Here is a 70,725-nt window from a genome sequence, read left to right on the forward strand (position 1 = left end):
GGGATTGAAAATTTTCCAGAGAGCTGAGGATACTTTTAAGATATAATAGAGTGCAGGCCACTCATCTTTCATATGGAGGTCAAGCTCACAGAGACTCAGCCTGCTGATCAGTCTCTGCTTGTCCCAAAATGAGGAATTGCATGCTGCAAGAGCCAGTATCTGGGGGCTGCTTCTGCAGTAAAGCACTTCCATAAAGGTGGGTTACCTTGCTGATAGAATTCTGAAAACAGGGAAATGAAAGGAGGAGACATAGAATGCCTCTCATAACAAACAGTGTAAAATAACTGAAAATAAAAATTTTAAAAATCTTGTAAATCTTTACCATTGGCATCTCTGTACTTGACAGGCTGTGGGACATAATAATCATCAAACAGCAGAGTGAAAGTAAGTCTTTCATGGAAAAAGTGGTGACAGCAAAAGCAAAAGGACATGCTCTGTCACTCATCAACCCACGCTTCATTTTTTGTAGCCATCTACCATTATTATTTGGCATGTGATTCCCCAAGCAGCAAACCATGGTTGTAGCTATTTACAGGTCACTGAAAGTCTGGCCTGTGCTGCAGTGGAGTTTTGGTTGTACTTCATGAAAGATAGTTTTATTTATGTTTGACTGATGCAGGCAAAACTAGAGGCTGATTTTTCTTTTTTTGGCTTTTAGTATAAACACTCGTGGCAGATCTCTATTTTGGGTGCAGTCTGAAAAACAGATTGTTTTGTAGTTTCAGAAGACTGCTGGGTAAATCAGAGGACATTGTTATTGCAGCTGAACTTTTCTTTCAAGAAAGCAGGAGGAGTTGCTTTATTTTTTAATTCTGTGCAGTTTTATGTACACCATTCGCTCCAAATATTTGATGTTTGCCACACTTGTTATGAGTTTCTCCAGAGAGATGCTGTCTTTTGGCAGCAAAAGATAAAGTTGACTGATACAAATGAGTCACAGTACCCCAACAGTAATTAACAGTGATGCAATACCCAGGCGAAAAAGAGGACTTGAAGAATTAACTGTTGAGTTTTCTTGACGATGCAGCTGCACTTTAAGAGAGAAAGCTCAACCCATCATAGAACTCCATTGTGTACATTAGAGAAAAAAGCTTGGCAAGATACATTAAAGATTTTTGCTAAAGAGATACAAATATTTTGCAAGGGCAAAGGGCGCTGAGGCAGGCTGTACTTACTTCCAAGGAAAAGTAGGCAGTATGACAAAGAAACAGTAATATTTCTTTATCTTCGTTTTCACACTTCATCATCTACGAAAAAACTGTCTTTTTCAACCTGCTGAACTGATTTAAGCCACCCCAACTCTAAATTAACTTTTACTTAAAAGTCAGTCTATGACATCCTAATCTAAGAAGTTATCTGTGCTTATGGTTTCAGCCCAGCTCTACAGAAGGCCAGTTCTGCTATTTATAAACGGGATTTTACTGTTCTATAAAGTTCTTACACAAATCTCACGGGTCGAAAGAGAAGGAATGGTTGGGCAAGAAGACGAACGATTGAAGCAACTGCTTTATAGCACAATATGAAACTTGACACTGTTTTCTGCTGCCAGTATGATTCCCAAGTGAGATGGATAAATTGTGGTCAAGACCTGGACAGGTTAACTAGTGGTCATCAGTGCTGGTGGTACCTTTATATACAAAAAAAAAAAAAAAAAAAAAGGATACTATTGGACAGGGCATTTGAAATTTAATACCAGACATGAAACAAGACATCTGTTGGACTCTCATTTGTTTCTCTTTGAATGGGCTTTAATTGAAAGCTCAGTGAAAAATGCAGGTTACATTCTTAGTGTTATCAATAGTTTGTAACAGCAACAACATCAGAACAGTGATGCTTCTAATATTTATACATTTTCTAATTGGAGATGTCTAAGAGCAATACATTATCAGATATATATATATACACACAATTTCAAGCAATTAAAAGTAAATAATAAACCCCTCCTCCCAAAACCCTGAAATAATATATTTCCTTACACTAATAATGTCTTTTTCACATATACTTGACAAAGAGTCTTTTTTAAGTTACTTATCTTAAGAGTAATCTGTTAATGGAGATCCTGGACCAGCCCCATTAAAAGTTCAGTTTTAAGTTTATACAGCTTGCTAGCCACATAACCAGTGTGGCTTTACATTGTAAACAAATCCCAAATGTCTACAATGATTGGAATTAGTTTTGTGTAAAGGAGATCTATGCATCTCATGATAGAATAAATTTAAACCAATACATTAAAAAGAGAGAGAGAAAAGGAGAGAGCTAATTGACAAACAAAACAGTTTTGAGGGTTCAATTATGCAATTATTTAAAAACCAAGTTAACTTAATGGTAAGATTCTTGTTCTCTGTACAGAGAGGCTCTGGTTCATCTGGCTTTAGCTGCTCTAGAAAGGCAACCTTTAAAAAAAGGTTTGATCTGTGAATTACAAAAGCAGAGCTTCCAACTCTAAAAGCCTGCCCTTTGGCAGTGCGAGTACAAAGTTTACCAGGAATATCTCAGGTGACAGTTCCTTTGCTTTGTGAGGAGAGCTGTACAAGCATTTAGGAACCACAGAATATGCAGGGATGATACGAGTGTAGAGCTAACCTTCAACAGGGAGGAATCATCCTACCCACTTCAGGAATTAAAAAGGTACAGCAATTTGTACCCAGAAAAGTTCAAGTGAAAATAGCACAAAAAACCTGGAGACAGACATAAAAGCTAAGCAGTTTATAGCGATCTTGAAACTGTGGCGATCTTGCTTACTTTTGTACAAAACCACAAGTAAAAATCTCTTGAACTTATTGAAAAGGAACTTTTGTGGAGCTCCAAGGCTGAGCAGAATCCTACAGTTTAGTTAACTTGTGTCAAATAGGATGCGAAGACAGCTGCAGCTCTCTGACAGAGGTGATCGAAGATGGCTGAGAAAGTTTGCAGTAGCTTATAATGTCCCATCTGTTTTTTTCACTTGTTTGAACTGTCTAAAGGGCCAACTGCAGTTTAGTCATGTTCCTCTGGTGCATGTTGTGATGACGAACTAATTCATCAGACCTGGCAAATTTTTTTTGACAGCTGGGCCACCGGCAACTGAAAGGCTTTTCACCTGTTAACAAAACACCCTGTTATTAGCTGAGCATACAGCTCATCTGAGACACTGCTATTTGTTTTCTTTCTGCAGGGCTGTGAGGAGCTGGCAGAGCCCCTGTCAGGAGGAAAGGCACCCTGGGCTGTCCTGAGAGGGTGTGGGAGTGCCCCAAACTCCTGCTCACATCAGCGCTCGGTGCTTCCCTACATCTGCCTCAGCTGATGTTGAACAACAGCCTTTCCAGATGACGTGGAACACTTTGCAGTGGTTCATTCCTGAGGACAGGCCCTTGCTGAATACCATTTTGCCATGATTATGCTACTCTTGGCTCTCAAATGACCAGGTTTCAAAGTCACTCTGGCATTCGCACAAGCTTCAGTCACACCTCGGGCGGTGGTGCAGACATACTGTTAGTCACTGTGGAAACTGTCAGTGACAATTTAGAGCTTGACCTCCAGTCAAGGGGAGGTTTTTCCAGCTAATTCAATGGGTTTTGGCTGAAGTTCTTTGAAACTGGTGAGTGTAAGTGAATATGGCAGAAGCAACAGGGTTCAGCATGAAGTCTGCTGAGCCAGACTCAAAGTTTTCTGCTACTATCTAAATAAGGTGGATTCACATCTATGAGAGATGTCAAATGCTCAAAACAGCATTTTTCTAACATTTTCATGAGCATAATATTCACTACAAATAACTCCAAGCGAAGCACGTTCAAATTTAACAAGAAATGCCATCCCTTTTTAACTGTTTAACCTGGTCTCTTGACTTCCTACAATGTTTAAGTGGAATTTCAGGCTGTGTTTCTGATGCCACAGGAATGCTGATGGAATGCTTTCATTAGCTCAGAGCAGTGCCTGGTGACTCATGCTTCTTTTTTTCGTTTTCTTTTTTTTTCCCCCTCAAAATAAATGCAATATTTTAAAGTGGGTTCAGCTCTGGGGCTGGGCTCTTCAGTGCTGTCTACACACCTTGTCCTTTCCAACACACTCCAGACACACTGGGGTGGTTCAATCTCACCCAGACATCTTCTCTTCTTATTTACCTCACACTTCGGGCATTTCACAAACATCCAAATTCAGGCAAAAGGGGATTTGCATAAATATGAATTTCTGTTTGAAAACTCCCACACAATGTATTTTGGGTGGGAGGGGGATACGTAAAATCTGCTTTATCCACTTAGCATAGATGCTGGCAAAAGCATCAACTATCTCCCATGAGTGCATAAAACAGTGTGGGACAAAACTGATCTGGTCAAAAACCACAGATTGTATAAACTGGTCTTTCATCAGCATTAGCAAAACCATCCTGAGAACTGAGGCAAGGTATCTATAACTGACCAACTTCTCACAGAACTACCACAGCAACAGCAGCACAGTTTTACTTTTTCACAAGCAATCCTGGTTGTCTTCTCACAACAAGGGGAAGGCAATCTCTATGAGTTCTGTGCTGGGCATAAATTACTTTGTACAGCTTCATTGTACAGATACCAGAAATCACATTTCCATCGCTAAATGTGTCTATGAATGGACAGACCTTTCCTTTGATTTATCTTTTTGCTTTCTACAGCAAAGATTGCTGCCACAGTAAAATTGCTTCCTAGGAAAAGGATCCCTGAATCTCAAAAATTAGTTTGGCAATTGACTTAAAATTAGGATGGAATTACATGGAAGTCACCTGTGCTTTGCTTCCTCAAGATTTCACATGGAGCAAGTTAACTGGAGCTCAGTGTTTTGCCACAATATTTAGTGACAAAGAAAGAGGAATGAAGTTCCAGGGCAAAATGGAGATGAAAAATCCCCACCCACCACTGGTGCTCCTTCCCCTCAGGAGCTGACACATCCAAAAGCACTGAGAGGAGGAGCTCCATAACACCAGCCAGATTCTGTGCCAGCAGTCCCACAGGAAGGTCTGTGCTGCCAGGCCAGGCTGCCCGTGCTCAGGTGAGCCTGCTCTCAGCAGTGGGGCTCAGGGCACAGGGAGCCACGGGCAACAAGAACAGGGAGAGGAGCTTCACTAGCAAAAAAGAGAGCAAGTCCTTCACTGCAGCTAATCTGGGCTAAAAAAAATTACTGGAGTCATGCAAGCCCTGAATTGGCAGATCAGTTAGCAATGAAATGTGATGGGCAATGTAGTTTATCCCAGCTTGCCAGCGTGTTACAATCACTTGCCATTTTGTCTCTCCAGGAACGTTACCTCTTGCTGGTTAAGAAAACGTCTTTCTTCATGCAAATGCACAGAGACCCAGGCCCTGCAGCTCAGCAGGACCATGGGGAGAACCCAGGAACACAGCCATGCCCTTTGCCATTTGCAGATTGCAAGTGTAGATATGGCCATTGAGTGAAGCATTTATTTGGCCAGTGCCACAGAAAATGCCATTGTTCTCAGGTGAATCATTTCCTTTATTAAAATTTCTCTTTTATTTTTGGAAGTCTGAAATATATGTTTTTATGGTCCAGAAGAGAAAAAAGAATTCTTAGCAGGGAGAAAAAGATTTTCAGGCTCCTTGTCCATCTGTACAGAGACTGAATTTAAAAGGTTAACACCAGTATGGAAAACACCGTGACATCCAATAACATGCCAAAGTGCTCAGCAAACAATTACTTGGTAAAAACACTGCATACATAGCAGAAGGAACAGAAAATGTCAGTACATAGGAATAATTCTAAAACTTAAAACTAAAATACAGAGGTTGCTGCAGTTTCTCCTTAATTGTGTTTACATTTATGTGAGGGCAGACTAGACTAAAATGGCCTACTTTCTTTCCCCCTGTATTTACATGAAATACTACGGTTTCTACAAAAAATAAAAAGGTCCTTGAATATTTGAGTAAGCTTTTACTTTAGTGTCTGTCAGTGTGAGTTTGCAAAAGGCACTCCTTTTATCTTCTGGAGAGATTACAGCACAAGCAGCAACAGCAAGAGCTTTGCCGTGCTATCCTGCATTAGGCTCAACTGACACTTGGGAGAAGCATGAGTAGGCATGAATACTTTAGATTACAGACCTTTGGCTAAAGCTAGAATTAAAATTTCTATCTTGTAGGGTCTTTTCAGTTAAGGCAGTAGATCAACTTGACATTTGTGGGCTGAGACCATGACGCTCATTTCTTAGTCGCTGACAAAATTTATTTTGCCAAGCTGAAATTTCTTTAAACATGAAGGAGGAAAGCATAGTTTCTAAAATCACCTAAATCCCTTTGTGAAAAGTGACTATAATGCTTGGGGAATACAGCCACACTGAAAAAGCAGCACACTTTGAAATTCTTTCTGCTGTTTTGAATATTTAACTCCTGGTTAAGACACTTTCTAATCATGTAATTTGCAACATTGATTTAAAATTAGAAAATAAAGAAATATAAATGTGAAGAAAAGTTTACGCACTTGTTTTACCTGTATGAGTCCTGGTATGAGTCTTCAGATGATCAGATCTAGAGAATTTTCTCTGACAGGTTTTACACTGAAAGGGTTTCACACCTAAGAGCCAAAAAAAAAAAAAAATCTATCCATATGTCCCAACACTTTTGGGAAGGATGAATGAAATCAGTTATTTCTGAAGTTTCAAAAGCCTGGATTTTTCCTTTTGTGTTCTAGTTACTGTAAGTGCTCCTCCCAGCTCTGTGCCTACACATTACAGAAAGTTAGTCATTAAACTATTGGACTGAGGACCATCTGCAAATGTTGTTAATTCTGACCCTGTGGCTTGGCACTGTTGGTATCACGAAGGAGCAAATAGGACATAAGAAAAATCAAGGTGCAGAAATTTATTTTCATGTGCTCCCAATAGGATTAGCTTACTTTACACATGACATAGGTCTTGGGCAAATTTTACACATTGGCAATTTTTTCCTGCAGAACTGTTTAGTTTTAAACAGAATATATTCCCTATATTGGGCAAACAATTTCATTAAGAAAGTTGTTTCAAAAGATGATGTCAGGATGTAAAAGTCATCTAAAGAACCACACTAGTGCTGAAAGGCCAATTCAAAAACCCAGCCACAGCCCTCTCCTAAAATTAACTTCAAGAATTTGGTATTATGAGCAGACAACATCAGAAAATAGAAGGAATATACTTTAGGGATCACAATTCACAGATTAAGATGAACTCTAATCCACAGTCAAGTCTTGTCCACAAACCTGTGTGTCGTCTTTGGTGCCGCTTGAGTTGGTCTGAACGAGAAAATCTTCGTTCACAGTCTTTAAAATCACACTGATAAGGTTTTTCACCTGCAGAGGAAAAACAGTTTATCAGAAAATGTGGCTAAATGAGGGGACACCTCAACCAGAATCAGAAGATGAAATGTGTTGCTCTGAAAGACTTCTGTGCAGTCTGAAGCAGTCTAGTGGCACACCAGGACTGATTGGTCATAAAGCCATACAAGTCTGTTGGAAAGGCTGGCATAATCCTACTGAACTGACACTGACACTGAATCTCCTCATTCTAAGAAAATAGTCTTTCCCGTTAAAGCTTCGAAAAATTTCATGTTGAGTGAATTTTTTTTCTGCTGGAAAAGAACAGGAATGTCTTGGTTTATATTTCTCTTAAAACTACATTAAACCCTTTCCACCTGTTTCAGTAACATATGATCTATACGAAGGAACAACTTGCAGTTTGAACTAAATTGGATTTAAAGCAAAAACCAAATAAGTTACATCCACGTAGGTGGCAATTTTAACCACATTATTTTAATTAGAAAAAACTGAGCAAAATTCAGCCTCAGAAAATGACATATTCTTCCCCAAAACACAAATTAGATTTCTTCCATAAAGTGCCATTAAATACAATTTCTCACATTGCTGCACAGCTCCCACAGGCAAGGCCATGAATTATTGCAAAGCCTCATGTAAATATAAACTCTTCCCCTCCTCCCATGCAGTTCAGCAGAGATCCTCAGGGTGGGATTTCTCTGGGACGAAAAGTGAGATCCTGAGTTTTTTAGAAAAAAAATCCCTACAATCCAGTGTCTCAAAAGAACATGGACTTCAATGCAAAGGACTTCACCAGCCACATAAACATGCAAAAAGAAATGCAGCAACAGAGAGGTCTGAGGAAAGCAAGAAATACTGCCGGTGGGTAGCAGAGCATAGAGGTGGTGAAATTTAGCCAGCACAATCCAAAACAATCCTTATGCTGTTACAGGAGGAGCTGTATGGTCTTCCAGATCTCACTTACATCTAAACCAAGGTCCCTTTGCACAACACTGGAAGCCTCAGATACAATTCCATTTATACCCACAAAAAGTCTGGCTCCAGTGCCACAGCACAGAGGCCTCAGCACCAGCAGGAATGAAACATCTCTCACTGCAAAGCTGGGAGAACCCTGGGCTTTATCTGGGAGGTACACATGGGAGCAGCTGGGACCTGCTCTGTCTGCTGTGGGAAGCTGAGATCTAAACCAAAGGTCCAGTGGGAAGGACCTACAGGAAAACATCAGCAGGAGTGGGCAGTGGGTTTAATTTCTTTCAGTTTAATTTTAAAAACATATCCCTTTGATAAACCTTCATTACAAGTGTCTGCATTTCTGATTCTACTGTGATGAGGAAATGTATTCTGGTTGCACTGCTATTCTGAGACACCAAAGCAAACTAGAGTTTAAAGCTGATGACTTTTGATCCAAGTGACAGAGAGTAAGCAGCATATTAAGGAAAGAATTCCAAATTCATCCTGGTGTAGCTAAAATAAAAATTTTACAAAGCAACTAAATCTGCAAGTACAACCTAACTTCCTGTGATAGTCACCCCAAGGAGTTTACTGATTCTCAAACCTAGGTGTGGACAATTTCCATGTCTGCTGTGCTTAATTTATTAGCATAAGAGATTAAAGTTGCCACAGGTGCTTGAAATAGTTCCATACACTTTGACCGCGAGGACTCCCTGGGGGGTGCCTGCTTTTCAGAAACCACTTACTTCCAAGGAATTCAGCCCTTTGGCAGATTTAAGAGGGGGAATGTCAGCAGAGCAGAATGCAGTGACAGGATGATTGTCTGCTAATTGCAATATAAACTTAGAAGATGTTTAAGGAGATATTTGAATAAAACAGCATGCAGAGTCCAAAGGCATGTGCATGAAAGTATTTCTTTAAATACTTTGGAAAATAATCTTGGTTAAATTAAAGACAAATTTAACCAATGCATATATTAAAGGAATCAATCCAAAATGTTTACATAGGGATATGATGACACTGGGAAGAAAAAAAAGCAAATAAACAAAAAGAGGCACAACATTTGGACAGAAATCCTGGTTTCTCTTTCCTTCTACATCTTCCATGTCAGCTGCCAAAGCTGACTGTCACATGCCTGTGAGCTCCCATAAATTGCATTAGAACAGGACAACAGAAACATCTCCAATTAGAAAAAGGCTGTTAGTATCCCATTAAATTCCCACAGTGAGAGCGTCTAATTTCCCCACGCCTATCAAAGCCTCTCCAGTAAAAGGCTGAAGTCTCTTTACATATGAAAATACCCAGTAATGTTGTCACCTTCTTATGTGATCACAAACAATCTCAAAACAAAATAGGAGATGCAGATGGAGCTTCACCAGCCCTTCCACCTGAGACTTGGAGGCTTTCATGATTACTTACACTACTGAAACAGGGCAGACAAAAGAAAGGCTGAACTTAGTGCATCATGAAATGGTAAAGATGAGAGAGGGTAAAGGGGACCGTAGATCTTTGATATTTAGGAAAATAAAATAATAAAGCTCAGCAATTGTAGAAAAGTGTGAATCTGCCTTTGTACATATGGCAATAAATTCTTCCAATAACACAAACTGATTTTCTCAAACATAGTTAACTTAAACTAAGAGAAGTGTGCACATTTTCTCTGGAGCAAATTCACTGGCTCAGATGCATGGGAAAACAGAAAGTCCTACTGCTGTAGCAGTTGCATAAAATATTCACAGTCATTGCTTTTAATTAAGGAGTTCGGCAAGAGTAAAAGCCTGTCCTTAACAAGAACACATGAGAAAAGGAGGCTGATTCTGAAACCAGAGACTGCAAGTGTGAGTAAGAATCTGAAGTCTGGTCTATACTTCCTTCACCAATTTAAATCCCTTTTCTCAAATAAATGTACACACTTAGTTAAACAAGTCCCATGATCACAACTTTGCCTTGGGAATATTACATTTTTTCTTCAATACAATTTGTTCTAGCAAACTCATTTAAAATACACATTTGCTTATTTATTTAGTAGGGAGCCTTTATAGTTAAAGTTTTCCATCATCTTCACACCACAGTTCAGCTGTGACATGTCATTACTGTTCTGAAACTGATCTAATATTTTAAATTCATAAGTATTTTTTATTTTATGCTGTAGAAATGACAGCCTGAAAGGATACAACTCGACATCCTATCATAAAGGACAACCTTCCTGATCTACAGATTCTCTTACTCCATTGCAGATCATACCCGCAGCTGAGCCAATTTTGGCTAAAGAATATCCCTGGCAAACAGGCAGAGGATATTCTCTCTGCAAATATGCTCAGCTTTGTGTTAGGATAGATCCAGTTTCCCCAATGAGTGGCACTGAACCCAAAGGGTCTCTGGCCAGAATGCCGATGTTTCCACAGAAGTGAAATTTATGGAGGTCTAGACATCAATTTGTTTCTGCAAGGAAGTGTCTGAAGTCTGCCACAAAATGACAACTCACATTACTTGTTGTAAAGTTAAAAAATTAGATGTATGTCTGCATTTCCTTTCAGAGGCTTTTCTGCTGCAGCAAAATACACCAAGATAAGAGAAAAGCTTTTTTGGCTGTACATGTTTCAATAAAGGCATTGTTAAGAATGGATAAGCAGCCTCGGAGGGTACAAAATGTTAACATTTTTTCAACTAAAGCTATTTGAAACATTGGTAAAAACTGATTAGAGAATCCAACTTTGTGTTTCAGGGCCTTGCTCGGTTTTGCAATGCTGCAACTGGTGAAGAATGGAAGATCTGATGAGCCAGTCCTTTGTATGTATCTATTACAGAAAGAGAAACAATACTCTAGAGCCAACAATATTCTGCAACGATGCCATCTTGTTGGTTTAATATCAGATATATGTAACAGCTTGTTTTCAAATCATGTGCTCATCATTTAAAAAACTGACCTACCACTACACCAAGACAGTGTAAGGTGGAAGAGCTCCAAACTCTTGAGTGAGTCCAGAACCACTTTATAGGACAACCTAATAAAATTTTATGTTGGCTGATGGGAGGTGCACCAAACACAACCACATTCTTTTTGGAGAAAACTGATTTCCAAATTTTGCTTTTGACATGCAGGAGGAAAAGGTCAGGGTTAGACAAAGACATGAGGTTACAAAGGAGCCTGGAAACGGATCTGCATCATGACAGGGGGTTTGACTGCCCAGGACTCCTGAAGAGCATGGGAGCAGAAAAACTTCATGGCCACTTAGTCCAGACCATCCACCCATCAAGCAGCCAGGAAAATATCTTAACTGGGAAGTGTCTGTAGACTATCTCCTCCAGATGCTCACCAAGCACTCCCAAAAATTAGGACTGACAGACCACAGGAGGAGACAGGAAATGAAGAGCATCATATTCTAAGCCTCTACAGCAGCTGGGAATTTGGTAAGTAGAATTTCCAGACCATAAAAAAGGAAATGTCTAGTAACCATTCAACAGGCTGAGGACAAAACTCAGCCAGCTGATATGGGGAAAAACTCCCTTCTGGTCCTAAATCTGAATGCATCAGCCAGGCAAGTTACCCAAGCAATTTTCATTCCAGCAGTGAATCATCACTTGCTTTCTCTCTTTAGCTGCAACCAGCCTCAAAATCTTACATGGCAATGTTGGTATCAGCAAATGCAAGCTTTGGGAAACAAGTTGGCTTCTTGTGGAAAGAAACTTGTAAAAATTTGAGAAATAAATAAGTTTTGCTGTCAACATATCAAAATGTGTGGGGAGAAAGATCTGTGTCCACCTGTCCAGAAAAGCTGTTTGAGGGGAAATTTTTTTTCTTCTACCCTATTTCACTACAGTGTAACCCAGAGGAGAGGCATGTATGACCACAAAGACAATTGCAGAAACCTCTCAGGGGGTGTTAGACAAACTAGGCCTTCCCACAAGTCTTTGACAGGTTTTCTGATTTTACAAGCCTTAGATTATATGTGATATAACATCAAAAATCTTCTCCAGCTAAGGAAAAAATAAAATATGCAAGCTGAAGTCCTTGTGATCCAGAAATAACATTGTGAAAGCCAAGCAAATAAAAGGAATAAAAAAAATACAGGACCAGTGCAAGCAAATAATGACTGCTAAAACATAGAGTAAATCAATTTAGGAATGAAAGAAAGAGTGGTTATGAGAAAAATTCAGAACTGTTTAGTCATAATGGAGAAAAATACTGAATTTAATGGCCTTAAAAAGATTTCCAAATTTTCTTGTTTCCAATTTATTTACAGAAAATAGAATGACATTTGTGTAGGCCCTCATTTCTAAAGATGAAATTGCACTTATAGTCTAAATTATCTTGACCTTTTAATCTCAAAAATTCTGAAGATGGCTGTCTCAATATTTTGTGAGTTGCCCATTCATAAATTAGAAGTGCTTTGTGCTCATTTCTCACCTATAAGCATTTTACCCAATTAACTAACTGGACGGGCTCCAAAATGAGAAGATTGTAACTATCTTTTATGAAATATTAGACAGTCTGCTAGGTCACCCACCATGGGCTGCCTTCCTGTTCTCCTTCATCCCTTTGATCTTCCATCATATCAATGGCTAACTAAACATCCATATTGAGAGATTTCATCCACAGACTTCTAGGTAAGCACAGAAAAAACTGTCTGACTAAAAATAGGATAGACAATAAAAAAAAAAACAAACCCCAAACCATAAGGATCATATCTAAAGATATATCATAATTTTACACGCCCAACACTATAAATCTCCCAATAAGGGTAATAACTCTGTTAACTCTTTGGCAAGGTGCAGCAGAGCATTTGATTTCCAAATTTTGAGATTTTATTGCCTGAACTGAGAGAGAATCCAGACATTAGCCTACAAATGACTGGCTTCAAGCTCTTCATGGAAAGATCCCATAGCAGGCAACACATTTGCCAATCCCTGCCTCCACCCCCAACCAGAAAAGGCTTACACAGGAGAACAAAAGGATGCTAAATGTCTAGGTTCCTCTTGCAGAGGAAACTTCTTGATTGTTAACATTAGATAAGATTTGGAGCAAGATTCGATATTCCCAAATGAGGGGGGAAAGAAGAAAAAAACTAAAAGAGAAAACAACTCACATCCCTGTAATAGTAAGAGGGGGAAGGAGGTGATCTACTTGCTGTCAGTGCTGCCCTGTGTTTTTCTTAGCTAGATCTAGAGAGCCCTCTGCTCCAAAAGAGAGGCTGCCCACATGACAGAGCACACACTCTCACCTGACAGCTTCTCGCAGACCCTGACCTGGCAGAGCACTTCTTGCCCCTTGTGCTATCTTAAACCCCCTGCCCACTCTGCTGTGCCTTGATTTATACCCACCAGTGTGCTTTCTGCTGTGCATCTGCAAGTGGGACAGCTTGAAATATCTCTTGTTGCAGCCAGGGTAGGCACACATGAAGGGACGCTTCTCGTTGGTCTCGCTCGCCGACCGCACGATGGTCGGAGCCACGCCGGGCACACGCCGCACGTCCTGCAAGGACAGACACCTGCTAATGCCACCTGTGTGTGCTCTCAGCTTTCACTGCACACATTCAGGCCACTCAACACTTCCCCAGGACAAAGAGATGTTTAAATAGATCATACTGGAAACAGGCAGTTTTATTTCGCTCTACATCCACAACATTAGTATGTCTTAATCGGCTCTTTGCAGAGTGTTGAAGTTATTCAGAGGTGGAGCACAGTGCACTCTATTTGGTGAACTCTCTCACCAATGTTTACATGTGAGATTAAATGGCCCACACTCTGACCTCATGTGTAACCACACAATTCTGGCAGAAGTCTCATTGCCACTTGGAATAATTTCAAGCCTATACCAGTGTGAGATGTAAGAGCACGAGCCAGAGTAGTATTATCCTTTTTATTTTAAATACTCATTTTAAGTTAAAGGACAAGGAAATGGATGTCTTGGATTAACACAACTTGATTAAAAACAAAACAAAAACAACTGTCTAGGTGGAGCTGGTGAATAGTTCAGCCTTAATGCATTTTGGCCACTGTCACAATGTTCCATCAAAGATGATCTCCTCCTTCTGAGATAATTAACATCCTTAAACAATGTCAACCACTTACTTTTATTCACTCAACAAAAGCTGGCTCAGGAGCCTATTTCTGAGAGCTTGCCACTGAATAATGACTTGCTAAACTACAGAGAAAAGGAAAAGGAGAAAAGATGCTATCTAAAAAACTGATGTATGTTGACAGCAAAGAGCAACACCGATTCTCAGAGACAGATACTCTGTAATGACTTTGCCATCAGTTTTAAGAAGGTATATCTTTTACAGTGGTATTTAATAATGGTATGATTGTCTCAGAAAGAGAGGAAATGAACTCCCATGAATGGTAAGTTCCTCCCAAATATTCCCTAATTACTTAGTTATTAGGAAACAATCACAGATTCTGTTTTAAGGAAATACATTTGAATTAGTAAAGTTCCAGAAATACATAAAAGCAAAATGTCATCTAACACTTTCATACATGTAATTATTAGATATAGTCTATTGCAACCACAGAACCTTCACCTAGCCAGAGTGATTGGAGCTAGAAGTTGAGAACTGAATCATTTATTTTGGACCACTCTGAGAACCTGGTAAGGAATATCGCCTTGCAGACAAAATTCAGAAGAAGAAATAATTAATTTTCAATGACTGTATCAGAAAAAAAATCTTACATCATAGTTCAATTGCTTCAGTGAAGTCAGGACAGTTATGTAAAGCATTTCTTGACAACACAGGGAAGCCACAAATCAAGGGTGGATTTACAAACACCAGTGAAATAGTGAATGATAAACTATAAACAGGCAGCAGTTTTACTTCCCCATGAAGAATGCCCTACAATACTCACTTGTATGCCTCTAAACACTCCATGGGTGTGTATTCTATACTGGGCCCCACAGCTGTACAACATGGGAGCACTGTGGTTCTCATTTTCATATCCCGCTGTATGTCTGTAAATAAAGAGGGGAATAATGGAAAAATTAAATACTTTTCAGTACTCAGCTCCATGCAAGAGGTTTCTTTTCTCAAGTCAGTGATAACATATGCAGAGTTCACTTTTTTAGCTATGATATCCAAGTTCAAGTGAAATTCACCAAAGGAAACCTGCTCTGCCCTCACATGGACCTGCTCCCGCTGGCACAATGCATTGACTCCATGTATACAACCATTAGTATCCATTAAGGCAGTCCAGGGGAAAAAAAAAAAAAAAAAAGAAATTGTCATGATTTGAACTCTGATGTATTTCCACAAAGATTTTAGGTAAGAGGAAAAAATTCACATAGCAGCACAACGGTGTCATGTGCACATGTTCACGTTATTTATCAGTCAAATGTGGGGCTGGCTATTGCTAATATCTTTTGGAATGAGCAAAATGCCTCAAGTTTCACATTAAGTGCAGTGGATTTTTGTCAGCACCTCATGACTCAGATATTACCCGATACTACCAAGCAAGTGATGACATTTATAAGAATAGCAGTCATGTACTCATAAACAGAGATTACAAATCAGTGTCTAAACTATTTATCCCACATATCAGCTTGCAGGATGCTCTACAAATTAACCCCTTATAAAAATAAAAATTTTTAAAAACCCCCAGCCTATCCCTACTATGTGTAAATTTTCAAGATTTCTCATGCAACACATTAATTTTAAAAATTTGTAAGTTTTTGTGTGTTTTGGGGTTGCCACAGCCATACGCTTTGTTTAATTATGTTCTTCAAAATCCTACGTTGTCCTGCCCATAATGCTGGAGCATTGCTATGCATCCTGTTTGCAGCCTTCTTAATGTCAAAGTCACATTTTAGGTTTGATTTTTGAAGGAGTGTTTTACATTAGTGTGTACATTATCACATGTAGAAGTATACATTGGCAATGGTAAGTGTACATGTTTTACACAACACCAGAAATTGGAAAGCCCAGAACAAAACCCCAGGGCACACAGCTAGGGACAGAGATGGATACGTAGGATGTTATCCCAGTCTTTGCCAAATGCTTGCAATAGCAATTTGAAGAGGTCCCTGAGGTCCACACTCTCATTTCACTGGTCCTTTCTTTCTCTTCACTCAAAGTTCATGTGCAGAGTAGAATTACCAGGAAGTTTTAAACCTCTTAAGTGATTTGCAGAACAGTGGAACTGGAATGCAGGACATGTCTAAAGGGTTTGTGAACCTGGCTGGAGATGAGGGGAGCAGTGTTTGTGAGCAGCTCTCCCTGCAGAGGGTGGGTTGCATTCCTCACCATTCACCCCCACAGTGACTGGCAGGCTGCTGCCTGGCAGATGTGATCTCTGAGGTCAATTCTTTTACTGCTCTACAGTGCTAGCTCCAAATCCTGGCTCCACCTGACTATACAAATCAAAGGCTACATCTTTTGGGAAAGTATGCTCTGTTTATTTCAATTTTAATTCAATTTTAAGGTGATTGTAGTGAAATAAGTTATGGAGCAGTGGCAAGAAAGTATCTTTGTTCTGTAATAGTATCTGTAATCATAGATAAAGAAGATACCATTATCTGATTTAAATGGATTAAACTCTTCTGTAAATATGTATCATGTCCAAATAAATAGGGTCTCCTCTCTGCCCAGTGCCCTGAAGTAGCCTTTTGGGAATCCAAGCAAAAAATTACCATTTGCTATCACCATTTGATCAGCACAGGTTCCCCACCAGCATCAAATTTTCCTCTCTATTTAAAGACAGCAAGTCTGTACATGTTAAAAGAGAAAAGGAAAAGCTGGGGAGAGGGGTATTGAAATCCCCCAACCCATGGTGATACCTGTGCTGACCACAAATTACACAGTGCATTTTAAAACAGAAATGGAATGAGAATGACCATTGATATGGAGCAAGTTCTGCAGCAGAAGTTGTTGCTGACCTGTAACACAGCAGTAAATCAAGGGTAAATGTGAACTTCAGCACTGGTCACCCTGAATGTAACCTCTCCTTTACGCCTGTCCTAACAACCCTAAACACCACAATAAACAACAGACACAAAAGCAGATAAGAAGAATTCCCAAGACAGAAACTTTAGAAGGAGAAGCAGGAATATGTAGTAAAATCTTCTACCATAAAACACAGCCCCACTTTCCCTCCAAATTCTCATGGTTTTCATCTATCAGTGATAACCTTTTATGTAAACACCAGTGAGTTCTGAAATAATTCCTTCCAGGAATAAGAAGAAGTACAAAGCCCCTGTCTGTGCCCTAAGGAATAGCTCTATCAATGAGAGGTACCCTCCAGATGATCTCCATCTCAATTTTTATTGCACAGTTGGGAATCCTTCCTGAACATTCAGCTTTTTACATATTTCCTCCCCTTATTTCTAGTTATACTTTACTATAACTGTACACACAACGGCAAAACGATGAAGATTAAAACCTATTTTCTGAGCCCCTTGACCCATAATATACTAAGTCCTTAACCAGCTCCCTAGGAGAGATGCTTTAATAATCAGGAGCCCTACTTCCCATTTTACATTGGGCACATTTCCATCAGCATTGGCTGGTACTCAGCATGGCCATATGGCTGATGACAGCAAAATGGATCATGCGAGATTTCTTGGTTAAAACACTATTTATTCATTATGGAGCACTGTGGAATAATCTGACCTTTGGGGAGACAGAAATTAGCAGGTGGATATTCTTTCCAGTCAGTGGGAAGCTGGGACACTGAAGGAGGAGTTTTTACAAACTGTCTCTACACTGCTGCTCTCTTGAAGTCCAGCCTTTACCCTGCATCGATAATAACACCATGGTGAAATACAATTCTTTTTCTTCCAGCCTCTTTACTCCATGAACCCATGATTTATGCCACAAAGGGTACATCACAGTTGGCACAGTTGGCTTGTTTCATATGGCTGCAGTTTATATACTATAATAAAAGCAGTGATAGAAGAACAGATACAAATCTAAATACATTATTAAACTCAAACACCTGCTTTATTGCATGCAAGAGAGAATGAGCAGATGCAATGCCACATACAAGAGAAATACAAGTACCTGATGAATTTATACCTGCAGTACATTAACTAAATGAAAATCTCCAGAAGGTAGGACAGTCCTTATCTCTTCTAGTCAGGCACCCTGTGTCTAACTAGGTAAAGAGACAATGCCTTATAAGCTCAGGGAACCAAATCTATACGTATAATAATGAAAAATTATCCTGATGGACTCCCAGGACTAGATGACAGCCTAGACCTCCACCAAAGCACATGTTCTCTCTCAGCAGGACAGGCTGCTCAGACAACACCACAGCAGCCTGGAGAAGTGCCAAGGGAGCCACTCACTACCCTGCTGCAAGTGCACTCCAAGTGGGCTGAGAGTCTGGCCAAAGTTCCTACACTGTGTCTTCCCCTGCTCCAAGGGTTCAGCAGCCCCAGCAGAAATCCAGATGAACCAGCAGGATAATAAGGGAGCAAATAGCTGCATTAACCAAAGAAATGAAACAGAAAAATTCCCAGTAAGGCCCAGAGTCATGCTTAGGAGAGACACTTGACTGACCCCTCCACTGGTCCTAAAAAGATTCAAAACTAAGCAAAACCATACACAGCCAAACTGACCTGCCAGGATCCAAAACAAGTTTTTGTTTGACCACAGACTGAAGGATTTGGCCTCACAGTCCAACTCTGCCTTTATTTGTAAATATTCAACTCCCTTTAACTTCAATCGGAACTGCTCAAACGCAGAAATGGACTATAAATATTTAGAGTTTGGGTTAGTTGGTGAAAAAGGGACTCAGTATATTTTGTTCTCTAGATCTAGACAGGCAGACCTGGAAACACAGCCATAAAATGTAATTCTAGATAACTGGGAAACAAAGGCTGATACTTACGCAACCCAGAACACTAAGGAAGAGCTCTGTGCTGTAGAGTATTTGAAGCACTTGCATTTACCATTAGCCCAGCAAATCCTTAACACTCGCAGAGTAGCTCTTTTAAAATGATTAATCTTGGAGTTGTACAGATTGTACAGAGATTAATAAAAATGAAGGGTTTACAGATGAGAATGTGTGATGAAAAACAGAGCAGCTTTAGAGAGTTGTATCAATCTAAGTGGTTATAAAAAAAAACTCATAAAAGATGACATTCTAATCTGAATATTTAAAAAAATAATCAAGCTGCAATTTCTCTCTCACACCATTTTTACTTAGTAAAACTGAAATTGCCTGTCTAATGTATAAAGCAGTTACAACTTAATCTGAAGAGTTAAGCTTTTTATTATTATTTCATAAACCAAAAAAGGGAAGCTTTAGGGCACACTGAGGAGAGCTAGAAAATTTCAGATGAAACGTGAATGCACATTGATTCATGAGATTCAGACTTGGAAGAATAAAAAAAGCCAGAAAGCAAGATTACATAAAACAGGCACCACATTAAGCTTCAATTTAATTGTGTTTCAATGCAGGAACAGGAATTTTAGGGTTTAGAAACAGAGCCAAAAATGAGGCAAAGTGAGGGTGTGGGCTAGTCCCGTTGATAACAGAACATAAAGGAAGAGAAGTGGAGTTAATTCCCTCTGCTAAAATATTTACCATCCTAGCACCCTGGGAAAAATATGTATGGAGACAGCAAAAAGATCCTGATTAGTTGCATAGAAGATCCTGTTTCTGCCTGGTTTTTGTCTAATACTATTACAGAGGGTGGAGTATGAAGCTGCATTTTTATCTGTTCTTTCCAAGGCACAGGAATATTAAAAAATGTGATTTCACGTACTTCTGCCATCCTCAGTGAGAGAACCAGCTGCTTGCTGAAAGGAAGGCTCTAGATTTTCAGGGGACCCTTGTGTTTCTGACTTTAATAGCCTATCTTTGGTTTGGGTTTTTTTTACCATTGACCCAGTATTAGAGACAGTAGGCTATTGTCCACTTCCAGCTCATCTTCATTGCAGAACTGAACCCAAGTTAGGAAATCTTGCACCCCCAAATGTCACTAATAAAACCACCAAAGCATAACAGAAAAACCTTTACAATTCACTCCTAAAGAAAATAGTTTTCACTGTCTTGTTTTAGATATGGTTTTAACAGTGTTCTACAGAGATCATACCTAATATTCCTTACCATGAGCCTGAGAAAACAGCAATAAATACCAATTTCCACAGAACATGCTGAGTGTTTAACATCCAAGCAAAACGAAAAGGGGAAAACCAAAATTTTGTCTGGTTCTATGCCCAATTTCAGATGACTGTTAGAAATATGGATCAAAGCTTTTTACTCAAGCAGCTGAAGAGACAATTACGTTAAGTCTTGCTGTTGGGAATGTAGCCACACTTCTCGTCCACCATGTCATATCATTTCCTGCTTGGTATCAGTTATTTCCATGTCACTTTTACACTTCACTCATCAAAATATAAAGGAGGGGTTTATAGTCCCGAGATCTACCTCTACAACCACTATGAAAGGAAGCAGTGCTTTTCATATTGGACAAATGAAAAAGCAACACAAAAATATGAAGGACAGAAACTGATGGTAAAGGTGTCCACTAATGTGGAACGTACATTTTGAGATGTCTGGGACCCACTCACTTTCCTGGAGCAGTAAAAATCTGATCCCAGCAGCTCCAAGCAAAATACCACAAAATGAGGAACAAATCATCAGCAAAGAGTCTGAGGAGATAAAATCCAGTCCCACTGTGAGGTTCACTGCCTTAACAATGAAGCTTTCCTTTCAGACTCTAGACTTGCCAGTTTGTGTGACAGCTCACACACAAGCCAGGCCTCCCTCCGGTCCACCCAAAGTTCAGAAGGTGATGGAGAGGTCCTTGGACAAGCAAGCAACACAACAAACATATACTAGCTCACAAGGCACTGTTCTTCCCTCAGGTGGGTTTTAAGAACAACTTGAGCTCAATCAGAGCTCAATCAATTTGGAATTCAGAACCCAAGTGAAAATCTAAAATGCAGACTCAAGGCACTTGGACTGTATGGTAGCAGTAGTGGGCTGTCTTCATCTTGAGGGACAACTCTTGGCAGAGGGAAGATCATCTTGGGCCATCAGATGTCCTTTTGGTTTTCCAGCAAGTAGAAACATCTAGAACTCAGCTGCAGCCTTTTCTATCTGCCTCTCTGTTAACACCTCTCTCCCCTTCCCTTGCCAGTCCATCGCAGTGCTGTACTCTGGCAGAAGACAACATCTCAGTTCACTTTAGATGTCTGTCTTCACCATTTAGCAATGGCTGGCCAGGATCTCTATTCCATACCTTTCACTGATGACCTCTTCTTGTCTCTCAGGCCATGCCTTCCACAGATTCCTAAGGCTTACACCTACAGAAAGCACTCAGAGACCGAACTCCAACAAGATGAAGAAACTTCTTGCCCTCAGTTCCAATATCCAATATTAGAATATCCATGGAGGAAAAAACATTCAGGAAAAACAGTCTTCCATGGCCTTAAAGCCACAGGCTGAAGCATGCTCTGAGCAGATAAAATCATTCAAGAGTTTAGATGCCAGGCTCTTGCTGCTCATGATATACAAAGAAGACTGTTCATAAGCTTCCAACTCAACAGGAATGATTTTCACAACAACTGGAAAGGACACAGCTTTGGCCAACTGACAGTATTCCTTGCCCAATTTCAAACTTTTAATCTGGGTTGAGGAGATTCTGGAGCTGATCGCTCAAATATTGGCAAGACTGTAAAGAGCTAGAACCAGAATGCTCTCAGATACACTGCTAGACAACTTCAGCACAGAAACTGCCAACTAACTCTACCTAAATTGCACTGCAAAAGCTTCATTTCAGTGTGTTAAACTTATGCTGAACATGAACTCAGAAAAGCAAGCTACTGACCTGGTCTGCTGTCAAGTATAAAGTGTATGACCCATAAGTTTTTTATAATTGCAGAGTCCTCTAACTATTTGCAGAACTTACTGGCAACATTTTCTTCCTTCTTATAATAAGCAAAAGTCTCACTGAAGCCAGGAAGAAGTATTGGGGAGAACTGAAGGCAAGGAGCTAAATAGGCACTGTCATCATTGGACAGAATCTAGAAGCTCCATATTTCAACAGGAAGATTGACTCCAAAATTCTTAAATTACAACTACGAGATTGAGAAAAGCATCTGAAATACTAAACGCCTGGGAATCACTTATGAACAGTTCATATATTTTAAAGATCTAAATCTTGGGAAGAATACCTTATGTTCATGGCAACTGAGATTGGAGGTACTGTGTATTGTAACTCTCAGCCAGAAAAGACAGATAACTATTTTGGCTCATATTACCAGTGATGAGGCTATGTCTAGCACTGATTTTCCACAGATTCTACAATCTTGGCCTATACCAAAAGTTTCAGCTTTGTTTTACCATAGATCATTCATCTTGATTTTTTTCCCCCCTTTTCATGCATCCTAGGTCACATACTTTACACTGCTAACAGTCTGACTCCTGGACAAGTAAGAAGCCATTTGTTTTGTTCAGTACTCCTTTAGTATTTCTATTGTGACTTTTTTTTTCACTGAGTTCCCCAAAGAATAACCTCTTCCTTGCTTTAATAACTTGGACCTCAGTCAAGGTTGATGTGTTTCTCCATTTTGCAGGATATTTTCTTCAGAAGAGACAAAACAGTGTCTAATACTGCAATGACTGATCTTTAAAAGGTACAGTTTATAGAGGAAATCAAAAAGACTTACAAAAAAAGTAGGAAATAACCTTTAAAAAGAAGGGATTGGCAGCAAAGACAGTGAACTGTACACAACCGTAGGAATTTTGGATCTTCTCTAACCAGAAGAAAGCTCCTCGTCAGATTTCTCACGACTCAATTCTCTCGTTCACTCCAATGCAGATAGTTTACTATGCTACTATCATCTCTCTCTAGCCTTCAAACACCATTTGTGAATGAGCTACAAGCAGACCCATAACATTTTTTTTCCTTTATCACAGTACGGCACTGTACACAAGATTTACACATTTATGGACAACTACATGAAAGCACAGATCTGTACAGGCGTTTATCAACCTCTCCTGCCGTTCCCTTGAGACTGCACAAGCTTAGACACTGAGAACATCTCAAAGCTGGCAATACCTGCCTTCAGTGGGGGAGTTTTCAGAGCCAATTATCTCCTCAGAGCAGTGAATTATCTACTCCGAGCAGAGCGGGCAATCTGTGGCTTTCCCTTGCCTAGGATCAAAAGGTGGCTCTGTCGCTCATGGCAGCGACCGTGGATGAACCGAGGTGAGGATGCGGTAGAGCCCCAGCCCTGCGGCTCCCGCTCCTTCCTCCGGCCCCCGGGGGCATCGGAGGATTCCCAGCCCCGGCAGGAGCGGTGGAGGCACCGGGCACGTTGGGTGCGGAGATGGAGGCAGCGGCACGGGAGCGCTGCCCGCCCCGCCACGGCCGCCACCCCGGCGGGGCCCCGCGGCGCCTCGGAGCCTTCCTGCCCGCCCAGCCGCAGGAAGCCCCGCGGGGGAGGCGGGCCGGAGCCTCTTCCCGGCAGGTGGGAGGGCGACAATGGCCGGGAGGAAGGAAGCCGGGAGGCGGCCGAGCCGGGACACAGGACGCAGGGCCTGGCGAAGGCAGGGAAAGGGAAGAGGGATGGTAGGAAGGGGCGACAGCTCAAGGAGGAGAGAACGAACAGCCCATGGCTGCCCCTCCGGGAGGAGCCCAGGCACCGGGAGCGGGCACAGCCCAGCCCAGCCCAGCCCAGCCCTGCCCGGTGCCACCGGAGCTCCTGACACACCCAGCGCTGGGCTCCGTGGGCGCAGCCAGCCAGCACCCCGACCCTTAGCCCAGGCTGAGGCAAGGATCATCAAAAACACATCGGACTACAGCCAGGTGATGAGCCACCCTCCGCACCGGACAGTATCTTTTCGTGCGAGTGACCGGATTCAAGTCATAAAATCCAAGATAAAGTTAGCTCAGTAATGCAACTACACTAGGGCAACAAGATAAAACAGGACAAAGCTTCTTACCCTTTCAGTGTGGATCCCAAGTTCATTTGATTCCACGTCATGCATTCAAGCTGTGAGGTCATTTGGTATAAATTGTCACTGTTATGAAAAGATGTAGAATTAGAACTAAAATTATAGTTTTCAAAGTGAAAACCAAAACATCAAGATATCAACAACTTCTTTGTTATTGGTTTTAAATGCAACTATATAACAGTAGAAAGTGAATTTATTTTATGTAATCCCTTTTATCGATGTATTATGAATTTTAAAAAGTAAAAGGAAATAAAAGAAAAGAAAATCTGTGGATCCAAGATTCACTTTGAATCCTCAAGCCTGACGTTTTGTAAAGAGCTGGAAATAGAACCATAAAACTTTTTCCTTACAGAAAAATAATATCCGATATTGACACATCGAAATGAATGAAACGAATCTAAGCAGCCCGGCGGGCTAACGCAGAGGATTATTTGTTTTAAAAAGTCAAATCTGTTAACTGTTTTAACCAGGAGTGTGAGAGACCACGTGGGTAACGGAGTGAAACAGCTATCGTGACTAGTGATGGATGTTACTACATAGAGGGGCTTGACAAGCAGGGGAAAAATGGAGTGGCTGAGCGATAAACGAAGCTCACCGCTGGAACAGGCGCTTTCCCCGCCGGTACACACCGAAGGCAGCCCGGCGGCGACTGCTGCAGCCGCGGCTCCCCTAGCTGCGCTCTGCGCTCGGAGCAGCAAAGCCGGGCAGCGCGGCCGCGGTGAGGGGCGGCGGGAGGCTGCCGCGGAGCACCGCAGAACCTCGGGGGCTCTCTCCCGGTAGGAAGGTCCCCGCGGGGCCGAGGAGGTGCCGTCGCCCGGGGCAGGCTCCCCCCGGGCCGGCAGTGGGGCTCCCCCCGCCCCGGGCTCTCCCCGCAGCGCAGCTCCCGCCGCCCCGGCGAGCAGGGGGGGCGAGGTGGGAGCCCCCTGCCCTTCAGCCTGGCCGTGTGATTGATGCCGGGGAACCGCCGCTCACAATAAATGCAAGTCTCTCCGTTGATTAATGACACCTAAATTCGCTGGACTTACGCACTGAATTTATATCATTTTGTTATTAGAAGAGAGTATTTTCTTCTTCTCTCTCTCTCTTTTTTTTTTTTTTTTTTTTTTTTTACTTCGTGGCAGGTAGAAGCGACCCAAAAAAGCCAGATTCCAGTGGGAAGCTTTTGCATATAAAACAAATTAAGTGACTTCAATCTCGAAGTATGCGTAATATCATTTGTCAGTATCACTGGACACTATTATTCATTAATGTGTCTGAAGTGCTATTATGCTACTACAATGTCCTGCATATCAGCTCAGGAATTGTTAAACTCTCCTGCAGTTTCCCCATTTGCAATAGCAGTCCGTGCTGGTCTGTGCCAACTACGTTTTGCAATTCCACGAATTCTTCCTGTAATGCTGCTGTAATTAATTCCTCCAGGACCCTGATTTTTATTAGAAGTGCCCGCCCGATGCATTTACAGCAGGAGATTTCCCTTTAACTTTCTCCCTTGACAGTTCATTTATAAGAGCCTCCCCCACAATATCCACTTTTTCCCCTCCTTTGCTTTTTCATAAAGCAATACACTTATTCATCTTGTCACAACTCGCAGCCACTGTATTCCATGCCGCCCTTGGGTGACAGTGTCCAAGACAAGGCGCCCCTGGAGCAGCGCAGTGCCCGCGCCCCGGCGCCGCCGCATCTCTCCGGGTGCCCGCCGAGCCAAAGCTCCCGCGGTCCGGCCGCGCCCCGCTCCCGGCTCTGCAGCGCCGGCCGCGGCTCGACGGCGGAGCCCGAGCTGCTTCAGCCTCCGAAGAAAGCCCCGAGCGGCTTTCGGGCAGGCTGGGCGTCGTGGAAAGCACCGGGAGAGGGATGGGAGCGGAACTCCGCCACTGGCTTTAGCTAAACCCCCTCTGGCCCGTTTGGTCTCTGGTCCCTAGCGGGGCGCCCCAGGAGAGAGCCTCAGCCCTCGCCCCCCTTGTCCTGCTGCTGCGGGGGGCTGGAGCCGGGGAATGAATGAAGGGAGAGCAGGTGCCCGGCCTCGGACCCCACGACAGCACGGCCCGGACCCCACACCAGCCCCGGCCGCCCCCCGGCGACGCAGCGGAACGGGATCGCGTTTCGGCCTCTCGGCGCATCCCGGGTGGGCCATACCCAGAGATGCTCACGGACAGGCACCAGCACCCCTTCCCGCGGGCTGCAGGTGGGGTCTTTGCTATCTCTGCGGCAGGCAGCAGCCAAGGGGAGAAATTTCTTTTCCATGCTGAGCCACGGACTTGAGAGGTTTTCATCTCAAAATGACCGGGGTTGAGGGAGCTTTGGCTACATCGGCCCTGGGCGGAAGTCAGGTGAGCACCGCCGGCCTTAGCTCCCCTTCGCCCGGAGACAAGAACGGCCCCGCCGGCCGCCGCTGCCTGGAGGCCACCGGACACCGGCTCGGATTGAACATCTCGCATCTGACATGCGACAGAGAACAGGACGTCCCTAACGCCATTTATGCCTCGCCATGGCTAATTACTGACAGTACCGTGAGATCATCTCATGGAATCAACAACTCCACTCAAAATCTCGGCTTTGGATGAGGTTTGAATGAGGAGGAGGAGGAAAGCGGGGTCTCTAGGGATATGCCTGCGCTGATTCCAATCTGAATCCTTGGCCCTTCGAGCGGCCGCAAAGAAGACACTAAAAATAACTTATTTTCATTACAAAGATGCTTTTAAAGAGAAACGAGAGGAAGGGGGGGAAACATTTCTACAACGGGGATTAATGTAAGTTGGAGTGGAATAAAAGGAAGTCAACGCTGAGCAAAAAGGGAACTTAAAAGGAAACCAGTAGTAGATCATATAGAGTTTGTTTTGGCCTGCGCTGCAGTATTACCGAGTTCTTGACCTCTGCACAGAAAGAGCTATAATCTGAACCGAGACTCCTCCACTTTTAAAGTCTTTGCAAGTGTGACTCACAGTAAATTTTCAACATGAGCATGTTTACTACACTGAACAGCGAGAGGTAGAAAAGTTCACAGCACCATTTTAATGGACCCACAAACGCACACTTGTGATCTGCATGGGTTTGTCATCCAGCTACCAACCACGGGCGCGGGGCTCCTTGGCAGCACAGCGAGCTGCGCTACAAACAGAGTGCAAGTAGTGGCCCAGGCGAGAGATTTCAGAGATAGTTTTGCTTCCAGCCTAAGAATTATGATCTTTCAACCATTTCTTTCTTCCCGCCTGCATTGCCTCGGTACGGGAGAGAAGGCGAGGCTTTTCAGCCCTGTGTGCCTCCGTACTGCAGACGGACTGGCAGCAGCCGGGTCGGGGGCTCTCCTGGCAGAGCGACCCTCCTGCCCACGCCCACTCGCGACCCGGCCCGGCTCCCCGAAGGCCAGGCTGGGGCTGCGCTCCGCGGAGAGCGGGGGAGCCGGGAGCGGCTCCTCGCACCCAGCTGGAGTGATGGCGAGGAGGGGGAAGTGAGAGCATCAGGTGGAGGTGACTCTATGCATCTTCTCCCTCCGCTCTCTCGTTCCATCTCCGCCTGTCAAAGCATCACCCCTCGGGTCCTGCCCGACACGGCGGACCCGGGACGGGACTGACAGAGGATGGCCGTCCCTGCGAGGCGCTGCAAAGCAGAGCGGACCCGCAGCCTCGGCTGGGGTGGGTGGGCGAGGGACCACAAACAACGCCCGAGAGCTACTCGGGCATTCTGGGAGACGCAGAAAAGGGGCAGTGCAGGGCGCGCTCCGGCCGCCGCATCCCGGGGACAGAGGAAACACCTCCCGCTCCCGACCTCGGTCACCTCCGCCACATATCCCCCTGTCCACTGCTAAAGGCGGACGGGAGCGCCTGCTGTCCCCAGCCAGTGCGAGGAACGACGAAGCCCCCACTCCGGGGGTGAACACCGTCCCCTGAGCCCTCGCTGCGCACTCCACGCAATGAGCGCCATATGCGCAGGGAGGCGAGCAGCGGGCTTGGGTATGGTCGCCAGCCCCGGCACTCGGATGCGGCGACCGAGCAATTACTTGTCAAAGCAGAGCTGTCGAACTTGACCTGAACTGCGAAAAGCAAAAGGAATCTTCTCAAAGGAGGCGCAGAATAAATGCGGCCTTGAAAAAGATCAATATGGATGAGGACAATGCGGTCGTTTCATGGGCGATGGCGATGTGGCAAATGAGTCCCGCCCGTTCCTGTACCGCAACTATTCATCCACTTTCTTAACCACACTTTCCAAACGTTTTTGAAGGCGTTCTGTCGGGGACAAGGGGAGGCCGTACCGAACTCAGCCACCTGTGCGGGCCTCGATGCGGGAGCAGGCTTTGTACAGCTGGGGGCTGCCCTCGACTTACACCCCCACACATCACTATTGGCTCCTGTGAGGTTTAAAGGCTTAAATCCTTATCTTACTGGAGTAAGCCGTAAACCTCCCAGGGAGCAGGGCAGGATGAAGGCTGAGGTCGGGAGGAAATCGGCCTCCGTGGAGCAGCGCTGCCCACTGGCCCCGGGTGCGGGTCCCGAAGCGCTGGGCAGGAGGCGGCCGCATTAGGGCGGTGACCTCTGCGCTCACCCCCTGCCCCACGCTGCCTGGGTGGAGGCACATGGAAGACAGAGCTCTCGACACTATCAGCATTCTCCTATCGGAATCACACCTCCAGGTGCTGCCGCTTCCAGGAGCTGGGCGAGGGCGAGCCTCGGGACCCCGGGGGGACTGGGGAAGGCGGCAGCTGCCCGCGGCCGCTCGGCGCTGCCCTCCCCAAGCCTCCTCCGAACCATATTTATAGATTTCCCTGCGCGGGGAGCAATCTCTGTCACTTCAGCGCAGGAGTTCGCCCCGCCAATTATTCTGCAAGCTAATCTCTCTGGATAGGCTTCTTTCCTTCCTTCATTACCTCATTCCCTCCTTCCCTTGACGTCAACTCACGTTCATTAGCGAAGTGGCTTCTGGAAGTGACAGAATTTTGTTGTCTCACGTCCAGTGTCGATTAATCTGAGATGATATAACAGGCCTACAAGAGGAGCCGCTCGCGGCTTCCTTCGCAGAGGCACGTTGTTTTGTGTGCGAGAGTTACTTAGCAACTCCAAGATACGGGACTGGCTCCAAGTTCACAAAAAGTTGAAGAATAAATTTTAGGGAACTTCTTTTACTCACTAAACACGTTGTAAAACTCCAACGCCCAGCCCCCATGTCAGACCGAAAAAAACCGGGAAGCTGTGCTTGCCACGGGCCCGTCTGTTGGCAAAGAGATTTCATTGCTTGCAGCAAAGCTCCAGACGCACCTTTCTCCCAGCAAGGAAATCCGATAGGTTTATTGCCCCGATTTCAATAAATAACCTCCCTGCAAGCCAGTTCCCATCACTCCTGGGAGCCATCGGAACGGCTCTTGGCCTGCAAGACGAAGCCCTTGGACCGAACTCAGTTTTAATGCCTGCACCACGCTCTGCCCATCTCTGCGGCTCACCAGCCAGCGCTCCCACACCTTCCTGACCTCGGGGAAGAGCTCCGGGGCTGCGGGGACTGCCAGCCCCGGGACGGGAGAGGAGGCGCGGGGCCCTGCAGCCTGCAGCTCAGCTGCGTTACACCAAGCACTGCCCCCGCTGCGGTTAAGGGCAAACCCCAAACTTATTGCAGCGGTGGGCTACCGGACAGGCCCAAGGAATGCGGGCAGCCCGGCTCCCTTTTCCCAGAGCCGGCCGGCACCTGCCGCCGGAGCGCGGCTCCCCCGAGCCGGCAGCGCCGTGCCCGAGCCCCGACGGGATGCTCCGACAGCGCCGGGCGGCACCGCCGGCTCCGCCAACCCCGGCTCGGAAGGGCCCGGGAAACCGCCAAGATACGGCGGGGCCCGCGACGGAAGGCGCGGCATCCTTTTTCGTTTGCTGGGGTTTTGGGAATGTTGTTTTGCTTGGGGTTTTTCGGTTGGTTTCTTTGTTTTTGTTGGGATTTTGTTTGTTTGGGTGAGGGAGGGTTGGTTTTGCCCTGGTGTAGTTTGGTTTTCACGTGTGAATATCTTTCTCCCTTGAGTAGGGAAAAAATAAATCTGTTTCCTAGCGTGAAGAAGAAGCTGTTTGAACGGCATGCGGGGGAGAGACCGCATCCCAGCAACAACCCGCGCACAAGGAGGGCAGGCAAGCTCCCTGCCGGCGGAGGTACCTGTTGTAGGGCGTCCGGAGGAGCAGCGCCTGACTGCCCGTGCAGCTGTCGGTCGGCGTGTGACAGCCGTACACCGGGGGAGGCACCGAGTACTGCTGGTCCCCTGCGGAGAAAGCGGCACAGAATTAACCCTCGGGGCGAGCGGTCACCCCTCCGCTTGCCCTGCGCTGAACAGGAGGCTCCAGGGCCTCATTCTCCAGCACAGGGCAACTGCAGCTCTGTGCCAGGGCGAGTCACTGAGGATTGCCAGCCGCCCGACTGAGCCCTTCGGTACGGGCCCCCGCGGAGGCTGAAATTACCTAGGGAGGGCTGCTGGCTGATGGGATCCTCGTGTTTGAAGGAGTGGTTGGTGAACTGAGCGGCGGGGTGAGACGGTGTGTGGCCGTAACTGGGGGTCCCATCAAACGCCACGGTGCTGTAACCTGCCGGAGAGAGCACAGCAGGGTTAAGCAGGAGCCTGCGCCAAGACCCGCCGAGCAGGCGGCGAGCGAGAGGCGCCCACGGCCACGCACCGCCGCGGGCTCGAAATGCTTCGCGTTTGTTGCTGGTCCCCACGCGTGGCTGCTGCCCACGCTGAGGGAAAGGACAGGGCCAGGCTCCCTGAGCCCCTCCGGTCCCTCTGCCACCGCCCCCTGGCACACACACATCACAAGGGTACGGGAGCAGCGCTCTGAGGGGAGAGCCGAGCCGGGCTCCCCGCGCCCAGGGGCGGAAAGTCGGAAGTCTCGTTCGTGTTTAAAGAGAACAGATCGGCTTCGGTAATAAAAAGGATGTTTTCATTAATTGTTGTTCATATGAAAGAGGAAGGTTCCCATCTGCTCAATGTACTCATCTGGCGTTTCCAATTTAGATGTTACCCTTTAATCTTGAGCTTTTTTTTTTTTGTTTTGTTTTGTTTTGTTAAGGGCAGCTTTCTGAAGAGTCTGCAATAAAGAGGCGGAATGTTACGTGCAAAAATAAAACTCCTCCTTTCAGCGAAAATTGCTCTCCAAAATAATAAACAGCCTATTTTGTTTCCTACACCGAGCAGATTCAGATGGAAAGAGACCACCTCTGCTGACCCCGGGCCGACACGGAATCGTAAATCAGGTGCTTGAACACCAACTTTCATTAATGACTTGGAGTTGGCTAAACAACTTCAGCTAAAAAAGTAATTACAAAGTAATATTATCTCAGAGGCTTCTCGGCTCATCAGCATTTACCCCGAGAACCAAGCTCCTCCGAGTCACTCTTAAAAAAAAACCAAAACCAAACAAAACAAACAAAAAACCAACCGAAACAAAAACCCAACAAAACAAAAAGTCCGACGCGGGCTGGGGAAAGAAACCAAAAGGACTACGAGCGCTTCCTCCCTCACACTCCTCTCCCTTAACCCGCTTATTCCAGCACGGGCATCCCTCACAGACCCAGCTGGATGGGGCGTGTAGCCAGAGAGTGATTTTGTCAGTCGAGAGGGAGCATTTCAGGTGCCTGTCTCAATTCCCTTTGGGTACCCGGTGCTCGGTGCTGGGCAGGTCTCTGCTTCACCAACGATCCGTAATCACAGCGGGTTTCAGAGAGAATTAAATGGAGAGGCAGCAAAGGGATTCGAATGTTGCTTCTCCGTTTTATTCTCTCTGCGGACAGGCTGGGTCCAGCTATATTACAGGACTTAACCTGCGCGGCTGAGCGGGAGAAATGCAGGGAGCAACAGGGAGGAATAAAAATAATCCAGAGACTTTAAAACCTTCACCTTCGCGATGATTTTAAGTCAGCCCTGAGACTGTGGAGCTGGGATAGGAGTGGGACTGGCTTGTTCCCGGCCAAATCTCCCTCACATCCCCCTGACCCTAGGAGCAGAGCTCCTTTCACGGCGACGCGAGCAGCGCTGACAGGCCGGTACCTTACGGGCTTCCATCCCACAGCTGTTTCTCGCTCCTTATCTCCTCCCTCAGCCCTCAGGGTAGATGCTCAACCTTCAACTCCCTTTTTCCCATTTCCCTCTGTCTCTTTTTTAACTTTCAGAAAACACTGACACTTTCTACGTTACTTTTGGCCCGCCATAGAGTTTCGGTGACCTTCAAAACTCAGCTCGGAGCAGAACGAGGTTTTGGCCGCATTTTCCGGTGTTGCCTGACCCAAAGCTTCAGGAATGTGATAAGAAAGTTGAGTTCTGAACCGAGCTGCCGATAGTGAGGTCTCTTTAATTAGGGCGTTATCAGAACTAGGCCTGATTAAAATGTGCTGAAAATAATTGAAAGTTGTACATCTGCTGGAGTACGGGGCCCGCTGGAGGCATCCAGTTGTTGGAGGAGCCCAGCTGGATGAAAGCAGCAGGCAAACAAGAAGAGGAAAATTGGGCAGAGGTTTCAAAGCCTTAGTTTCCTACCCCCCCACCCCATCCCAGACTTGGCAGAAATGTCATCGCAGAGCCAAGGTAGCGTCTTTCCCACGGTCGGAGGAACCGTCTAAAAAAAAAAAAAAAGGGAGTTCAACCTTGAGGAGAGCCAAAGCAAGAACATTTTATCCATCCACAAAAAAATAAAAAACCAAACACCCTTTACCGAATTCCTCCTTGCCGAAGTAGCCCTCCGCATGTCACCGAAAATAGTTGTGGCTAAGCCCCAGCGCTGCACGTGCGGGAAGGCAGCCCCGAGCCGAAGGGACACCTCCTGCCCCGCAGCGAGGCTGCTCGGCCTGGCGGAGCACGGGAGGGAGCCGGGACACTGTCCGTGCTGCCAGCCACGGCGCCGTTCCCAGGCTCCTGCAGGGCCTGGATCCTCGGGGGCGTGCAGAGGGGTCAGTGCGCTGTTCCCGGCTCTCGGGCCAGCACAGGTGTGCGGGGCTGGTGGTGCCGCAGGCCGAGCACGGCCCGCGGGGCGCCAGGCCCTAGGGAAGCCCAGCGTGGGCTCCGTGTGTTGGGGCGTTAAAGGCTCCGTTTCGCTTCGGGGTGGTTAAACTCGGACGATGGGATGGCGCGGGGTCGCGGCTATTTTGCCCCTTGCTAAACTCAGGCCCGACTCCCTCGCCTCTCTCTTCACTTTCTCGTCGCTATTTCTGCCCAGCGATTATAAATCCCCTTCGATGTCTAAAATCCTTTCAGATGTCTTTTCAAAGTTCCCGTGAGAGTCTCTGTCCCGGGAGGCTCTGGGCCTCTCCCCTCCCGTCCCGCAGCTGGAGCTGGGACCCCGTGGGCACGCAGCGGCTCCGGGGCCTCGGTGCGGCCGATCCTCTCCCCAGCTCCAGGGACGCTGCCCGTATTCCCAGTCGGGATCGGCAGCCGGGCCCTGGCTCTGCGGTTTCCGACGTCGGAGCTCGGCGCCGGGCGGATCCCGGGGGCAGGTGCCGGGGGTCGAAAGCAGCAACGCGGTGGCACCAGGACCGCGACCCGGCACTGCCCGGCGGAGGCCCGTGAGCGGCCGCGCTGCTGAACAATCCCTGACCTCCACCACCACCGCCTCTCCTCGCCGCAAACATCGCCCGGGCCTCGGGCCACCCCTCGGCTACCAGCACCGAGCGTGTCCGCCGGCCTCTGCCTCTGCTCTGCCCCTCGCCCTGCCGCCAGCCAGCCGGGGTCAGCCCGAATCGCCCGGGCCCCCCCGGGACGATCGGTCCCAGTCCCTCTGTGTCGGTGCGCGGTTGCCCCCGCGGCGCATAGCAATCCCGTGCTGCGGGCTGGGCGCGGGGTACCCCGTGCTAAAAGCAGCGAGACCTCGGTCACTCATCCCGCCCCGGCTGGGCCACGCACCGTCTACCGATTCCCTGGCCCCTGAGTCTTCGGGCAGCGGCGGCCCGACTCCCCTCGGTCAAACTCCCCCGGCGCCTCGCCCGGAGCCCGGCAGTGCGTGGCAAACCGCGATATATGGCCACTGCTGGGCCAGCTGAAGAAGTGGGAACAAGACCCGAAAGGTGTCAGGCAAGTTCTCTCCACGCTGGCCCCTTTTCCCTTCTTCCTCATGTTTGCACCCGCAAATGTTTATAGTGCAGGCGCTGGAAGAAAAACGATTTGATGCTGATCCCGGTGCCACACGCGGATGACCCTTTGCCCGGCCGTTCAACCCTCGGGAGCCTCTCAGGGCGGTGCAAACACTGGCGACCGCAGGGAGTTACAGCACAGCCGGTCCTGGCCACGGAGATGCGGACAAGAAACGACGAGGCGCCCCTATGTGCGCACTCCGGCCCGGGGGAATTCAGCCCTCCCGAGGTTAATTCGATAACGGGCTTGAAAACACTAATGTGGGGACAGCACTTTTCGGATTCAGGAGGAAGACTGGAGGTACATACCCCCCACCACCCCATCACCCCCGAGATATACAGAGGGAATTATCTCGGGCCACGGGCCCCACCTTCATTCCAGGACTTGCGCCGTCTCCAGCCCGAACAAACCTTTCCGAAGGCGAGAGGCTGCTCCAACCCGGGGAGGGCACCGGGGGGCTCCAGCCCGCCTGGCAGAGCCCCCCGCTGTATCCGCTGCCCCACAGGAGGGGAGCAACTCGAGGCTCCTAAAGCTCCCGGGAGCGACGTGGCTGCCGCACTGGGAGGGAAGGGAGGCACGGGAGGGCTGGCTCGCCTAACCCGGCTCGGCTGCCGCAGAGAAAGACTGGGCTTGGTGTTTACATCAGGCGCGGCCCTGCCGGGCTGAGCGGGCGCCTCCGGGGGCCGCCCCCCGAGCCCGGGGCGCCGGCAGCGCGGCCCTTACCCTGGTTGCGGATCGCTTGCTGGCTCTCCAAGCAGTTGGGCAGGTAGGGCCCGTTAGGGAACATCCGAGCCTGGCCCGAGGGCGGCTGGCTGGGCGGCGGAGCGCCGAAGGGCCCGTAGCGGCAAGCCCCGGCCGTTCCCGTGAACTGGCCGGAGAAGTGGACGGTGAAGGCGCTCAGGTATTGCTCCTCGTGCGGGTCCGATCCGTTCCAGCTCGGCTCCTGCTTGATGAAGGAGTGCGGCCCCAGCGAGCCGTAGGAGGCCCCCGGGGGAAAGTCCAGGACGGGCGCCCACTGCGCCGCGCTGCTCACCGGCATGGTGCAGTTGCTGTTGCCCGGCAGGGAGGGCACGGAGGGCAGCAGCGCGTTGAGGTCTCGGACGTCGGAGCCCATCTGCTCGCAGACCTTCTGCCTGCCGCCGGGCAGCCAGTCTCCCCCCGGGCCGCACTTGTTCCAAGGCACCTGGCCCCTGCCCGCCAAGCCGGAGGCCGGCTCCGGCTGCAGGCACCAGGCTGGCGAGCTCAGCCCTTTGGGGGAAGTTTGCTCCGCGACGCAGCTCCCCGGGTCCAGCCCTGCGGGAGCCGGCAGCAGCGACAGGGAAAGGTTGTTCTCCAGGATCGCCTCCGGGCTTGCACCCGCTCGCAGCGCAGGGCAGGGTGCGGTGTGCGTGTATCTGTGTGTCCGCGTGTGCGCGTGTATCTGTCTGTACGAATGTCCGCCTGTCCGAGCTAGGGGGGCACAGCCGCCGCGCACGCCTCACCTCGGATGCCTGCTCACCCTCAACTTTGCAAAGCTCAAATAGAGGCGCTTGCAGGGGAGGAGGAGTCAGCCACGCCGATCCTCCATTCACACAACCTCCGCCGAGGGGCTGCCCACAGCCCGCTCTGCTGAACCCAGCCGGACCAGACGCGCGGGGGGGAGGGGAGAGACGGGAGAGCCGGGGATCGAGGGGGAGAGGTGACTGTGGGAGAATATATCTCCCCTACACATCACTCCCACCCTTCTGGTGCAAGCGCCACTAAATCTCACCCTTGCGTTCCTTCGCTTTAGGAGAGATTGCGGGACTGTTAGAGGGATCCAGGTGGCTAGTAAGTACGTGCTGGCTGACTTCCCCCGCCAGCTCTGTGCATGTCCGTGGGGATTCCCGAGGGCGGCGGGGTCGCAGGCCCTGGGGACCGCGAGGAGAAGCCTCCGCCCTTGCAGGAACCAGGGGAAGTGACACGACCCGGGGCGGGCGGACCCCTTTCCTGAGAGGGGAAAGTGTCTTTCCAGGTGCCTCTCCCTACGGGAGGAACCTGGGTCTCCATGAGCTCCTGCAGGGTTCGGGCTCCGCTCCCCGGGCTCTCCCTGTCCTTGGAGGCGCTGGGCCGCCTCACGTCGCGCAGGGCTGGCCGGGCCCGCGTACGGGGAGCTCCGCCGGCGAGAGGAGGGGCGGGCGCCCTTTGTAAGGGGACCGGGGAGTGCCCGGTCCTAGCCCTGGTCCTCCGACCGGCCCGTGTGTGAAGGGGAAGGAAGCGGCTGGGCGGGAGGGGGAGGATAGCAGCGCTGTGAGTAACCTGCTTTTGAGAGATTCACCTGGCACTGCTCCCGGGAAGCTCCGGAGACTCTCCTCTCTAGCCTCCTGACAGCGGCTCCTCATAGTCCATCCCGGGGGCGGCGGCCGGAGGGCCCCCGAGGGCAACTTACACGTTATCCCCATACTGTCCTTCCTTCCAGGAGACACGGCAGGGTTCGGGTCGACCCTGGCAGCGAGGGGTGCCGTGATTCTGGAGGTGAGGGACACCCACCTAGATCGACTGCCCAGGCAGGAAGCGCCAGGGCGGGCGGCAGAACCCCGCGGGACGTGGCGGTACCTGTCGCGGGCAGGACACGCTCTCACCGAAGGCAAGAAGGGGCATCCTGACGCCTTCCTGCTGAACTACTAATCAATAATCACCCGGGGGTTGGGAGATGTTGCTTCTACAAGTACGCGTGGGGCAGCCGCCGGCTCAGGGTACTCGCGGAGTGCGCGGGGTGGCAGCGGTCCCCCTGCCCTGTCTCTTGCGCTTCGGCACCGGCCGCTATTTAGAACCGTGGCACCGCAAACGCCCCCGGGGCCACCCCCAGGCGACCCCCCCCGCAACGCTCAGCCCGCATTCTCACCCCATTTTCAGCGACAACAGTGACAGAGGCGCCGTGAAGGATCACCTGCCGCCCGGTGACACGGTACATTTCGGGATTTCCTTTCCCCCGCGGCATCAAAGGTTACCGCAAGCATCGCCAGCCTTGAAGCGATGTTTTAAGATTCAAAGGGCGAGTGCTACAACAAAAGAAATTAAAATAGGTCGTTATTAGAGTAGCGAAGAAAAAAATTAATTTTCTCTTAAAACTAATTAATCATAACAGTCGAATTTTGTTATTAGTGAAATTAATTTTTCACAAACTATTTTCAGATAATTCCCTTTTAAAATCTCTCTTTTGATGCATACGTCTATTGATTACCGAAATATACGTGTAACATAAGTACGATAGATTTGTTTATTATCTTTGCCGATATTAAATATCCTCTAAGTTTACAGGATGTGCCACTTCAGAGTCCACGGCAAACTGAAGCACCCTCGGACGGCACTTTTGAAGGCAGCCCGTGCCCGTGCGGGGAGATCGTGCTGACCTTGCTGACACCGCGAGCTCCGTCGCTTTCTCCCGCTCTGCCTCCCGCTCTGGCCGCACCGGGGCTCCCGCACACCGCGGTCACCCCCTGCCCGGTACCCGCAGGGCCTCGCGGAGAGGTGCGGGATCGGGAGAGGGGCTGCCGCTGGCTTTGCTCGTTTCTGCGACGGACCGACACATGAGGTTGGTTGGTTGAATTCGGTATCTTAAAGGTCTTTTACAACCTAAACGAATTTATGATTGATTCTGTGAGCTCCGGCTGTACGATGGACACCGTACATATAGGAGTGGAAGTCTGTGGCCAGCCTAAGCGGGGTATTTAATTTCTCATGAAAACTAGAGCTCTCTAGGAGCAAACAGAAAATGCGTTTCCCACATCGGGCTGTTTTTCGAGCTAGTATGGGGGTTTTCTTTTTTCTTGAAATAACCTAGCTTGATAAATCTCCTTGAAAGGGAAAAATGTTTTCTTGATCGCTTAGGTCTGCATTATTCCACCTGGAAGAACTGCCGAAGTCCTCCCAAATCTTCCCTCCCACTTTTCAGCAGTGAAACAAGACGACCCCTTCGCCATCAGCGCATCCTTCGTCCCAACGGGTGCCAGCAAGCCCAGAGAGGCTGGGGGGGACTCCGGGGCTGCCAGCCCACCTCAGCCCTGCGCTGCGCCGAGCCCCGGCACCTGCGCCCTCCCGGGCCACCTCAGCCGTGCGGGGCACGGAGCGCGCCCGCCGCAAACGCGCCCCGGGGGAGTCCCGGCAGAAATTCTCGGCGGTGGTGCCCGAGGAGGGGAAGGAAAGCTCGGACCCTTCTACCCCAGCATGGGCTGGAGACTTTTGGGAAACGGCCAGTGCCACTTTGCGCAGCCGTTCCCGCCTAGCCAGCATCAGGGAGAGAGAAACCTGGCGCCCCGCTGCACTCCTCTAGCACACGCCGGGAGCGCTGGCAGCAGGTCCCCTCGGGGGCGCCCGGCATGCCGAGGGGAGCTGCTCTCTCCTTGCAGGGGGCATTTGCCCGCCTCTTCCCCAGACATCCCCACCCCGATTCCAGTCACGCTCCGGCGTAAATCACTCCAGGTGCCGCACACCGGGCGCTCGCGTCTGGGCTTGGGTGCAATGGCCGGGGAGATGGCAATTCAGGGACAGCATCTCCTTTGTCGGTGTCCAGACCCAGGCGGTCCGGAACATTTTGCCCTGTCCCCCTCCAAACATGTCCCGATCCAAATATCTGACAGGCTTCGTTTTGTTGCCCGCTGTTCCACAGCTATGGTGATTCCTGAAAACGCTCAATCTTCGATTGTGCTCGATGGCATGCTCTACAAGATTAAACAATAGCTGGAGGAGGATTATTCTACTGAAAGTCTCCCACTCGATCCCGAGTGAAACGGGCTCGGGAACCTGCTTCAACCTGAGCACAGTTGAGGCACCTCCCCAGCCGACGTTTTCCCTTTCCGCTCCCCTCCGCCGTGCTAACAAATTAAGGGACGGGTAATTCTTACTATACTTTTATTAAACTCCTGAAAGATCCCCCCCGCGGTTCGGAGGTGGGCGAGACTGACTTAAACAAAGATAAATCCCCAGCCTTTCCACTCCTGCTCACGCCGCTCACAGCACGCAGGGAGATCTGTCTCCTTTCACTCAGGGACCTGATCAGAGTTTGATTATTTAACAGCCAAGAGCCGCAGAAACAAAACTGCGAAGCATCTCCGGCAGCACAGGGAGCAGAGGGGCAGGAACTCATCACCGCGGGCCCCATAGGGTATTTCTCGCTGCCGAGCACTGCGGGCACCACGGGAGCCGGGAACCGCCGGCAAGGCGGGACCAGCCTTCCCTGTCCGGGCTGACGGGGGCACTGGAACGCTTTCGAGCTGGGTAGAGGACATTTTGTTTATCCTTTGAGGGTAAAAGAGCTTTTTTTGATGCACAAAGACGCAAAGATGCGTGACCTCTCCCCATTACTGACGGGAGCGGGGCGCTGCGGTCGCTCCGAGCTGGGGACATCGCGCAGCGCGGGGCGGGGATGGCAAACAGCAGCAGCGGGGCTGCCCGGAGGGGAGCCCCAGCCCCCGAGGGGTACATCTCCCTTCGGCCCCGCTCTTCCCCCGCTCCGCCGGGGCAGCGTGCCCCGGGACAGCCTCCCCAGCCCCGAGACCGCCGTGCAGAGGCGGCGGGCGGCGGGCCGGGCCCAGCCGGCGGGGCTCGGGCCATTATTGTACCGTAAATCTTGGAAACGCTGGAACTAATTACGGAGAGGATATGTCTCAATTTGTTCCGCATTAGTGCCGCGCCGGGACGCAAGCACCGAGCACGGGAAATTGATGGGCCCGGCCCGGCCCAGCCCCGCCGGGGGACGGCGGCCCTGACCCCGCGTTCAACCCGGGGGGCGGCCCCGCTCCGCCTCCCGCACCTGCGGGGCCCCGGGGCCGCCCCCGTCCCCAGCCCGCCCCCGGGAGGTGCCCGCTGCAGCGCCGAGGGTGCGAGCGGGGCTGCAGCCAGGAACGAGATACCACGCGGGCTCCGGGAAATTTATTAGCGTGCTGCTAGGACGAGGCTCGGTATAAATCACCGAGCTGTATAGGGCCATAAAGCATCCCTGTGTATCCCGCCCTCGCCGGGGTTCTGGTAAATAGGAGTTCACGGAAAGCTGGGTATCAGTAACATCTTTCAGATCTGGAGTATGTGACGTTTTTAAAGTCTTAGATATACAATGGGATATACTTATGGAGCAGCAAAAACTATTACATAGTATTTTTATAGGTATTTGGTACTGGAATACAAAAGAAATTTTGGGGGAAAAAGCTTTTAGGTAATATGCTCAGTTCTTGGCATTATCTCTAAAAATAACAAAAATATTATTTTGGCAGCAGAAAATAAAAATATTCTAAAACATAGTGCATTATAAATGAGTGTATGGTGAATGAGGTCTAAGGAATTAATTTCTCCCAGGTTGTAGAATGCAGATCCCACTAAAAAGGCTCACTGAACTCTAAATGCAATAACACAGAAAAGTATCAGTAACAATACCTGGCATGGGCACCAATTCAAAGAATTCTTTCAGCCACCTGGGACACCATCTTTGAATATGGCTACACACTGGAAATGTAAACCAAACATTTGTACATTCAAAAGTGTTAGAAAGGCTCCTGCTGTCCCCAGCTGCACACTGCAGTGTCCCCGGTACCTCATGGGTAAGGAAAGGTACCAGCAGCCTCAGGTGTCACTAACTCTTGGGTATTACAGGACAGAGACAGAAGATGAATTGTCCTTTACCAGTTTCTTCAGCAGACTGGCCATAGCATGTTTTCCGAAACACTGACCATCCATGCCTTTTATCCATCAACTTAAACACACTTTAACAATGCAAGCAAAGCCCAAATCTCCCTATGTTCCTGCAAAGCCCTTTTGCAGCCCTGTGTAAAGGTACTCTACCAGTTGTCCTCAGTGGGAAACAAGGGCTCCAGCAGCTGGTCTTTCTTAGCTGCGGATCTAAACCCCTTTTCACTGGGTTTTGTTCTCATCCTACACACCTTAGAGGAGTTCATCTATGTAAGCCCTTGACTGAAAACGCTGTTGAGCAAGCGTGGTCCCATTGAAATCAGTGCCTAAGGATGTCAGTCCACCAGGACTTGTACCATGCAGGGGTGAAGGCCAAGCACATCCTCTGCCCACAGATATTTGGGGAGCATAGAACACAAGCAGTGGGGACAATGTGCCTAATGCCTAAAGCAGAAGAGAACCAAAAGCACCAAAAGGTGCTGTTCAACACCTTCTGCACATCCCAGAAAAACAGAAGAGGTGACAGTAGTTTACCAGAACAATGGGTAATTTCCAGCACAATTTGAGGAGTGCTTGGAGACCTCGGGTAAGCAAAAAAGGCAGATGGCTGCATTTTGCAGCAGAGTTCCATGTGATGTGTCAGTGATGTGACCTGTGAGGGGGTGGCAGCGCTGGAGCTGGAGAGCTATTGCAACACAGCAAGTCCCTCCTCCCAGCAGCACAGCACACCCACAGCCCTTCACAGCCTGGGCAGTCATTCCACTACCCTCAGCCCCACACCATAGCCCTTCGGCTTCCTTAGAAACCGAGCAAACCCAGTCTTTCATAACCACAGCTACATGAAGATGTGTGTATCTCTTCTCTCTCTGGACTGCACGTACTGATACATGTGGATTGCAGCAACACACATGAGGCAGACAAGCTCATTTCACTCATCTAGATGGCTGGAAACAACAGGCAGCAAAAATGTACCCCCAACTGAAACAAGAGGTTTCCCTGTTCTTAGTTCTGAGACTTCCAAATCTTTACAGGCACTCACTCCCTTGTGTAGGTATGGGATATCTGGTCTGGACATGTGTCCATCTAAAAAGTCCATGGCTTCGGGGCATCAGCCCAAGAAAGATTTGCTGCAAGCAGGGACAGAAGCCACAGAATCAAATATAATACAGGTGGGCTGCAGCTGTCAGTTTTCACATTTGTGATGATCACTGTCCAGCTGCAGCCTCTACTGACCCCACTGCCACTGTCTCACAAAGCTCATGCTGAGATGAGCTATACAGAGACAGTTAGGGACGAAGCTTGCGGGGTGAGGTGGGGGAAGAAGGGAGAGGAGGGAGGGAACCCACGTGTTGAACTTGTCTTAGAAGTCAAATTTCTTCTTCATGAGATGCAGGACATTCCTTTCCCTTCAGATTTTATGTATGTTTGATTGCACTAAATTCATCTGAGTACTGCTATGACACAGGAATTAAAAGAACCGAGAGTTTGCTGTAGCTGTTGAGTCATGGGTGCAGACTGATCAAATCTACTGCTTGTTTTTCTTCCTATTACATGAAAGCAGAGTTCAATAAAGTTCAGATTGGAACTAAGACCTACTTTGTGATGTCTTGACAAACCTTTCTTGATATATTTATCACATATTAGTCAGAAAGAAAGAAGCACAAAGGAACCCTGTCAACTTGTTATTTATGCTTTTTAAATGAAATAGTGAAAGGAACGAGAAAGTAAGTGTGATTCTTTTCTCTAGATTGCAGTATCATAGATTAATAGCTCTATGAACAGATTTGCAAGTAGCACCATCATGCTAGTCAAGATATTAAAAAAGTTTATGAGCAGTTGCTTAGGAAAAACAAGATAAAGCCTATGGAAATCTGATACTGGTCAATGGTGCATTTATTTAAAACATAATACTCACTTCAAGTCCCCATAAATCCTTTGCAAATGAAACTTCCATTGTGATCACTGTTCCAGATCGAAATGATTTATTTTTTTCCTTTGGTAGACATTGGATATATCTCAGAATGTACAAGCTATGTACCTACTGATACAGAGTTAATCATGCACCCATGAGATAATAAATATTACATTTAAATAAGAAGATATTTCAAATAAGGATTATCTTCATAGGAAGATTTTTTAAAATTTGCAGTTTCTATGTGCTCTTGAGGAAATGGGTTCTATTGCTCTGAGAAGCTGCTTGAAAACAAGGAATGTACTGAAAGGCCAAGCAGAAGAGAACTACTGGGAAAATAGCCTGTCAACCCATTTTTCTAACTTTGTGATCTGAGCTCCCCAATTTATAGAAGCCTTGTGGTCTTCACTACTTCTGGGTCTTCAAATGCATCTTTCCTAAATGCTCAAGTCCAAATGGACTTGAAATGATCAACTTACTCTCAGAACCTCTGGGCAGAAGTCAAAATAAGTTCAGCAAATTGGTTGTATATCAGCTAAAAGCACACTTAATTTTTCATCAGATAAACTTCTCTCAGAGGAACTACTGGAGTCAGCTTTAGCCAGACACCAGATCTATAATGAAATAATTCTGTGATTGGGTAACATGAACACCCGTAATAGCTTCATCTGCTTTATCATGGAATGAAAGTTCTTGAATAAGCTGGATAAGTTCTCTGGCCAAATAAGGATTTAAGTGTATTTAACACTTGCAATGTGCTCCACTCCAACACTGTGTATCAGTAATATCAATCCAGATATCGTAAAAGGTTGGGCTCAGAGTTATGAGGACATACACAAAGTCATTTGCAATTGGCACCTAATGCATCTTCAGAGATTGTGTCACTCTGGACAGCTCAATCCAACTTTGCAGTCTCCTGCCCTTAGCATCAAAGAACCAGGATCCACCCCACAACCTCAGAGGAGGTAGATTTGTATGCACAAGCTCAAAGGAGGTAAATTTTCTTCAAGATCTGTAATACTTAGCAAGCCTAACTAAAATATATTTGAACACACAAGTTCAGAGGAAGTAGATTTTCTTCAAGATCTGCAATATTATTTAGCAAGCCTAACAAAAAGAGAAGCCAGAGGTCAGCCAGCACACACAGGATGCTCTGGGCTGCCCAGCAAATCCAAGGAACCCAAAGAACCTCAAAAACAGTAAAAAGAGGGAAGCACTATCCACTCCTGGACACCACGTAATTAAGTGACTAAGAGCTGTGCATTGTGAGGCTCTGAACAGTCTTGTACAACTTTTCCCAAATCACAGAAGTCCCCTGGGAAATCTCAGTAATCAAACAAGATCTCGCGGTCAGGAAGCTTTTCTTCATCCAGCCGATTTTATTTCCCCTTCATCATTCCATCTATTACTCATTACATCCTCCTGCCAAACTCGACATAATTCTTCTGTCTCTCAAGCTTCCATGTTTCAGTTACATACAGACCATTATATTCTTTCATCCAAGCTTTTCCTACCCCTTATTCAGGCTGCACATATTTAGTCCTTCCCATTTTCCCTGCTGTCCTCCTAACAGCACCTCTCCTGAATAGAAACACTCCAAGTTGAACAGATATTCTAGAAACAATTATATTTGGCAGTCTCTAAATGTAGAGGCCACAAACCAATGATTAAATCACCTTGAACAACTGAGTGAGAGTTCAAAGCCATAAAATTGTCAAATTGGGACAGGGAACTTTGGATGACACTGAAAGATCAACTTCACAGGAAGCCCTCAAGTAATGATGTATTTAAAAAAAAGCCCAAGTTTGCTTTATGGTCCTAGTCTCAAAGAATGCGTTGTTAGGTACATATTTGTAGTGAGTTTTATGTGCAAAATATTTTAGAAGTGTTCTGCCACTGTGACATCAGGCAGACACTGGTAAGTGTATATTGCCCTTACAATCTTACAATACATTCTTGAGCTACAACATAATTATTGTTCCAAGATGTATACTGAAGTTCATGTAAAGGCAACTTTTTACCCAATTAAATCACTTATTGTTGAGTAATTGTGCTTAAGACATTAGAACACCACTGTGTTACACAGTTACAATAATTTGCTCCCTTCATCATATCCTGCTCAAAGATACAGCTTCCCTGCTAGAAACTGCTAGAATATGTGTTTTATCCATAAACAAGGCAAGGTCATTCCACAAACCAGAGCATTTTGTAAATCATACTTCATCTACACAACTTGCCATTTTATAAGCTTAGCTTGAAAGTCTTCAAGTTTAGTCACCTGAAGATGTTGAATATGGTAATTTATGTCTTTGAAACCTGGGAGCACTATATGTTTGGAATTGGGTTTACATCCAGTTAGCAAGTACAGTTATCTAGACACCCATTTTTGCTAAATTTTATGAGCTTTATGATGAGACATGGGTAATGGGGAGTGTTTGTGTAAGGTCCACTTGGGATCACTGAAAGTTTCTCCATGCCTGGGAGAAGGGTGATGGCTGCAGAATTAAGACAGTTACTGGGTGATCTGTGGGAGCTCCCAACATCTGAGCAAGAAACATCTGGGCATCTTTCAAAATGAAAAGGGCAACTGGCAGATTTAAGGGATCATAAATACCCAATAGGAGGAGACATCCCAGTGAAGCACCTGCATCTACCTGCTAAGCCTGGACCTCTGTGGAGTACAAATGGCATGTAATGTGCATTTCCCAAGCCAAGCCCACATATTTTTACTAGCATTACATTTTTGCAGGATGGTTTCTGTCTTTCCATAAAGCTACTCTTTCCCTCTAGCCTCAACTTCTGTGCTTGTTCTCCTCCCCCTGAAAACATTCTTGTTATAAAAGAGAAGGGTGCACACCATCCTAGTCTTTCCTAGCTAACTGAAAGGAGCTACACAGCACAGAACATTTGCCAGCCATTTTTATTACGAAGACACCAGGCGATCTGATTCCTTGGCATGCATTTACCAGGAAAAAGGAGAGGGGAAGAGAGTCTTAGCCCTCCTGGCCTCACCATGGGCTGCTGCAGCACATGGTTCTGCTTCACCTCCTGCAGGACTCTCAGCTGTTCTCTAACTTCTCTCTGACTCTGTGAACTGGGGTCACGTTCTCTCCTGACTGTGCCCCGAAAAAAACAGATGGCACAATGTATGCAAGGTATCAGGCCCATGACTGCTAACAAATCTCTAAGTACTTCTGTTGGTTATGTTGGAAGCATATTTCTGGAGATACTGTCCGTGTTTATAAAGTCTTCTGGGGTGAACATTGCTCAATGGAAAAGCAGCGCAGAAATTTAACAAAAGCTAAGCTGCAAAACGCAAAAAAGTAATTCTCCCACAGGAACTGAAAGGCATTTCATACATGTCCAATGAGACATTAAAAATAATTATGTGGAAGAGTAATAGCTCCCTTGGTTGTTTTAATATATTTTTGTCTACAAACAAGAAACGTTCTCTAAACTGCTGCCTTGGCTTGGCTTGAAAGGTCTCTCAAACAAAAGCCCTTCAAGTGACCCTTAGATTATTAAAGCTCAGTAACAATGAATGTGGATCTCAGTTCAAACAAAGACTGCAAAAATAAAAAGACAGCAGTTTTGGTCTTGGAAATGAGTGTGCCTCACTAAACTGGAAACACATAGAATGTATTTTTGATCAATAGTCATCCCTCCGCTGAACAAACCCGAAACCTTTTGTCTAAAGATTTTGACACTGTGTTTCTCTCAAACAGTAACTGCAAATAGTCTCCCTTCTAGTACAGATGGAAAGGTTGGATTCCATGTCTGAATTTAAACTTCCCAGAACTCATTCAGAGTGCACCTCAGATCAACAAGGGATTTTTTAATTCTATTCTTAATGACTTTTTTTCCTCCAAAACTTGCTGAAATGTCATTAGGATCATCAGAAATATTTGGAGTGAACAAAACTGCCAGCAATGCCAAACTGCAAAGCTTAAACACTCTGATCTGTGTCTCCCATGAGAAAGATTCAAAGGTTGAGATGTTCAATGACAGACATTAATGCCAAATGCTAAAGCAGGAAAAGCAAACATAGGAGTGGGGAGAGATATACAGGCCCCATAGAATATTTTGTTTTGAAAGTCATATGTCATTTAAATGGGCTTTATAACTGAAGAAGTTAATTAGAAATATATTTTTGTGTAGTTTGCTGGCAGAACATACATGGCTGCCAGTTGATAGAGTCAGTTTTTCCCTCATGAACTGAAGAGAATATGTTTATGTATTCCCTTCACAGCTATGAGCACCAGTGGCTGTGCACAGCGCTCCCTCTAAGCACAGGCCAAAAAGGACGTCGCCAAAGCAAGCGGGCCAAAATGTCAAAATCATCTCAATTTCATCTCCTTTACATCTATCAAACTTGCTCTTGAAGCCAGTGGAAGAACTGGAGAAGTAGGGAACGTAGCTGGGAGAAGGGGACAATCTCTCCAAAGTACAATGGTCCTCTGTCCAGCTCACCAGGAGCTTACCAGCCCTCACCAGCTGCTCTGGCTTTCCATGTGTGCCCTAGTCTTTACTGTCTTCATATACATCTTTATTCTGTTCTCACTCTCTGTCTTCAGAAGCAGCAGCTGAGCTCTCTCCCATCTCTGTGGCTCACCCATTTTTATTGGGAGCTCCATTTGCTGTTATCAACACAGTGCCATCAAGCAGACTCAAGTGTTTAGCCATGACTTAGCTGGGGAGACCATGACATACTAAAACATTGATGTTTTCCTTGTGGAAGTTCACCACCACTGACATAAACTATAGAACTGTGCAGGTGGATAAAAATCCAACACATTTTGCCCAAACCAACACCCACCATATATTAACAAGGGTGTATAATGGATGTATAGTTATGATTCCATGGCCAAAATCTGTCTCTTTGTCAAATTTCTGAACAGAAAGCACAAAGGGGCTTGGTGTTTCTAACAGGGAAAATACAAACAAAACTCTGTGTCTGGTTTAACAGCTTGTAAGCTGTAAGATCACTTCTCTACATGGGGATGCTTAATGACTGGAACTGGATTAGAAACCCTTGGTGACCAAAGCTTTCTATTCAGCCTATTTCTATTCAGAGCAGTAAATTAGCTACCTTTGTGCTATGCCTGATTCCTGTCCAGGGGGTTAGGGAGATGTTTGTTCTGCATAACCATGGCAACAAAGTTGGCAATTAGCATCAAGTTTGGCTATTCCCCTGAGCAGGATTTACCCTGTGAACTTCATTTACCAGACACCAAGCAGCCAGCAGTGTCACAGTGTTGCATTTAGTACAGTCAAGACTGGATTAGAATACAGTAAATATAAAAAAATATTACATTTGTATTTCCTTCATAGCTGCCTCAATAATCATCTCTTTGCTCTTGCATGGCAAAGATTAATGCACTAAAGGTCATCTGCAGCATGGAGTGATCATATAGCTCTCCCAAAGTTTAACTTCTTTTAGTACATTTACACAATGCATTAAATGAAATACAGGACAAAAATTAAATAGATGTGCCGGAGCAAAATGTTTCTGAATGAGATCTGGAAATCAATACAGATGAAAGGACAAAATATAATTTACTGAATAGATTAATAGTTGATAATGTCATCACTGATGGTTTTCAAAGCACTCATTTTATGAGAAATCACAATCCTTAAATGCAAGAATCTTCACTCTGTTCTGTGTTTATATATTGTTTATGACAGTATGGAACTGGTCTACCACCAGGGATCCTACATGCTTCAGAGGTACAAACAAAGAACAGTAGCAGACAAAAAGCAATTTTTAGAAAATATAAATTCTTAACAGCTGAATGTCTGGTACTATGAAACTAGGGCCTGGATTTCAACACAGTTCTGACCAATTTTGCCAATCACATCCTTTTCATAGTTTGTAAAACTCTTCTTTCTCAAAAATTAGATAGATTATGATAGCATTGATGACCCTCTGAGATTATTGTTATATTATTTTTCTTTCTATACTACAGCTCTGTGTACAGTCCTGTACAGGGCTCCTTGGTCAGAAAAGAAATCCTAATTGTGTTGTGTCTCTGTACTTAATGTCCTGCAGTGCAGTACAAAATGCTGATCGTAATTGTAGAATGAGTTAGGAAAAGGAAGATTAACATTTGAGATCAAATGGGTCTAGTGAATGAGATATCAAATTAAGAGCCATCCTTTTTTTCATGAGGATGGGCAATCCATCAACATTGATGGTTGCTATGCTCCTGAAGAGGAAAACTAAATACCTTTATCATTAAATATGACATGGCAATATGTGCCAAAAGACTCTATGCCAGTATTCATTCGTGTGTGTCCAAACAGAGTGATTGGACATGATGCCTGCTCAAGGAAATGGCTATCTAGGGATTGTCATTTCTAAAGTTTATTAATATCTACGGTGTACCTAGTCATTTCCTTGTAATTTTTGACCTTCTGTATTAAGTAAAGCTGAAACACCTGAAACCATGCTACGGTGAGGAGAAAAATACCTTTGGACTAATACCATAACCTTTTAAGAAGACAGCAAGTGCTCAAAGACAGGGTGTATTTCCCCCATAAAGACAGCAACATTTGGGTGACGCATCCAATGCAGAAGAGGGATATAAAAGAAATACCCTCATGACAGCAATAATTATGTGAAGCCAACATAAACTAGGCAGGACTAGCAGTGCCATGCTTTGCTTGTAAAATATGAAAATAAATAAATCCACTGCTTTTTCTTTTTAATACGCATGAACTGACAGAAGAGTACTAACATGCTTACAGTGTCATTTAATACACACATTTAGTTTAATCCAAGCAGTTAACAAGTGCTGGAAAACAAAGCAGAAATACTTTATCTTGGTTCAAGTAAAGCATTTGAAGGCAGGTTCCCCTAGGAAATGAAGCTTGTGTGATTGCACTGCCAGTCCATCTGTCTCTCAAATAACTTCTCAACCTCAGACCTGTTTCAGCCAAGTTCTGTACAGACATGACATTCACAGCAAAGCTGAGTGAGCACAAAGTTCAAGGAACTGGCAGCTCAATAGAAACAAAGGGACCTCCACCAGTGCCCCCACTAAAGAAGCTCTGCCGAGTGAGCTCAGCAGTTCTTTGCACAGTTTGCTCCCCCTGGCCACTTACTCATCAGAGCAAACTCCAATCCACGCTACCATTGCCCAGCTGTTATCTGGGGAGAAGTAAGGGAAGCGAAGGTAGCGGAGGGGAGGGAAGCACAGGGGACAAGGAGAGAGCAGGGGTTGAGAGATGGGCAAAGAGTACAGAGGCAAGGATTCAAATCCAGGCAGCTAGGATTCATTAGTTCCACTGTCACAGAACAACTTGTTTCTCAGTATAACAGTTCAGCCAAGAAACTACTAAAGGAGTTATTTGCACAGCTCAGTTGATACTCCATTTTCAAAACCTTTATTTGCTGGCATTTCAGATCCTGTCTCCACCCATGCAGGCTTGCACAGAGAGAAGACTTGATCAATCCTCAGCAAGATGATCTGAACATTTACATGGATGAGGGGAAGGGAAAGACACATAATAACATCAGTCTAGTGGTGCAAACATGGGGTTGCTTTAAATATGCCAGAGCAGAACTTGTATCATTCCAAAGGGGGATATTTTCTGTTTCTTTTCATCTGCACCATTGCCTCCTATATTTTATTCTGCTTGGGAATAGTAGAACGTGTGAGTAAGGACAGAGTTTACTAAATGTTGAATTAGTTGGGATTGATTTAACCATTTGGGCTTTTACTTGTACTTAGGGAAATGTGCTGGACTTTGAAGAAGTTGTTTGATGCCATTTTTTCTAAGCGGGATGTAAACTGATTCTTCTTCATTTCCTATAAAGGACCCCATAAAAACTTGTCCTGTGACATACACAAAAGGACTCTACAAAAGAAAAGACCCAGTTGACAGAAGCCACCCCAGACAGATGTATTTGTGAGTGATATATCAATTACTTGCTCTGTCACAAACTGACTACATGATATAAAAGTACTCAGGTCACTCTAGAATACAAAGTCTTTCAAGGAAAATTTCCAAGTTTTTCCCATGTGACAAGACCTGTGACACCTGCTCCATTATTATGGCATTCTTCATTCCTGAATGTCATTAAGCTTGAGTGATATCCTAAGTCAGTTTCAATTTTGCTCTAGATAGGGCACAGACCCAGTCATTAACAGGGGGCTTGACAAGGTCAGAAGCAGAATTATCACCAATGAGTTCTAGCGTCTATCAGATCAGTAGCTGTCACTTAAAACTCCAGCTATTATTTCTCAAAAAACCTGTCCCTAAAGGAGTGGTACAAACTCTTGGAAAGCCTTTTCTGCTTACAATTTTTTAAGTGCAGAAATTTAACTCCCCCATGATTTGTTCCTGATAACAGCAGTGGCTGTTGTTCCCAAAGAGCAGGTTCAACACCCATGGGAGGGAGAAGTGTAGACCATTCTCCAATGCCTTGCCAGCTACAAGGTGGGACTAGAAACACCTGGGGTTCAAACAGCTTGATAAATTTTTCCCTCCCATTGACTGTGTCTGTCTAAATCATCTGAAGGTATCTCCTACAGCTTGTCCTGAAGACCTGGCCCTGAGTTACTATGTGGCTCCACTGGACCTCTGGGGGTGACTTTTTAATTGCAACTGAGATATGGGAACAGAAGAGAATGAAAAACACAGGTATGTGCCCAGATCTCTCTCAGAATAAGTGGCCAAAGCACATTGCATTGCAGAGAGGAAATGTGTCTTGATCATTGAGTTCAGATGTAACAAGCAGCACCTTTATCAAGAGAAAAGCAGCAGAATTTGCCCATGAGCAGTTTTATCACTTGGGTTTAGGTGTTCTTCAGAGGTAAGCACAAAGATAAGACGCAGAAGCCAGAAATAACCATGCAAACTCACTCGTGGAGCTAACCTAGAGGTCTCAGAGTGCAGCCAAAAGCTGCACTTTCCTGAAGAGAAGCGGAGGTGCTTCAGGAGTGTAGAGGGGTGCAAAGAGGTCTGAGTGGAAGTTAAAGATGGTTGTGGGCCATGGCTGAACTCACTCTCCTGCCATCATCTCCTATTCAGAGTATGCCAGATGTATCTCTGTTCTCTAGGTGCCATTTAATGGGTGGTGTAAGGAATAAAAGATAAAAACATAAGGTGGTCATGGCAGTGAGGAATGACCTTTCACATCAGAGAATCCACAGCTGCTTCGTTGGTAGTCAAAGCTGGATGCAATCCTTTCCCATTGCTGGCCTTCCATCTGAACAGCCACATTCACAGAGCTACAACTGAACATGTGAGAGCCATAGGCCCAAGAATGCCCAGAACATTTTGTGTTGGCTCCATTCATCTGGCACTAGTGTTCTTAGATTTCCCAGACAAGGGAAATTGTCCTTGTGTTCTCAGATTGTCCAGACAAGGACTCTGACAGGGCAAGGCAACTCCACAGCCAGCAAATAAATTCAGAGTATATCAGCATCTTGTATGTCAGTATCTCATATAATGTACCACAGACCTCCCATATGTTCAACATAGATACAAGAGACACCAGCCATAAAAACACCCCACATAAGCTGAAAAATCTCTTATTTAGGAAACAAGCAGGACTATACAGGGGTGTACTTCAGCACCAGACCTACCTCTATGCAGCAGCACCTAGGGCTGCACAAAAGAAAAAGGGGGATTACAAGCATTTGAAATATAACCTTTCTTCTGCTGAAGAAGGCTTGCATGAATCCTAACTCAGAATAGCTCACAACTGAAGTGCATTTGGTATTTACCTTCTCTTCACCACAAGGAGAGGTGGAGTTTTGCTGTGCTTCACAAAGGGAATGCTGCCATTGCTCTCTGCACAATGACTGTAACCAAAAGTTCCCAAGACCCAAATTGGTTCTGACACAAATCCTCCCATGAATCTGTCACTGGCCTTCAGCACCTTGGTTTTCCTACAGATTCAAGTAAGGATGTGAGTGACAGTGCTGGGACCAGCATATAGCAAAGCAGAGATCATCCTGCAGCTCTCTGGATCTTCTGTGGTAGCATCAGGTAACTTCCTCAGAAATAAAGCTTTAATTGAACTTGAGTGACTAATATGTTCAAACCAGAAACTTTCCTGTGGGTTTTAAAAATTTAATTATATTCCATCCACAAATTTTCCTAGTGCTACTCATTGAAAATACACAGCTGCACTGGTGAAGCTGTCAGTGAAAGGAAGCAAGAGGTTTTGGCAGCTGCACAGAGGGGAAGAGGTGAGGCCCTGGACTCATGAGAAGGCGCTGGAGATAGTTTAGGTTTGGAGATCTCTGGAGTCTGATGACATTTTTGGCGATCTGAAGAAAACTCATTTCATCCCCACCCTTTTGTGAATAAGGCAGAGGTGAGTAGGTTACAAGGCAGTAGGTCTTGGTCCCAGCTCTTGCAGTGGCATATCGTATGACCACAGTCAAAGCGTGCTTGGTTCCCTCCTTCCTCTCTAGGAAGGAGGAGGTATACTTTCTAACATCAACATCCAGATCTGAGGCAGTCTGGGAGGAGAATTCTCAGCTCTGTGAAACAGATGCATTTGAGCCCAAAAGCACTTAAGGTACATGCTGATGCTTCCAGCATGGAGTTTAGCTCAGGAGCATTGCACACGCAATTCTGAGCTAGAGGATCTTCTCAGCAAAGAACATGTTCATTCATGCAAGTTACTCTGGAAGAGCTGCACTGAGCAAAAACAGCCTTCCTGGTATTTGTTTCCCTTTGCACAACTCAGAAGTACTTTCTCTCTGCCTGATACACCTTCTCCTACATTTATACAACTCCTACCACTGGAGGAGGGAGCCAGTAGTGTGGCTCTAAGGCACTGGCACAACATAAAACATATATATAAAACAAATAATTATTATTATTTAGGCCATTTATTTTCAACCTATATTTCAGTAATTTAAAATATAACAGAGAAAGGTAAAACCCCAAAGACTTACCCATATTCTATAAATAAACACTTGGGATTGTGAAATATCAGAGAGGAAAAATAAATCACCACCTTCAGAATATGTCTGCTTGAATAAAAAAGGACTTTCCTGTGCAAGAGATGCTATTCCACCACAGTAGTTAAAAAGTGCTATATAAGTATTGATTAGCATTGATTCCTACTGCTGTTGTTTGAGCTGCCTAAACTTCATATGGAATAAATATCTCCTTCCCAGACATGCAGTACAGCTAGATGCTTTTTGACATAGACAAGGCAGCTTTCAAAGCCTTGCAGCAAGGTATTCAATACCAAAATCACAGAGCATTACACCTTCACTGACATTGGCACCAGCCTGGCAGAGAATTGCAATTGATCTGTTTTATTCCTGAAGTAGGCTTAATTTTAAATATGGTAACAATTTATATTCATAAAGCCTCCCTTATTCGAAGCTTCTTTCCCACCACTTTACTGCAGTCAAGCCTCACTACTGCAGTTTCTGAAGCACTCTGCCTTACACACACCCCACAGATACCGATGAACTGGTGATATCTAAGATGCTGTTAATCAGGACCTGCTTCTTCAGAGGACACAAAAGAAAAGCAGCCCATGTGCACCCACTGACACTGTGTAAACCCCTCCTGCCTGTTCTGCAGCACTGGCCCCTCCAGCTCTCCTTGATGCGGTAACACAAGAGAAGACCGAAAAGAAACATGCAGCTCTCAGCAGTGTACATCAATAAGGGAACCAAAATAGGTTTATCAAAGAAAAATGCGACTCTGACCCATCCTTGGAACCAAATCAAAGAGTGTCTAATGGCAGCAGTAGGTCTCCAAGAAGAAAACAAAGCTAAGCTAGTTTAAAATAGATCCAAAGAAGAATACATGGTGTTTTTTGTTGTGGTCTTTGCCAGCCAGATTATGATTGGTTACAAATGCTAAAGGCCCTTAGTTTCTGGAGTCCTTAATCCATCAAACTGGTCATCACTGTGTGCCAAGCAATGACCTCAGTCAAAAGTCATAAATCACTGCTTGGTTAAAGAACCAAGCCTGCAAGCTCCCTCAAGTATCACTTCTCTCAGCACTTGTGTGTGGGGAAGGCAGGCTGCCCAGGGCTTGGGATCAGCTGATTTACATGGAGGAAGACAAAAGAGCTCTCAACTCCGAGTACCAAATTTTGCATTAACAGAAGCTGGCATGGAGCAGATTGAATAAAAAAAAGACAATAAAAGCCAGAGTGTTTGCTTTGCATGTGGGTTAAGAGCCGAAAGACCTGCTTCCTTATAGTGTAGTGCCAGTATAAGATTTAAAGCAGCATGTAAGAAGTTAAAGCTACTACCTATTAAAGCTACTAATCCTCTAATTGCTAATCCTTTTCAGGGCATAACCAGCCACCTCGCAGGTACTACACATCATAAAGAGTGCCTAAGACACGTGCTGTTCATCAATATCATTGTAAATTCTCAGTAAGTTCACTCTCCATTCTAAAGCAGAGGGATCTCTAGCTGTGTTCTATTTGGCATCAATACCAAAGAAGATGAAGCCTTTTTTTAAGTATGAAAGTTAGTTCATCTTTACAGAAATAAAGCAGGTGTTCACCTACATTTTTACAGTAGGAACTGTGAGAGGAAAATGACCTTAAAAAAACCTGTTGTTATAAGGATTTTGGAGATCCAGGAGAATGAATGGGGAGGAGGGAGAAAGGAATATTTCAAACATGAATAGAGAATAAATAGAGAGTAGAGAATAAATGTGGTTACATTTTTCACCACTGAGCACTTTACAACAAACTGTGTTTCCTGTGGTAGGACAGCTTTCATGAGGTCTTTCACCAGCTCTCTCTATTCCAGTGATTTCTAACCTTTTTTCAAATATTTATCTGTTTGTGTTTCCATACATATATCTATGAAATATACATAAGAGACAATAAGTAACAACATTATAGGTTACTGTAAAAATTCACATTGAGGTGCTGTAGCATTAAATGCAAATATTTCCAAGGCATTTTGGAGCTCAAGACTGTGTCTGCATTTATAATAAAAGTTTTAACTTATAACTGACTCCAGAAAGTTTTAATCTCACAAGGTTTCTGCACATCCTAAATCAAGTTGTAGCAATTGCAGCAGAGGCCACTCATATTATTAATTCAAATTTAAATACAAGTGTCAGTCCTTGCAGGAACAGACTGTATTTTGGCAATGAAATCTTACCTCTCACAGTCCAAAGTAGTATCTTAAATGATAATTCATCAGAATTAAAAGCATTGGCAAAGTAAGTGTTTTGGGCTTTCATACAATCTTATTTTTAAAGACTTTTGGCAGTTAACTCCATCTTTAAAATTCCATTACATTTATATGGAATTGCCTTCTATGCTGAAAGGACAGAATGCAATGAGAATAGATTTACCTCCTTTCTGTTTCCGTTTCAAGAGCTCCTGAGGAATGAAACCTGAGGGGATGAAGTGACTTGGCTTTCATGGCAGGATTATACAAACCACAGGAGGACAGAACCACTCTACCCACCAGAGTCCTTCAGACCTTGTGATGCTGGTTCCAGTAAATTCCAGGGGAATCTTTCCACTGTGGCAAACCTAGTCAGCACGGCACCCTCCTGTTGCAAAAGGCATTGGGACTGGAAACAGCCTTTTTATCACAGATTTTTCTCCATACACCTGCCCCAGAAGCTCTTTTTCAAACTTGTGTGCCTCCTGACATTTAGGAAAGTGAGAAGTGCAGTCCTGCTGTGCGTGGGAATCATTGCCTAAAGCAATCCAGTGTCCCAAGATTCACAGTGGAGCTGCAGTCAGAAACATGCAGGACATCCACTGGCTGCAGAAAGCTTGGGGTCTGACCCAAGAAGCTCAACAGAGAAAGCAATTTAAAATATACAACTGCCAATGCAACATGGTGTCTTTTTTGGCAGAGAAGATAAAAATAGCAAAGAAACGACAGCTCTGTTCTTTTTATGAAAGCCTGGCAGTTTTCCAGTAGAGACTTAAGTACTTCTTGTACTTCGGGGGGGAAAAAAAAGTGATGGGATGTAGTCCAAGACTGGCCATACGAACCTGAGAAATATGGAATAAGAAGCTGGGCTGAAGCAGCCAAAGTGGTACCACCAGCTGCAGCCCCATTAATTAATGCTCTGCGGTATGTAGCTGTAAGAATGACCCTGATAATTGTTGAATACAAGCAGATAACTTTTACAGAACAGCTCTGCTTTTCTTGCTGTGGTGGACTTGCCCAAGAGTTACCTTGCACATTTGCTCCATCTCACAGGGCAGTAAATTAGTTCTAATTGCAAAGGTATGTAGGAAAAGCTGTGCTCAGCGTTCTGCAGCATTTGAAGATTTATTTTACAGTTTTAAGTTTTCTCTGGATGCCTAAAATTGGGGGGAGAGGAACACGAGAGAAAATGCAGATTTTATAGATTTCTCAAATTACCTCAGTTTAGACAAATAACTGTTTCTCTGCAACTCAAGCAATGTAACTGAAAACTATTGATCTGTGGGTGACAGCGCAGTGCACTAGAATATAGACATATTTTTTGCAGTTCTTCTTTTAATTTGAAAAGAATGACAATCTTATCTGCTTAAAGGGGAAATGTGACAATGCAATAAATTATTTTTAACATACCCTAACTCTAGTTTTTATGAGTAATTTTGGAAAAAAATTACCAACAGTGGACACAGAGCAAAATCCTACAGCTCCATTGACAGCACTGACTTGTGCAAACAGCAGCAACTGCCTGAACATGAGCTACAAGAGTCACTGGGTGCAATCCTCCAGCAGAAAGGGCCCAAGATTCTTGTGCTGTGCCAAACACCATCAGCTGGATGTAGCCCTTAGTCTCTGTGTGGCACTCAGTCATGCTCTAAATTATCTTTTACAAGTATTTTCTTAGTCTTTTTTTGTCTCCTATATGCTGCTGATCCCCTGTCCTTGCTACAGGCAAACCATCAGGGAACAGCAGCTGCCCACAGCAGCTCCTCACTCCTTCCAGAGCCAGATCCTTCTAGTAGGTAGTTGTGAACTTGAGAAACAGCCTGAGGATTTTATCTCAAAACAAAGCTGTTGGGTTGATCCAAGGAAACAACGTTTATCTCAGACTGCAGAATACAAATTGCACGTATTGTGCAGATAGGGGACACTTAAAAAGTCACACTTAACATTTAGCAGTGAGCGCCCTGTTCCTGTTGAGGGATCTGACATACAGGGGAAATGCTATTTTCTTGTTTCTCATTAAGTGCCAGCAAGGAACCATGTCCTGTCACCAAACCCCAGCACCTACATGCATGACAATAGATATGTAGTCTTGCAAAAGAAATCCACAAACAAAAAAAAGTAGTCACCAAACTCAAGGCCAAACAAAAGAAAAGACATGAGAAGGTTTTTGGACTGGCTGGTTCTTCCGGGAATGCAGCTGTGCATTCCAGCAGGCAGCAAGAATGTGGGTTTTTCCACTTATGCTGATCACAAGCTTCGCTACATTCTAGGCAAAAGCATTCATCCCCCATGTACGTGGTTCAACTAGATAGCTTCACAAAATAACACTACTCTTAATGAAAGAACGGAAATTAAACAAAGAATCTTTGAAAGGCTTCTACTGTCTGCCAGCATCATAGGGCAGAAAAATTAAGTCACTGTCAGGAACACACATTTCTTTTTCTGGCTGCAAAAGCCTGAATATACTGGGCATGTCTGACATGCAACTTGATGTTTTCTCAGGATTTCTCCTCCCACAGCCAGGTGTAACAGAATCTGGCAGTTTTGCCAAATTTATCACTTGCAGTTCTGTTACTTGTAGTTCTTTATACCAATTTAGTATGACCAGTAATGATCAGCCAAAAAACCTCCTTAAGTCCTTGTGTTACTGTGCATTTTTCTGTCACTCCAAAGAGTCACAAATCATTGAATTTTCTTGTGCCCTCACTTTTGGCTGAAACCTGCTTGTGCTGATATCAATATGAACAAAGAGATGCCAACAATAAAGGAACAAAGGAACTTCTGAGGAAGACTCCTCCTGAGCTGCTACCAGTGGTGATTGTCAGAGATACAACTAATCCTATAGCTAAGAACTGAACTACTGCAAAAGATCCTTGGACCTCATTCCTACTGCCAAACAGTACAAAGCTTAAATAGCATCACTATCTGCCTCAAGTATGCTGCATTAAAAACAGATCCTCCCCTTACCTTCTGACAGAGCACTGTAGAAAAAGAAGCCAAAAACCAAAGAAAGAGCTTTTGTAGTCACCAGCTTGTAATGACATGACAAAAATGACTAGAGGAGAGGAGTCACAAGACAATGTGACCTTCCAAGTGTGTGGGTCATGGATTTCAAAAGTGAGTTCATCACTATGAAAATACCCAATTTCCAATAGAATTTGATATAAATCTCTGCCATATTTTCTAACGATGTTCTAATGTGGAAACAGGCAAAAATTGTGATGAATATAATGACAGGAGCATAATTTATTTATATTTGTTTTAAGCTCTACCTCCCCCTAGAGCAAGTGCCTACCTGCTGCACCAGTAGATGGACACATTTTAAAGTTAGAGCTTTGTCACCTCTGGAAAGAAAGAGTGTTTAATCTTTTAAATATCTATAGAAGTTTCTTTGGACTTTATCTGGCTGTCATTAATTTCAAGGGGAGTTGGGAAAAGCAGTAGTAGAGCTTATAAAAATAACAAACAATGAGAAAGAACGGGATGTAAAAATGAAATTCATTGCCTCCAAATCTGCCCCATTCTCTTTTTTACCTTTCAATAATGATTACATGTGTCTTCTGCACATTCAAGCATCAGAAAAACATATAAACCATTTTTATGGCACAGAGCAAAAATTTATCTACGTATTTCAGCTTAGATCTGCAAGAATACACTTAAATTTTAGAACTGGAGTGAGCAAACAAAGACAGTTTTATTCCATGCACAGCAATTACTCCAGCTGTCAGCACAAGTCACTTTTACTGCTAAAGCAAAAGTGCGAAGCATCAAGTGGATCCCATAAAAACAACACAAGTTTATATTAGAAGACCACACCTTCTGTTCTGTAGGCCCTTAAATTAGGCACGAGTAAGAGCAAATTACCAAGCAGAATTAAAATGAATGAAAATGCCACACGTTCAAGTGAGAAAATGTATTTTTTCCTTACCACTGAGGAGAGCCAAAATTAGAACCAAATTCCAAAAACATTTACAGATCTTCTGGAACTCTCCCACACTTTGCTGTACAGAGAAATCCTGCTGCTAGTGTAGACAACAGGAGTTTTGCTATCAGCTTCAGTGGAGGCCAGAACTGTACCCTCTTTTATTATCAAAGCCCACAAGCCCCAAATGTAGCCCTTTATGGTTTGCTTTCAACAACAAAGTGGGGTGTCAATAATTGCTGTAAGGCAGCGTGTTTTTCAACTAGCTACTGCTTATGCTAAATATTATTCAAACTGTGATCTCTCTCAGTCATGAAGGTATGCATATTGCTGAAAGTGTCAAACTTCAGGTAATTCATCAGTATAGAAATGGCAGTTCCAATTTCATCCTGACAATTCCAAATGTCTCACTTTCTTTAAAACAAATCACAAAGATAAAATTTAAAATTAAAGTCTTAAGTGGATGGTAAAGGTGTTACTAAAAACTCTCTTCTGGATTCTTTTCCTGGTCACACTGATGTAAATACTGTATATTTCTATAGTTTCTCTTGGCTTCCTCAGCATTTACACCTGAAAGGGAGTAAACCCTAGAACAATATGAAATCTGTGTGAACAGTTTAACCAGCACTTGCTGCAAAAATGTAGATTACCCGTGTGAGGTATAAAAATAGTAGATTATAGAAAGAAAAAACCTCTCTGATTAAATTCTTTGTCATCCAAACCCAGGATGAATCCTTATAGCTCATCTCCCATAGAAGCATTGTACGTGAAACAGGGTAATATATAAACAAAGTGCTTTATCTGGGGCATGACTGGAAGCTCCAGGATTGTAACGTCCTTTAAGATAACATTCCAAACCTATCCTTTTAAGTTTTCAGCCAAGAATTTGTTTTTCTAATTTCTTTGCTCTTGGCAAAAGGAAACTATACTTCAGGCTAAGTTCTCCCTCTCATTCAATGCCACTACCACTCCCCCATTTTTTGCCAAAGAAACAAAGAAACAAAACAAGTGTTTTGAAACCAAAAACTACAGGGAACAGGCTATAGCTGCTCTATGTCACGGTATCTTTCTTAAGCATATTTACCATGAGATATCATAAGGCACTTCATTAACAACACAAATAATAATGCTGTTTTATCTGCAACTGGATCTCACTCTGCAGCTCCCACTCAGCTATCCCAGACACCACGAGCTGATCTGGGAGAAGCCAACATTGGTGTGGAAAAGGCCTGGCTTCTTCCCTAGGGCAAGTGTGCACAGGATTTAGTACTGCTGTAATTCTGCCACTGCAGTGTGCCTTGAAAACACAGTACTCCCTTGTCCTCATGAGTAACAGATTTCATTTACTTTTCCACCCCAAGATTGTGGGCTGTTTTGTCACACAGATTGGTGCATGACACAGTTCTAGGAATCCTAAAGACATGACTCACTTTGGTCCCCCCCAAACCAGTTATAGGCCACTAACAGCACCTCTTCTTCCCAGTAAACCCACTCAATCTGCACTGTGTGATGAGGTCATTCATTGAGCACGACCATTAATTAAACCTCAGAAGGGAGATTTTAGGGAGTGTCTGCTTCCCTTTCTACCAGCTGCAGGGATTTTCCAATCACTTTATGCTGCCATAGCGATGCACTAAGACTCAGCTGTGCTTCTCAGGGAAAAAAAGGCCACTGCAGTGTAAATATAATCTAATGATGGGCAGCTTTGGAAAAAATCTCAGTCTAAATTAATTAGAAATAATATCACTCTTAATTGTACTTTGTAAAAGAAAAAATATGTTGCAACAATTTTCCCTGATAGCCACACCTACATATGACACTAAATAAACACTATATATCCCTGCAGAGGCTGAGTCCTCATTTCATTTTGTTGAGCAATAGCAGAGCAAGAACACATCACCGTAAAAAAACCCTTTTCTTGCTCGATTTTGCACTAATTTAAGCACTCACTGTTCACAAAACTGAATCACCTTTACAGAAGTCCTACAAGCTAAGCAGAAATGTTCACAGAAATGTTAAAAAAACAAGCAGGGAACTGAAGAGAAAGTTTTGCAGCAAATTTTAGGTGTGGGGAGGTAAGCACAGAGTGTGTGTAGAAGCATGTGTGATTGTTTGTGTAAGCCTCATGCTGTTCCTCTCAGTACCCTGATTGATGAAGCCTAGATCATGCTCTGCTGAGAGTCAGCATTTGTTTTTTGCAGAAGGAATTGCTGTATTTTATCTCCTGCCTTTGGGATGCTCAGGGGAAAATACCTTTCAGCGCAGTAGGGACAACTTTTTTTTTCCACCTTCATCCCTGAAAACCATTTGGAGTTTTAGGAAAGGAACAAATACTTCCCTTAAATTTAAAAAAAAAAAAAAAATCCCTCTCAAACAAGGAAAAGTAAAGAACATATTACCCACCTGAGACTGAGAATTAAATAGAGTTTTACCTTTATTCCCCCAACAGATGAAAACTGAGACAAAGGGAGAGCTTGTCCCATAGTACTTACTCTGGGAGACTCTGACGCAGCAAGGAAAAACAGAGACAGGTTCATGACCGCCTGCATCCCTCCCCTGCTCCAGTTAATCCAGGGAAGTGTTCAAATTCACAGCCTTTGCTGAGCCTTCCACCACCAGATTTACAGCTTCTGCAGATGCTGCTGTAAGAAGCTGTGCTTATTAAACTGCTCATGCTGCCATCCCAGCATAGGCACATTTTAAATGCTCCCTTCCTCTGTCAAAAAGCTAAATTCAGGTCTCTTAGTTCCTGAATTCAAGGGCCTTCCTCAGAGCTTAAGTAATTTCACCTGGTATCAGCAGTGATATAAGGAACTCAGGAATTTAAGAACATCCATTCAAAATCTTGAATCTCTTTAAAAACAGTTAATTAAATTATGATCTGTTTGTTAAATTTTCCACTCCAAAATCAAAATAAACCCCTGCCTTAGAAGAGCCATCCAGACTAAGCTGAAATTTTTATGGGAAAAAGTCATGCAAGCCTTTTAATAAGAATGTGGGAGGTTAGACAATTTGGATTTAGAAATACTAAAGGAAAAAGAATTTTACCTTATGGGTGTATCAACAAGTGAACAAAGACTGATGTGTGCAAATAACAACAATCTTCAAAGGGAAGCACTAAAATCAAAGAGTAAAATGTTTTTCTTCTGGAACTAATAATTAGCACAACCAAGGTCAGACAATTTCCAGAAAATAAATGTGTGAGTCTTTTTGTGCTGTTTTCCCCCCTTGTTTTTTGATCAGTATTCATTAGAAACTCAAAGTGCTCAGCACACAAGTGTTTGGTCTACAGCTCAGCACTGGAGAGGCACAGACACAGCATCAGAACACCCTGGGCCAATGACTTTTTATGTTTTATAACCATTTATAAATGGATTTTTAAATACAAACAAACCCATCTCCTTATTTTGGAAGGCTGAACTAACAGCCTTCGTTTGGGTAAATTTCCACCATGTGATCAAATATAAAATGATAGTACAGGTTTATTGAGCAAGTGAATCACAACAATAGTAAAACAATGAACAAATTTCACTGAGTGACTGCTTCTATATACAGAACATTTCAACTCACCTCCCAGTAATATTCTGGTCTTCACAGAGTCACAGGATGGTTGAGGTTGAAAGGGACATCTGGAGGTCATCTGGTCCAGTCTCCCGCTCAAGCAGGTTCATCTAGAGCTGGTTAGCTGGGGCTGACCATTTTCCTAAATTCAGGCTGAAGCAACAATAAAAATTTTTTGTGGGATTTTTTATTGTTGGATTTTTAAAACATTACTAATCTCAGTACTCTTGGAAATGTGGGAATTATAGAAAGATGGTTTCTATGCTGATTTCTTTGTATGTGCTTTGTACAATTCCTTGGAAGTACTGGGCAGCCAGCCATATCTCAGAGCTTTAATTTCTATCAGTGATCTCTGCTAGAATTTCCTTCTGGATTATATCAGAATTTGGATTCCTTTTTTGCCACCAAATACTATTTCATATTGGTAGCACAGAAAAATAAATGTAAAAAAAAAAGCATGTAGACAGAGCTGAAGAGATTTTGAACTTGATTATGTTTTCAAAGCTGTATATTTTAACAACCTATTACTTTAAAAATCTCTGAAATTCAGAGCATATGTCCTCACTGGTTAAAGTCTTAAATTAAAAAACCAAAAAATTTAAAAAGCATCTACGTTGACTGTAATTTTGCCTCCTAACAACAATTACTCAACAAAATACATTAGAACAACTCCTTCACTACCTTCTCAATATTTCTACAGGAGAATATAAAACTTTTTAAGCCAAGGTGTACAGGATCAACTTAATCTTGTAAATAATCTGTGCAGCGTGCAAGAGATTCTCCAGCATCTTTAGCTCTGAAGCTTAAAAGAGTTATCAAAGTTAAAAAGCAGGATTACAGTTAGCAACCCAGTATTCCAGTTTTAAGAGATGGACTATTGATCAACAGAGAGATAAAGCTGATCTGAGTAAGCACCACATGAAAGATTTCCAGTCCAACAAATAATAAACCAAAGCATTAGTTCAGTGAAGACATTCTTTTGAACATTTAATCACACCGTCTGTTGAATTGAAAATATATAAAGCTATGTGCAAAAAGTTGATTTTTAAGGAATATGTACAATCTTCTCTTCCCATGACAGGAAGAGATCAGAATTTATTTTAACTCCCATGGTAAAATATTAACAAACTAGCCATCTCAATTACATTTTTCAGGGCTTGGAAAAGGGAATTTGAAACAAAACTAAACAGAAAGATTCAGATGGGAATGGTGTATTCACTTGGATCCAAGTCAAAGTAAGCTGTAAGAGATAAATCATTTGTATATGTGTATCATTCTTTTCTATGGATGTTCTTCTGATATCACATTTGTTTACTGTTTTACTTGTTCTATAAGTAACTTTTTATTTTGCCTGATAAATGCTTTTACCCTTCAAGTTTAGCATAACTGTTCACATGCAACCAGGTGCCATGTATGGATGTGTCTCCATCTGATGCCACTTTCTATGCCAATATCAACCAATCCACACTTGTACAAGAGGGATGCCAATCAATTTTTTCAAGATGCAGGGCAAAGGCAAATCTAGCACAGTGATAGATCAAGCACAGTGAGAATTCAGAAATAGGCTACATAAAGCCCTCCATCAACACTGTCCATGTCTCACCAAGAGAATCCCCTACCATGCATTTTCCTACAGCTGCCCATGGAAGGATGTGGGAAGAGTGGGAAAGGACCACAGCAGGTTTGCAAGGCAAGCACTGGTACAGGGAAGAAATTTAATCTGAAGCAACATTTTTAGCCACACAGCAGGCACCAACACACCTCTGCTGTGCACCACAGAGGGTGTAACCCCCAAGTGTACTTAGGTTAGCAGCTGTTTCTTGGGAGTCTCAGCTCTGGGGACTGGGTCTAACATCTTCTTGGGGGAATCACAGGGTTTATGTGTCACCAACACACACCTTTTAGCAAAACTGCATTAGTGCCTCTTGGTCTGAAGAAAACCAAGCAGTTAAATAAATTCACTCTATGGTTAATAGGTATCAGTGGCCTGGGCAGCTGCTTTTCCTTTTCATGATGTGTACAGAACTTTCACTTTGGTAGGGGGAATATTTTGGTCTCCTGTGGAAACCATAGGGGTTCTTGGTCTGCTAGTGTCTTCTAAAATAAAAGTTATTTTGATAGAAACCTTGCAATTAACAGACTGAAAGCATGCCAATTACAACACTGTAACAGGGTATTTAAGATGTATTTTCAAATCTGTCTGACCTTGTTTCAAGCTCACTTGAAGAGTACTGTATTGCAGAGAGACGATTTTGTATCATCACAGCAAGGGCTGACTTCAGTTATGCCATTTTGAAAATCTCTCCACTGATAAACAGCTCTGCTTGTTTTTAAAGTTCTGTTTACTTATGTCTCTGTGGAACTGGCCCAATATTTCCTAAGTATATTTTAAGCTATTTTTGTTATTCTTATTTCACAGGTGTTTTCTTTCAGGGTACATCTTTTGTTTCCCCAGAAATAGCACTAACTTCTTGTGTAGTCCCAGCATTTTCTGGGGACACCAAAGGCAGCTGTTATCTGCCATGCCCTGTTTCTGTGCCTCTGCTGGGAGTACTGGACATAGTGTGCTGCAGGACAAATCTCTTTCCAAATTAAGCTCTTAATCTCTCTGCTTTAGGTAGTACTGTTTAGTAAATATGAATATGAATAACTGTGTGATCATGTATAGCTGCTTCTGTTGTACTTGCTATGGTTTATAAATAAACTCTGAAAGGCCGTCTAAACATTTGACAGTCTGGAGCTGTGAAGTGTTGAGGAAAACACTTCAAAACACGTTTTAAAAAAATCTAAACCCTTTATTCTTAGCCCAAATACATAGGGAGTGGGTTGGGGTGTGCACAACACTGTAGTCCCAAATATCTAATTTTAACCTTAGTCATACAGTCCTTTGAACAACACAGACAGAAGCTGATCCTTTGAAACCAACCCAGGTAAGTCCTGAATGGATAGAGATCATCTATCTAGGAACAGTTTGGATTTTAAAAGATGTTGAAGTCACATATATGAATCCCTTCCTGGTTTTTATGTAAAACACAGTCTCCCAAGGTATTTGAGGAACTTTCTAAAAGAACAGGCCAAATCCTTACACATAATCTAATAAACGCTACTGTGATTAATTCGTAAACACATTCAGTTCACCACAGTGTGAACTCAGGAGCTGTCATAAGAGAAAAAATATTATAACATAAAAGAAAGTGTGTAACATATAAGTCTGCTACCTGAAGTCTCAAGTACTTATCTTCAAATATTATATCATTGTCACCAGGACCATATATGAAAATATGGCTTACACTTGGTGTTCTAATTTCTGTGAACTATTCTTACACCTGTGAGTATTCCTACTCACTTCTGTATAAAGCCAAATCATAAGAAAAAGTACCTTTAAGATAAAACCATGACTCTGAATGTAGCACTGCTCTTCCAGCTTTATGGCCTATGATAAACTACTTTCTTCAAGACAGGATTTGCCATTTGTAGATCAACCATCAGAGATAAAAATAACCTTTCTGATAACAGTTCATCACAGCTCTAACTTAGGTAGACTGAAGGTTTCCTTTATGTACAAAACCTGCTCATTTTTAATTAAAAAAAATTCACAGAGAGGAATTGAAAATTTTACTTCTTTTTTACCTCCTTTTTTTTTTTTAATCTGCAGTAAACTAAACACAGATGTCTCTGAAAGCATGAGGCTGGTGATGAGACATCACGATTTTCTTATTTGGAAAAATCTAATTACAAGTAGAGACATCCTTTTCCAAAACTGCTTGCAGATTTACAGCTTTGAAATCCTGCAGTTTGACTTGGGTTTCAGTGTTTTCCACCCTGCACCCCGACAAATCCCTCTTTGCCAACTCAATGCTCAATACCCAAATCCTCTCCCAGGCTCAGCTCACACCCACTGCAACTCTCTGCCTGACTATTTGGATCTCAGTTATTCCTCTGAAGCAATTTCCTGCCTCCTTCAGGCTCATTTCTCAACTCCCAGGTAACAAATTTTCAACCTGATTACAGCTGGGTTAGTTTAGACCAGGCTCTTCTAAAGCAGTTGCATAATCTGAGCTGCTCTGCTGCAGCTGTTGTTGAACAAAAGTTATTTATAAACTGTGGACAAAATCCTTCGATATTTACAAAAGCTACTATGCAAAATATCAAGATATACTGTATCACACCATAGTTATTGTTTTCACTGGGACCTCACTGTTTGCTCAGTCTTCACTGTGAGAAACTAACAGGAGCATTTTGGATTTGACTGGGAAAGAATTTAAAACTTGAAAGTTCGATCACAAATCTCCCATCGCCAAGTAAATGTCACCATTGATTTAATGAATAAAAATTGTATCTTCTTAGAAATGAAACTGACTACGTGACTGGCAACATCAGGAATTTTTAAACTAGGCTTGGGGGGAAAGATGGCATTGTAGTTGTATGAAATTAATCACTTTTGCTTGCCCATTTGGTATCATATAACCAGAAAAAATTTCCAGAAAGAAAGAGAAAGTTTCCAGAATACAGTATTTGCAAGACTATTAGCCAAGCTTCTTCACTGTTGCAAGCAGACCCAGCCAAATCAGGCGAAATTAAGTTGGCAGTGGAATCAAAATTAATCTAATCTTTGCTTAGATTGCATTTGTTTTTACAGATATTGCACTAAGGAAAAAGGCTGGGACTCAGCGTGGTATCCACCACTCCTCCATCAGTGGAGTCCCATTGGGCCTAATGGGACTCTAGGCTCTAGAATGGATTTTTTGGAACTACCTAAGGTCACTGGGTTTGGAAAGACTCTTGAACCCTAAGTGATGGTCAGGGACCACCAAATGGGCTGTGGAAACCTTAGAAGAAGAAAACGCTGACAGGAACCTGAGCCTCCCTTGTGAATTCTTCCTCTCAATGATAAAATAAATGAGGAGCGATCCAAATTAGAAATACATTACCTAAATTTATTAGAAGATTAATCGTACAGTAAAAGACAAAGAATCTTGGATGAATTTCTCTGCAACTCCAGTTCTAGCATTCAGCAGAGGAAATAAAAACATAATGCAGGAATGAAACACTAAGTTAGAATCACTCAACCACCAGCTGAGTAAAATACTCATTTTTAAAGCTCTTGAAAACAGAAACCCTAAAAAAGAAGTGTACCCTGCTTAGAAAAGGTATGCTGACATAATGAACATAAACAGTGAAGCCTGTCTAGAATTAAAGTCTCAACATGTAAAGGAGAAATTCAGCAATTTTGATGAAATATCTAAATAATAAGACATTTACTATAGGCCACTGGAGGCAGTGAGCAGTAAAAGCAACACTCAAGAAGTCAGAATTGTCTCCATAAATACAGTTGAAGTAAAGCAAGGGGATTCATCACAAGTAATATCCACTCACAACACAATAAAAGAATGATTTTGATTTGGATATCACAAAGTGGCAGTGCCTTGATTCAGATTCACCCATTGACATAGAAATTAAGGTTTCCTCTTCTTCTGGTAAAAAAAACAACTTACTGGAGCATAGACTCAAAGTAGCCAGAGTCATTACCTAGTTTGAACTCCCACATGACATTAAATTACACCAGGGTATCCCTGATTTAGTCTCAAAATTCTGGACACCAAGCACAAAACAAGTGTTAGCACATAATAACCATGTCCAGTAGATTCCCTTTTTTGGTGGACAATACCAGGACTCAATACTATAGTTCTCAGCCCAAGAAAAACTCATGGCAATTGCAAATATTTGAGAAAGCTTCATCACCTCTCTACCATTTGAAAATCATGGAAAGGGAGACTCCGAGGGATCAAAGTTAGGCATAGGGAAATTAATCTGTAACAAAAGCCAAGAAAAATTTATATTCACTAATGAAAGTCTGTAAATTGGGGTTTAAATGAGATTTGAGTGCCATGCAGGCTTAGTGCCTGGGCCTACACCTTACCCAAGCCACTATAGGGTCAACATCAAATAAAGGCTTTCTTTCAAAAAGGTGAGTCTCAGCACCTTTTTGCTTTTACAGAGGAAAGCTACTGCTTATTTTTATTTACATTTATTTGCTCTGTATTTTTGTAGAGGAACAGCACAGTGGTGGTAAAGCAAAAGGTAGATTTTTTTCACAGAAGAAACTACTGAAGTTACAGAAAGCAAATCTTCTGTTCCATAGAAGGCTCCATATGCCTGTCTTACCCAGCCATGTTTCTGGGGTTAAATGATGCAAAGATAAAAAGCTGACTTTGTGAAACTAAGGTAAATAGCAACCCAGATGCTCTCATTCATATTCTGAAGTTATTGCCATCAGCTTTGTGACCAACACATTTCACAGCTTGTGAATTTCCAACAATCATAAATTAGGGCAGTAAGAGAGGAACAAGTACAGTCCTATAAACCTCTGCAAGGGTTTCTTTATTTATATTCCAGTTGAGGACCCTACCAATGCTCTAAAGTTTATAAAGTATTGGAATCCAGGAGAATCCAGTCCTCAAATCATTCATTTTGTATTTCTGATGGCCTGGCTTATAACTATGTATTTGCACTGCTCCACAAGTTCACATAAAAAGTAAAGAACTATGATTTATTCTTTCTCGTTCTTCCAAGCAGAACTAGGTCCACCAGGTGCAACAAAACTGTGCATGAATCACATAAAACAAGATCATGTCTCCAAGGAAGTGGAGTAATCCTTCCTTTTCAGAGGCTTCATTTAGCCCTCTTGGCTCTTACATGAGAGCAAAGTAACAAAAATTTTAAAAATTTAAAAATCTGGAAAAAGGTTCCTAAGGTCACTCAATTTGATTCTGAAGGCATAACCAACTATACACAATACCTAAATGCTAAACTAATATCCAGATTCCCTTTTAAAAGAGCTTGTCCTTGTGGGTGAAATGTACTGAAGAGACACGGGAGGGAGAACCTTGTAATGTTGCCCCATAAACATTATTCCCTAACATTTTGTGTTGTAAGTCATATGTGACACTCATGGCTTTCCAGAATCCCGCATTGCCACGCACCGTGCGTTCACTTCACAGAACTTTCTTTTCTAGGAAATGTTATATTTAATGATGTTAAACTGCATTGAAAATATTTGTGACATCTGTCAAATTAATTTTTAAAAAATCATTAGGGTCAGTGTAACTGCAATAAATACAAAATTAATAGCATGGGGGTTCTTTTAAGGTTACATTAAAATAACATTCGGGATCTGTCTGAATCTGACAAAATCCAGGAAACTGGCTACAACCACATTTTGTCCTTAAATTCTCTGTGCCTACATAAGAAAGGTGCTAAACAATCCATATTTTTTATTCACAGTGCTCCATGTGCTGGAACACAGAAAGCAATGTCAGAATTAAACCTGGGATTTAGGCAGTTCAGCTTCATTTGGCTTACAGCTCTCCTAGGGCAA

At 44.4% G+C, this 70,725-nt stretch overlaps 4 protein-coding genes and 1 long non-coding RNA gene across 8 annotated transcripts in view; 3 read left to right on the forward strand and 2 right to left on the reverse strand.

The window, feature by feature from the left end:
• Positions 1 to 801: 801 nt before the first annotated feature.
• WT1 (WT1 transcription factor) lies at positions 802 to 35,662 on the reverse strand. 4 transcript variants are annotated; one of them, XM_085063016.1, is made up of 9 exons: positions 34,910 to 35,441; positions 30,531 to 30,653; positions 30,232 to 30,334; positions 24,103 to 24,180; positions 15,055 to 15,157; positions 13,534 to 13,684; positions 7,189 to 7,278; positions 6,445 to 6,528; positions 802 to 1,627 (listed from the first exon to the last, which is right to left on the reverse strand). In XM_085063016.1, exons 1-9 carry the CDS (start codon positions 35,298 to 35,300, stop codon positions 1,602 to 1,604), a joined length of 1,149 nt encoding a protein of 382 aa, XP_084919142.1. In that variant the 5' UTR covers positions 35,301 to 35,441; the 3' UTR covers positions 802 to 1,601. The 4 variants fall into 4 exon arrangements, with proteins under 4 accessions (XP_084919142.1, XP_084919141.1, XP_084919144.1 ...); XM_085063015.1 differs by having other exon boundaries at positions 803 to 1,627; positions 6,436 to 6,528; XM_085063018.1 differs by lacking the exon at positions 802 to 1,627 and adding an exon at positions 1,727 to 3,079 and having other exon boundaries at positions 6,436 to 6,528; positions 34,910 to 35,662.
• Positions 33,599 to 34,914, forward strand: LOC146436617 (uncharacterized). Its single transcript, XM_085063020.1, has 2 exons — positions 33,599 to 34,486; positions 34,568 to 34,914. The coding sequence occupies exons 1-2, from the start codon at positions 34,220 to 34,222 to the stop codon at positions 34,850 to 34,852; spliced, it is 552 nt and encodes a 183-aa protein (XP_084919146.1). The 5' UTR covers positions 33,599 to 34,219; the 3' UTR covers positions 34,853 to 34,914.
• Positions 35,663 to 36,808: 1,146 nt separating the features above from the next.
• Positions 36,809 to 38,898, forward strand: LOC146436618 (uncharacterized). Its single transcript, XM_085063019.1, has 2 exons — positions 36,809 to 37,199; positions 37,466 to 38,898. The coding sequence occupies exons 1-2, from the start codon at positions 36,858 to 36,860 to the stop codon at positions 37,736 to 37,738; spliced, it is 615 nt and encodes a 204-aa protein (XP_084919145.1). The 5' UTR covers positions 36,809 to 36,857; the 3' UTR covers positions 37,739 to 38,898.
• Positions 37,567 to 40,440, forward strand: LOC146436619 (uncharacterized). Its single transcript, XM_085063021.1, has 2 exons — positions 37,567 to 37,739; positions 38,036 to 40,440. Exon 2 carries the CDS (start codon positions 38,372 to 38,374, stop codon positions 38,882 to 38,884), a length of 513 nt encoding a protein of 170 aa, XP_084919147.1. The 5' UTR covers positions 37,567 to 37,739; positions 38,036 to 38,371; the 3' UTR covers positions 38,885 to 40,440.
• A 22,828-nt stretch (positions 40,441 to 63,268) lies between these two features.
• The window catches only part of LOC146436620 (uncharacterized), a 20,702-nt gene continuing 13,245 nt past the window's right edge, over positions 63,269 to 70,725 (reverse strand). Inside the window, exon 5 of the long non-coding RNA XR_014852924.1 lies at positions 63,269 to 63,500. This is a non-coding gene — a long non-coding RNA (uncharacterized LOC146436620). The remainder of the gene's footprint in view (positions 63,501 to 70,725) is intronic.

The sequence above is a fragment of the Lichenostomus cassidix genome, chromosome 5 (genome assembly GCF_008360975.1).
Source record: "Lichenostomus cassidix isolate B80296 chromosome 5, HeHo_3.0, whole genome shotgun sequence".
Lineage (NCBI taxonomy): Eukaryota > Metazoa > Chordata > Aves > Passeriformes > Meliphagidae > Lichenostomus > Lichenostomus cassidix.

Excerpts from the sequence above, each read along its gene's own strand:
- LOC146436617 (XM_085063020.1), top strand. The coding sequence starts at position 34,220 with ATGCTGATCCCGGTGCCACACGCGGATGACCCTTTGCCCGGCCGTTCA. Across the intron at positions 34,487-34,567 it reads ATTCAGGAGGAAGACTGGAG|GACTTGCGCCGTCTCCAGCC; the intron begins GTACATACCCCC and ends CCTTCATTCCAG.
- WT1 (XM_085063018.1), bottom strand. The coding sequence starts at position 35,300 with ATGGGCTCCGACGTCCGAGACCTCAACGCGCTGCTGCCCTCCGTGCCC. Across the intron at positions 15,158-24,102 it reads TTGGGATCCACACTGAAAGG|ACATACAGCGGGATATGAAA; the intron begins GTAAGAAGCTTT and ends CTTTATTTACAG. Across the intron at positions 13,685-15,054 it reads GAGTGTTTAGAGGCATACAA|GACGTGCGGCGTGTGCCCGG; the intron begins GTGAGTATTGTA and ends CTGTCCTTGCAG.
- LOC146436618 (XM_085063019.1), top strand. The coding sequence starts at position 36,858 with ATGTTGCTTCTACAAGTACGCGTGGGGCAGCCGCCGGCTCAGGGTACT. Across the intron at positions 37,200-37,465 it reads GATGTTTTAAGATTCAAAGG|GATGTGCCACTTCAGAGTCC; the intron begins GCGAGTGCTACA and ends CTAAGTTTACAG.
- LOC146436619 (XM_085063021.1), top strand. The coding sequence starts at position 38,372 with ATGGGCTGGAGACTTTTGGGAAACGGCCAGTGCCACTTTGCGCAGCCG.